We start from the raw sequence: 72,089 nt of genomic DNA on the forward strand, positions 1-72,089 counted from the left end.
GGGACGAAAGACGTGACAAACAGCAATGTAATTTTACCAAACTCAGCAATATGATATATTGTATCAGTACATCTATTCATTCATATACCTACATCAAATGATAGACGCTTATCTAAATTCAATTAAAATTTAGCAAAAAGCAATACTTTTTACAAACTGGTAAAAGTTACTCTCATATTCTGACGAAAAATAACTGCTCAATAGCTTGCCTGATACAAGTCAAATGCTAGAAACATCTGATTATAATACATATACATTTTTATATTTTCAAAACTTCCCAAATGAACAAATAAGCAACTTATTATTATTATTTATTTATTTATTTATTTATTTATTTATTTTGAGACAGAGTCTTACTCTGTTGCCCAGGCTGGAGTACAGTGGCATGATCTTGGCTCACTGCAAACTCTGCCTCCCAGGATTAAGCGATTCTCCTCCCTCATCCTCCCAAGTAGCTGGATTACAGGCATGCACCACCGGGCCTAGCTAATTTTTGTATTTTTATTAGAGATGGAGTTTCATCATATTGGCCAGGCTGGTCTGGAACTCCTGACTTCAAGTGATCTGTCCACCTCAGCCACCCAAAGTGCAGGGATTGCAGGCCAGAGCCACCGTGCCCAGCCCTGAAATAGTAATTTTAAAATCAGGAAACATGATAAATGAGAAGATATTTAAAATGTCTAAGAAATTTTTTAAAATGTGCTATTATTTTCAATAAAATAGAAAAAAAGCATAGCGTAAAGTTTTTTTCTTCTTTTGTACTATGTTTTCATTTTGTAATGTTTTCTCTGATTTAAATTGATGATAAAATAACAGGAGGCATTCCAGTGTATGGGCAATATAATCAAAATGCTGTGAAGTAAGATTTTTTCAAACATGCTCTCATAATGTTTTCTATTAAGTATAAAAATAATTTTCCAATTGTTATAATACTCTGTATTCTTCCTGATAGTTTCTTTCCCCTGCTCTCTTTTAACATGTAGAAATAATTTTCACAAGGCTGCCCATTCTAAGTGTGCCAATAAATGTGATTATATTTATTTTAAGACACATAGTTAAATTTATGGAAGCAAAACAACACTTTTTATTTATAACCATGATAAATTTTAATAGTGAGTTTACTCTAGCAGTGCATAATGGGATGACTGATATATTTAACATGATTATGATTTAATGTAAACCCTTGGGAATTCCTCAAGAACTCTTTCCCCTCCAGTGGTTCTGTCTGTAGCTTAGTAAAGGAGAACTGAATTAGAAATCAAGAAAGGCAGGCAAACTCTCAGCCTGGAAGCAAAGCCTCCCCTGTGAATCCATTGTTCCTCAATTGACCTTTAATGTAGCACTTCCCAGACTGTTCTGCATTCACAGATCTACTTCTCAATTCCCAACTGTGCAATTAGCTCCTTAAGTTTAGGTCTTGGCTTATTTCTCTTTACAACAATAGTGCCTAGCAAGGTGCTTAATAGCTCTTTGTTAAAATGAATGAGAAAACAATATGTGAGATGTTGAACAAATTATTTCAATGTTGTGTATATGTTTCCTCAAATGGGAAGGGAGCACTTCAGAACTGCTGGGTCAGCTGTATTGTTTTATATGCCATGGACAAAGTGATTATTCCATTTACCTGGCATGGCCCATTTACCATAACAATCTGTTATTTCAATCACTTTCATGACATACAGAAGACACTGATTGATTCTCATTTATCTTGGTATCTCCAGCCCCTGAAAGAGTGTTCACCTCGCTACATGAATGACAGAATAAATGAATGGTTAGGAGTAATACATACTGTTGGTGTGTCACTCACAACCCCTTTACTTGGCAAGTGCACCCACTCCCCACCTGTTGTCAGTGTTGGTTGCTAAGTGGTCACAGCTGGCCTTTCCTCCAGGTAATTGCCCTTGGTATCTACACACCACCTTGCCAAGGAGGCAGTCATCCCCCAGATACAACCTGAATTCAATGAGTGACTGACCTGTCTCAAGATGGAGCCAATCTGTAGTGAAAAATTGTGTTCCATAATTCTTATGGGATCAGCCTGAAGCTGGGTTCCAGCTGAGACCACGTCCTTGCTTAGCACGTTTCCCTGCCCCTCCTCCTTTCCTCACTCCCCTTTTCCTAAAAGCCTCTCCCCAAAAATCACTTGCACAAAAATATCCTGTCTTGGAGATAATCTGAGACACTATTTCAATTTTTTAATTCAGTTATTTTCTTTTGAGATCAGGTAGATTGTAGCTGGAAGGAATAATAGAGAGGAGTTCCACTTCTGGCATGACACAGTGAGGATCTCTGCTGAGCCACTCGCCAGTGAAATTGATGAAAACTATCAAAAGTAAATTAATGCTTTTTGAAATGACCCTAAGGGTATACAGAAAAAAAAATCAAGAAAATCTACAAAACTCTGTAAGAATTATGAGAAATTTGTGGTATTTGAACCAAAATCTATTCTTTTACTTCCCCTTCCCAGCTCAGAAAGACAGAAATTCCACTCCAGAATGGCACAGCCAAGAATGTAGGAATCCCACTTTCCTCAGCTCCCAATATGAGGGCTATCTTCCTGAGAATGGCAGAATGGCAGCAAATTCTTATGCCCCCACTGTCTGCCATTGAAAGTAAGTTTCAGATGAGTACAGTCAAGAGGTCAGGAATCCCTTCTCCTGCCCAGACTTTACTCATCAGAACAGAACTCTACCTTGGATGAGGCACCACTAGGAATATTGGGGCCCTAATTGCCCTTAAAGGCTGGAGGTTCCACATAGGCAAACCAAGGAGACTTGGGGCTGCTGACTCCCTCATCCACCATGTCCTCAGCTCCCAAACTGAGGTTGTCACTCAGACACAAGCGTGCCATTTTCCCTACCCCCAGCACCAGAGCCTAGTTCAGAGATATTTTCTAAGTGAAATTACAGGCCATAGAACAGAGTTCCAAATACTTCCCCAAAGCAACTGACCTCATTTACAAAAGTGTAGAGAAGATCAAGCCTATGAGTACTCTCAAAAACAGTGGAATTCATGTTGAAAGACAGTTGGGAGGAGATTTATAGATTCACTGGAGATATAGGCTAAACTGTAGGGTAGCCAGTTTGTCAGAAACAGAGAAAGAGACAGCTGCAGGAAGTCTTCCTGATGTTGGAAAAATCTCAAACACTGGTCTCACTGGGGCAGGAGTTTCAGATTTCCTCATGGTCTCCCCTGACACTGGTATGTTTGGCCTCATTACCAAATGATATAAGTTCTGACTCTCTTTTGGGCCTCCATTGACACAACCCCAGTGGAGAAAGGAGGAACACCTCATTACAGTTGTAGGGGTATGGAATACAGGACCCAGGGATGAGGGGAAAAGGGGTGCTTATTACCACTCTAAGAAGATGAACATCCATGGTCTCCACTTGGCATTCATTGATATCAACACATCAGGGTTGTTGGGCACATCATTATAGCTTTATAAGGATACAAGTCCAGGATCCCCACCCAACTAATGGCGTGGATGGAGTTCAGAGCCACAAGTTTTCCTGTGGTATTTATATAAAGTATAACAGTTACTGTCTAAAAGTTTTCTGTCTTCCTAGACTGTTCCTTTCCTGGTCTGTTGCCTAGAGACAACAGGCTTTCATCGGAGCTTTTTTCTTTTTCCTATGCTTATTGGCACTTCTAGTTTGCTTGTTTCTTCAGCTCCAAATCTGGGGTATATGAGGAAAAACACACACACAAAAAAAATTATCACTATATTTTTCCTCATGCCCCAAGGTCCCTGGCTGGTTTGTCGTCTTCTCTCTACCTTTCGGCCTTCTGATATTTGTTTTGTTTACAATATCAAAGGTTTGTAGTTGTACTTAGAAGGAGGACTAGAGAAAAGTATATCTACTCCACCTTCCTGGAAGCAGAATGCCCTTGCTCAATGATTTTTACTAGCTAGACTTAAAACTGGACTAAGTTGAAGTCAACCTAACAATAGAAAAATGTTAAGATGATTTGTCTTCTCTAGTCCTGTGACAGTGCCACTTACTAAAATTTGCTTTTTTTGTCTTTGCTTTTCTAAGGTTATGAAATCCTCTTTAGAATGTTTGGCTATGACAATACAGTCCTTGCTGAGGATTTTGGCATTTCCTTTTTTGCTTCTCTAGTCCTACAAATTAGATGATATGAAAAGATTCCACAGATTGAACAAATGAAAAATATGTATTGCATAGATACCAAGTGGCAGGCACTGTATTGAGTAGAAAACTTGTCTAAAGAGGAATTTATTTCACAGGCAAAAGAAAAAATTCAGCTCACTGAATTTAGTTTTCTGTATTGTAGAGGGCAGAGTCTAGATTTGAACACAAGTCTAACTTATTGGAAAAACCAATTATGCTTCTTCCCTGAATAGTCTTGAAAAACTCACTTAGCCTCTCAGCTTTCTATTACTGTTTATTGGAAATATGAATAATACTTATTTTGTAAGATTATTAGAAAGATTTAACAAATTGTCATGTGGAAGAATTTTAGATTCCATGGAGATGCAACTATGATAGATGGCTACCATTAGAAAGTCATTTCCCATCACCCATCAGCAGAACTTGCATCTGAAAATACTTGTTCAGTCGTGATGCCCAATATGTAGTAGAGCCCTGAAGTTTAAAAGCTTGGGAACTGGAGCAGATGCCTAGATTCTAATTTTGGCTTCTACTTACTAAATGTTTGCTCTTAGAGGAATTGCATAAATTTTAGATTCTCAAATCCTGCATGTTGCCACTTATAAGTAGGAGCTAAACAATGGGTACACAGGAACATAAAGATGGAAATAATAAACACTGGGAACTCCAAAAGGGGGTAGGTAGAAGGGGGGCAAGGATTGAAAATTGCCTGTCAGGTATAGCGTTTACTATTTGGGTAATGAATATACTAGAAGCCCAATCTCTACCAGCACACAATATACCATGTAACAACATGCAAATGTACCCCTTGAATCTAAAAAAAATTAAATTTTAACAAATCTTTGACTTTCAGTTTCCTCATCTATAAAGAATGGCAGTATATTACCTATGTCATTTGTTTGTTGTAAAGATTAAATGAGTTAATAATGTAAAGGATCTAATATAGTACCTTCTTCATGGTTAGCGCTTATTATCATATACTGTTTTTGCCCACTGCCTTATCCAGAAATAATGACTCAGATTTATAAGTCGTTCTAGCAGGGTCAAGTTCCAACCATGGTCATAGAACAGATTAAAATGAATGAATTCCTGAAGACATCTCAGGTTTGCAAGAACGGAAAAAAATAACAAGAGAATTGGAGTCTAAGTTGAAATACTATGTGGTGCAAAAGAAAGCATTAAGCCTTTGCATAATCCTTTAGCACTGCTTGCCTACATGGAGGTGCTGATTTAAATAGTGTGGAAAAAAAATCTTTGGAACTATTTCACACAGACTTTCATTTGATTCATTGCTTCTGTCACATTAAGGTACAATGCAATTGGCTTCAAAATCAGCACATCTACCTTGTATGTCTATCTCCATGTTCTTTTATTAAGATGCTCTTGCAGGGTTAATAAGTGTTTATATTTAAATTGCTATATCTGTCAATCAAATATAGTCTCCAGTCAATCATGTATCTAGGCTAAGATGGAGAAGAGGGAAAAGCAGTAAAAATGACTTGGCTGACACAATGTGTATGAAATCTAGTCAGGGAACAGGTTAAAAATGTATTTGTAATACTCAGTTAAGTTTGGAACAGAAAGTTTGTCCTCTTAAAATAGCCACTAAATAACTCAAGTGATGCATGATTTTTTCCTTTTCCCTTTAGAACTTACATATAAATACATATAGAGAGACATATTTCATACTCAGGTTAGTATAATCTTGACTGCAAATATCAGTTAACTTCATTATGAAATCATCATTTTAATATCATCATAAACAATTATGTGGATACACAATAGATAATTTTAAAAACTTCCAGGTAAAGATAACCATATTAAAAATGTACTAGGGATCAGGATTGTCTATGTCATGCCCCAATTTTAATATTTTATGGCTTGGATATATCACAGCAGTTCTTTGACTCCCATTTTCTTTAAATTACAAATAGAGTGTGACTTCTCTTCCCCCAGGCTTCTCTCTGTCCATTTAAATACCCTTCACACAACCACCAGTGTGATTTTTGTAAATATGTATCAAATCGTGTTGCCCAAATGATTTAAAATCATTTAGAAACTCCTTATTGCCACTAAAATGAGGTTCAAATTCCCTAAGTGGAGCATAGAGTACCTTTTAATCCAGAATCCACTCACTTTTATGCCCAATCTTCTCCACATAGCCACATACGTAGATTGTATTTCAATCCTGTTGTAGCAATCAAAGTTGGCTAACATAACCATTCTTTTAATACACATGAATATTTGCATATAAACTACGTTTCTTCTCAATGTCTCAATTGAAAATGTATTTTTCATCCTTTTTCTCCAAATCCTGCCTACACTGTTTCAATGCTTTATTGAACATGCTTCTATGTGTTTTCATTTTGACATATGTCATTTGTATATAACCTATGTATTACACTTCCTCACTAAATTCTAAATCCCCTTCAGGGCAAAAACAATGCTCCATACACATAGATTTTACATGATGTCAGCAATAGTAGATTATTCATTATGTTGTCAGTAATTAACGATTAAGAGATAGCTATCCAAAACAGAGAGATAGTTGTCATAAGTTGGTTCCAATCACTGAGCTAAATATTTCAAACAAAAAACCTTATTTGGCCTAAAAAGCCAGGAAAGGAGATATAAAATACTCAGGTATCCCAAAGGAGGACAGGAGTAGAACAGGAAAGCAAAACAACAAAAAAGAGGCTAGTAAAACACAAAGAATGTAATAGTAGACATCTCTAACCATGCAATAATTACATTAAATATAAATAGTCTAAACACTCAAAATGTGAAGATTTTCAGAGTAGACAAAAAGCAAGACCCAATTACATGCTATTTACAAGAGACACTTTTTAAATACAAAGACATAAACAGATTGAAAATAAAAGGATGGAACATATATATACCATTCCAACTCTAAGCATAAGAAAGCAGGTGCTGCTATATTAACATCAAATATTGTAGTGCTCAAGACAAAAAATATGGATTAAGTATAATATATCTAAAATGGGACAAAAAGTATTTCAGATTTTAGATTTTTTAAAGATTTTGGAATGTTTGCATATACATAGTGAGATAATCTTGGAAATGGGACCCAAGTCTAAACACAAAATTCATTTATGTTTCATGTACACCTTATACATATGGCTTAAAGGTAATTTTATAAAATATTTTAAAATAATTTTCAACATGAAAGAGTTTTGACTGCATTTTTACTGCACCTTATTGCACGAGGTGTGAAACTTTCTACTTGTGGAGCCATATCAGCACTCAAAAAGTTTTGGATTTTGGAACATTTTGAATTGGGGATTTTCAAAGCATACTAAATCTGTATCACCATAAAAAAGAGGGTCATTTCATAATAAAATAATTTAATAAAATCTATTGTATAGATGGAAAACCTGAAGCTTATAGAGAATGAACAATATACCAGGAAATAGAAGAGTTGGGTATAAAACATAGTCTGCATGAATCAAAAATTCACTCCATTCACTGTGCATGCTGCTCAATGATGACTGCACATTCTGATAAACGAAGCAATGGATAAATAAACATAATTTCTAGGGTCTTTTCATTTCCTAACTCTTGGTAGTTTATTTTCTCCTCTTCCTCTTCCAAAGTATGACCTACTATAGGATCTTTATTGTCAATGGGTCTTTGGGAGAAAAGACAGTTCTATATTTCACATATATGCAGATGATTCCTAGTGGTGTCAATCAGTCTAAGATAATTTGTGCTTTGTTGTTTGAATGATTTTTTTTTCTCACAACCTCATAACTATAGCAGAACAGAGTTGTAAGGAATGTCTATTTTCATAGAGGTAGAGCTAAGTTTCAGATGTTCTATTGAGTTATTAATTTCAAACATGTTAGTATTTATTGGTTTAATAAAATATGTGATACTTAAGATGTCACAGGTTAAATGTATTTGCTCTAGTACTAGCTAAGCAGGATAAATTGATGAAAGGAAACAAGATTAAAGATTTTTATTTGTAAAGTATCTCTGAATCTAGTATCTCAGGACAGTATATTAGTGTTGGTTAATTCAAGCTCAGAATAAGAAAGCATTGCAGCATTTGTAAGAATCTAACACTACCTGCTAAACATGTTAATACAATTTTTCTCTCAAACTCTTCTTAAAACTTTATTATTAAAGTGGCTTGTTTGAGCATCCTTGGAGAAGTGTGAAGTCTTTCCATGTTCAACTTCAGTGTAACAAATTTTACTTTAATGCCAAAAGTTCCAACAGTGGTGGCATCAATTCCCTCATTCCCAGGATTCTGGCCTCACTGTTACTGCCATTTGAGGTTTATTTGGGGAGACAATGTGACTTTATGGTCAAGTGGCCATACCTTTGAACTAGAGAAAACTAAGTTTAATTTCTAATTTTGTTACTATCAGGGTGCCCTTCTGCTTGTCATTAACTCTTCTACATCTCAATTTTCTCTGTATAATGTTGATTATAATATTTACATCAAAGTAGGCAAATAAGATAATTTATGTAGAATATATAGCATGGTATCTAATACAAAGAAAGCTCTTAACACCTAATATGAAATAAGAAAGAGAATGAATTTGACTTCGCACTTTACCAATCACATGTTGGTGTGTTATGGGTGTGGAGATGTTCCTTCATATGACTGTCTAGGCTACATTGTGGTAAGGTTGGTTACTTTTCACTTGGAGTGAGTTTCGTCAGTTTCTGCAGAACTGCTTCTCTTGCACACTGAACTTAGAGCCAGTTTTTGAGAAACAAATGAATCAATAGAAAAGGAGTTTGAGGTTTTGGGGTTTAACAGCAATAATTTATTTTATTATTCGTATGTTATGATTATTGTGTTCATTTATTGTAGGTTTTGCAATCGGTTAACATGAACGTTAGATAACAGTATTAGTGAAAAATAGTCTGAATATGGAAGCTGCTTATGTTCATCCTATTTTTTTGATTTTTTAAAAAGAGATAACACATTTGCATGATTCCAAAGTCAAGTTTTGTAATAAGTTATATTCAAAGAAGTCTTGCCTTCATTCCTATCTCTTCCCCTCCATCTCCCTCCTTCCCTGACGCAATATGTAACTATTTTTGTTTTTGGTTTCACTTTCCAATATTTATTTTTGCATATATAAGCAGATATCTATATCTGCTTTTAGGGAATAGGTGGTGATTAGTTACACGGATAAGTTCTTTAGTGGCGATTTCTGAGATTTTGGTGTACCCATCACCCAAGATGTGTACGTTGTAACCAATGTTTAGTCTTTTATCCCTCGCCCCACTTCCACCCTTCTCCCTGAGTCCCCAAAGTGCATTGTATCATTTGTATGCCTTTATATCCTCATAGCTTAGCTCCCACTTATAAGTGAGAACATATCCTGAGTTACTTCACTTAGAATTATGGTCCCCAACTCCATCCAGGTGGCTGAGTAGTATTTCATTTTACATATATATATATGTATATGTACATATATATGTATATATGTATGTATATACGTATATATGTGTATATATGTATATATGTATATATGTGTATATGTGTACATATGTATATATGTGTATATGTATATATGTGTATATATGTATATATACCGCCTCTGTTTTCTTATCCACATACTGATTGAGCATTGTGGTTTGTTTTTAGGGAGAAAGTTGCAAGAAATCCCAAACTTCAATTAAAACGAGAAAAGTTCCCTTGTCCCCCTCACAGGGTGCATGATGGGGTGTGGCTCACTTCTTCAGTGCCCTGCTGCTCAAACCTCTAGGGGAGCATACAGACGGGCTGGCTGTGGAGCTCTGACGCCATGGCAGTGTCTAGGGGTGAATGTTTACAGCTCCTGAAGTCCCAGTGGATGTGTGTTACAGGGTTCTCTCTTAGTTTTCTGTCTGTAGGTGGCTTGTGTTAACCAGCTCAATTAGACCCTCTACCTTGTTGCAAGGACAGAGGGCTTTCTGAATCCCGGGTTCTTGCCTTGGTATACCGGAAGAATCAGATCACAGGTGAGCTTGAAGAATGAGTGCGAAGTTTTATTGAGTGCAAGTAGCTCTTAGCCAGTGGGGGAGCCAGAAGGGAGATGGTCTTGCCCTGGAGTTGGGCCGCTCATAGGTCCCACCTCTCCTCCAACGGCCCGGGCCAAACTCCACTTCCTCTTGCTGGTGGATGGCCTGCTGGGGTGCCAGTTCCTGTCGGTGTGCTCTTCTGTGGGGATGCTCCTCTCGATGTTCTGTTGACAACCAGCTGCTTGTGTCTTCCTCCTCCGCCAGTGTGCTCCTCTTAATCTCCAGCTGCCTTTGTCTGCCCGCTAGGTTCTCTGGTTTTTAGAGGCCCAGCATGGGGGTGTGGCAGGCCAGGATGGTCTTGGAAAATGCAACATTTTGTCAGGAAAGCAGGATGACCTGTCCTCACCTAGGTCCGTGAGGGTGGAGCCCTACCCAGGGACCACGTTCTCTTCTACCCAGCACTTCCCTTCCCCCATTCCCCTCTCCCATATCATTTAAAAGGGACCATGTTCTTCCCTTCCCAGCACTCCCGTATCATAATGACTCCCAGTCACTGACAGACATAACATGGGAGAACATGGATGTTCCATAAGTGGGGAAAAAAGTAGATCTCAGAAATATTAAAAAGTCAGAATTTATTCTAAAATATGTAAAATTAATCCTTATTTCATTTCTTCTGCAACATTGGAAACAGGAAAACATTTTCATCACACCAGAGAATAAGAAACTAAAAGACCGTAAGAGTGCCTTGGCCATACTATCTCTGCGTGCCTGTGTTCTTTTTACCATCCATGTGAAACGATGTGTTTGTTCAATTTGACACTTTTACATTTTTAATTGCTTCTTACACTTTCTTATTATTCACTTGTGTAATATTGCAGCTTTTACTGATTTTTTTTTCTCAACAATGGTGTTATTAATGGTTTCCCTTTTGATCTTTTCAACAGCTTTGCTGATCTCCCCCCCATTCTTTCTCTATTTCTTTCTTTTTTCTATTGATCTCTTTTAGTCCACATTTCTCTTCGTGCCTCCTCATCCTTCATTCATAAGACAGGTTTCGATAGGTTATAAAAATGGCTGGCAATTCTTCCCCTTCCTGTGTCTATACATTTGCAATGTGACTTCAAAGATTCTCCCATCAAGCACGTTGTCTATTTCTCCACCACTTAGGGTTGGTCTTGTAACTAGGTATGACTAGTGAGACAATAGCTACCTGACACAAGCACAGACTTTAAACATACATATGGGACTATTGCTTACAGGAAGATGGAATGAATGTGCTTTTCCCTATCCCTCCCACCATGTACCAGTAAAAACCCTCAACATTATTTATTTCAAGAATTATAAGAAGACTCTGAAAGGTGGAAAGAAGTAGCAGTATTGGCTAAAAACTGCTGGGCATGGTGGCACATGCCTGTAATCCCAGCTACTTAGGAGGCTGAGGCAGGAGAATCGCTTGAACCTGGGAGGCAGAGATAGCGGTGCACTGAGGTCGTGCCATTGCACTCCAGCCTGGGCAACAAGAGTGAAACTCCATCTCAAAAAATAAAAATTAAAAAAAAGAGGAATTACACACTGGTGAATTCCTTGGGTTTTCTTTTTGCCTCAGATATCCTTAGACTTGGGGCTGAATAAACTAGAAACCAAGAAATGCCAACAAGCCCAGACAAAAATTCTAACAACAACTTGCCTTCTGTAGCCAAAGGACAAGGAAAGGGAGCTCTAGCAAGGCAGAAAACTTGTAATCAACAACCACTCTTTTCCATCCAAGCACCACAGTAATAACTGTGATGCCAGCCCCACCCATGCCATCGAAGGACAAGCGGGCAGTCTAGACTCACAACTTTGACAGGCTGTAAACAAGTTGCCTGAGTGCCTCTGTTGGTATAGTGTTACAGAAGATGAGCAATGAGCTGGAAATTTTTATCATTGACAGTAGCAGTCACACCTTTACTGACACATCCACTCCTACACTGTCAGTGAAGACCATATAGGGAGCCTGGACATTTACCTTCTCACCTTCACCTGGTAGAAATAAGGTATTCTTCCCTCTCCCTGACTGGGAGGTTTCAAAGGAGGCCTTGGGATGAATCAGAACTTTTACCATTTCCTAGTGTTAATAAAATTAACGTCATGCCCAATGGTATCAATGGAGGTCATGTGAAGGGCAATAATAAAGCACTTCCCAGCCAGGGAGTTATTAATGGAGGACTTGTGGGGAGCCAGAACGCCCATCCCTGCCAAGCAGTGACGAGAACTCTTGGCATTTGGATGCAAATGGAGGCTGAATAGAAAATACCATTCTATTTCACCTGGAAGTAACAAAAGGGTATCTTTCTTCCTGTGAGAGATGTATAAGAAGAAAACAGATAAAACAGAAGTTTTAAATAAGATTGAGAGTTTCACAAATTTATATCCAAAATATCCATGTTTTAATCACTCATTGTATCAAGAAAAAGGAAGATCTCAAACTGAATACAAAAATACATCACGGCGGTCAACACTGACATGGCAGAGAAGATAGAACTACTTGACAGATTTTTAAACAGCTTCAACAAGCAATTGCACATATACATGAAACCAGTGGGAAAAAAACGAAGCTTTAGCAAAGAAATGGAAGATAGAAAGAAATCCCAATGCATATATTAGAACTAAAAAATAACAAATGCAGTGGAGAAGCTTAACATCAGAATGGAAGATACAAAGCAGAGACTAAGTGTACTTGAAAATAGAACAACAGATATAACTCAATCTTAACAGAAGCAAAATAGACGAAAACAAAAATGGGAAATTCAGGAACTATGAGAATTTTAAAAAAATGAACATTTGCCAACATATTTCTGGAAGAAGCATGAGTACAGGGCTGAAAAAGTACTCAAATAACCACTAAAAAAAATCCCATATTTGGCAAAAGGCATAAACCTACAGAATTTAAGAGGATGATTAAACTTCAAATAGGATAAACAAGAAGTTTATTCCAAAGCACATCATAGGCAAATGGCTGCAAACAAAAGACAAAACAATGAAAGAACAATAACATCTTAAATATATTAAAAAGTAATTCAAAAGATAGCAAATATCTAATCAGAAAACAGAGGCCAGATGGAAATGGTGTAACATTTCTCTAATTGCTTAAAAAAAAAAAAAAAAGAATTGCTAACTCAGAATCCTATGTACAACAAAAATACACTTCAGGAAGAAAGGAGAAATAAAGACATGATCTGATGAAGGAAAACTTAAAAAAAAATTGTCACCAACATACTACCCTAAAAAATGACTAAAGACATTTTTTAAAATAGAAATGAAACAAATAAGGAATTTTGGAACATCAGAAAGAGCATGGTAAGCAAAAATCAGTAGACTTTTCTTCTCTTTGAATTTTCTAAATTATGTTTGATGCTTAAAACAGAACTGAATGTTTGATATGGTCCTAAATGTATATAAAGGAATTATTTTTTAAAATATAAATAGGTAAGGGGTGGGATATAAAGATGTAAAGGGAAGAAAGCTTTCTACATTTCATGTGAATTGATAAAATGATGACACCAGTAGGATGTCATAAGTTATATAAATATTTAATTCCTAGAACACACACACAATATTATTCAAAAAGCTACACTCTAAAACACTATAGGTAAATTAAAATGATATTCTAAAAATGTTCATTTTATGCACAGGAAGGTTAGAGAGAGAAAAGAAAAATAGAGAAATAAAAGCATGTGGTGGCCAAGGGGAAAGTTTCCCTTCATCCTCTGAAGGTTTGCTGAAAAATCAACTCACATAAGTCAGATTAATTGGAGAAAAGGCATACAAATTTATTTAATGTGTACACACAGCAACCTTCAGAATGAAGATTCAAAGATCTAGGGGAAATTGTTCATTTTTATGCTTAACTTCAACAAACTGCGGATGACTATGTAGAAATATGATTGGACAAAAAAGGTTATACTCTAATGCTAATAGATTAATTGGGGAAACTCAGCAAGGCCTGTCTATCTAGATTCTTCTTGGCCACTCTGAGTACAAATTTCTTCTTTCTGGTTATGGAACAGGACCCTCTGGAATGGCAGTCATAAGACCTATATTCAAACAAGGTATAGGTCAGATAATTTCTCAATGGCCACTTTTTTACTCAGAAAGTCAAAGGGAAAATTGGAGTAATATTTTTAGGTTTTATGGGTAGCTTTCAGGAAAAAAAGGTTCTAGTTTCTATGGCCCACCTTGGGGAAGAGGAATTTTAGTTTCTATGTCTAGCCTCAGGGAGAGAATGGAACTGAGAGACAGGAAGGCAGGAAAAGGTCCGAGAAAAACTTTTGTTACTGAGGCTGCTTCTGAGGCCTTCATTTTGAGGCATTGTTTTCTGAGCCCCAACAACAGAAAAAGATGTCAGACTTAAGCCCTAACATATCAATAATTACACAAATGCAAAAGGTTTCAAAAACCAATAAAGACACAAAAATTGGCAGAGTGGAATAGACATAAACCAGCTGTATACTGTCAAGAAAAACTCAATTCAACTACAGTAATACATTATGATGAAAATTATGTCTGAAGAAAATCTGTCATGTGAATATTAATCAAAATAAAGCAAGAGTAATTCTATTAATAACAGATAAAGTAGCATTCAGAGAAGAAAAATTACCAGGTACAAAGAGGGCCATTACATAATGATAAAAGGGTCAGTTCATTAAGAACAATCCTAAATGTGTATGCACTGACAAACAGAGCTGCAAAATATAAAGTAAAAACTGATATAAATTAAAGAATAAACAGACAAATCTACATTATACAGAGATTTCAATCTTTCAACAATTTATAGACAGAAAACTAGCAAGCATAATCAAACAATATAATCTAATAGACATGAATAAATAGTCCATCCAGTAACAGCAGAATGCACATTTTTTAAGTGCCCATAGAACATGGAGTGGTATACTAGCTCGTCAAACAATTCTCAACAAATTTAAAAGAAATGGAATGATGAAGAGTGACTTGTCTAACTACAATAGAATAAGAGCACTAGAAATAAATCACAGAAAAATAGCAGAACAATCTTTGTACACTTAGAAACTAAACAACACAGAATAAGTCAGGAGATAAATTTTAAAAACATGAAGCTAAATGAACTAAAATACAATATATCAAAATCTGTGGGACACAGATACATTGCGGAGAGCAAAACTACAGTGATAAAAACATAAATTAGAAAAGAGCACACATGGATATAAATGGGGACAGTAGACACTGTGAACTACTAGAGGGGGAAGGGAGGGAGGTGGAAATGGGCTGAAAACTACCTTTGTGTACTATGCCCACTGCCTGGGTAGCATGACCTGCACCCTCACCTCAGCATCATGCAGTTTACCCATGTAAAAAACTTGTACATGCACCCACTGTATCTAAAAAGTTAAAATTTAAAAAAAAACTAAAAAAAGAACAAAAGTCTCAGTCAAAAATCTAAACTTCGATGTTAAGAGCTTAGAAAAAGAAGACAAAAATGAAGCAGAAGAAAGGATATTACAAAGGTAAGAACCAAAATAACATTGGAAAGATGTCAGTAGGATGACAGAATAATAGGTCCCCAGATTATAGCTTCCAACACACACAAAAATCTAGCAGCCATCTATGAACAGAAGTATCTTTGTGGAAGCTTTTGGGTGCCTGTAGGAGATTATGAAATCCTGGTGAAGCCCAAGATTGGAGAGAGCTTCCTTGAGAAGGCAGGCACACACTGGTGCCAGGGTTAGCAATGTCTCAGCTGCAAGGCCAAAGCAACAGTCCCTCTATGGAACTGGCCTTAGCTCCAGTTGGCCATGATCCTGCAACAAGCCCCATTCATCAAGGAATTCAGGAGGAACTATGCCCATCTGTGCCCCTGGTTATGGCATCACCATTAGTATACCTGACTGTGGATCTTGAAACCACCCTATGCCATGGCTCCAGCCCTAGTATACCACTGTTCCAGAGTCAGTCCTGCCTGCACAGGGATCCAGTGAAAGACACAACTATCTGTGCTCCCAGTAACATGCCTGCCAATGTCAGTCCCAACTGTAGATCCTGAAGTAGCACTGTGACCTAGCAGCCTTGACTTGTTTCTGATCTTAGAGTAAAAGTTTTCAGCTTGTCATTGTTGCATACGATGTTATCTGTGGGCTTGTAACATATAGTAAGGTACATTACTTCTATGCTTAATTTGTTGAGAATTTTTATCATGAAAGGGTGGTAAATTTTGTGAAATGCTTTTTCTGCCTCTATTGAACTGATCATATGATTTTTATCCTATATTTTGCTAATGTGGTATATAATATTGATTTGTATATGATGAACAATCATTGCATCTTCAGAATAAATTTCACTTCATCCTGATGCATGATTCTTACAATGTGCTGTAAATTTGATTTGCTAGTATCTCACTGATAAGTTTCATATCTATGTTTATCATTAATGTTGGCCTGTAGTTTTCTTTTCTTGTAGTATCCTTGTCTGCCTTTTGTTTCAAGGTAATGCTGAACTCTTAAATGGGTTTAGAAATATTCCCTCCTCTTCAATTTATTTAGAGGAGTTTGAGAAGGATTGGTATTAATTCTTCTTTAAATGCTTGGTAGAATTCACCAGTGAAAATGTCTGACCCTGAACTCTTTTTAATTGGGTGACTTTTGATTACTGATTAAATCTCCTTAATCATCACTATTCTGTTCAAATTATTTTGTAGTTTTTTATGATTCAATCTTTGTAGATTGCATGTTACTAAGTATTATCCATTTCTTCTAGATTCTCCAACTTGCTGGCATATTATTTTTCATAGTAGTCTCTTATGATTCTTTATGTTTGTGTGATATCAGTTGTATTTTAATCTTTCATTTGTAATTCTATTTACTTTAGTCTTCTGTATTTCCTAAAGGTTCATCAAAGAAAACGCTAAAGGCTTCATTAAAAGATTGTTAAAACTAATGAAGAAATTCAGTGAAGTTGCAGGATATACAACATACAAAAATAGTTGCATTCCTATACACTAACAATGAACTACCCAAAAATGAAATTAGGAAAACAATTCTACCAATATAAAATAATTATAAATAATTTAAAATATTTTATAAAAATTGTTATAAACATATAAAATATTATAAGTAATATAAGAAAGAAAAATAAGTTTAATGAAGGAAATAAAAGAGCTGTACACTAGAAATAATAAAATACTGGTGAAAGATATTGAAGAGAACAAAAATAAATGGAAATATACCCCATGTTCATGTATTGAAAGAATTAATATTATTAAAATATCCATTCTACCCAAAGTGATATATAGAGTCAACTTAATCCCTATCAAAATTCCAATGGCATTTTTCACAGAAATAAAAATTTCTAAAATTTGTATAGACTCTCAAAAGACCCTGACTAGTTTAAGCAATGTCAAGCAAGAAGAGCAAAGCTGAAGGCATCATGCTTTCTGATTTCAAATTATATTACAAAGCCATATTAATTAAAACAGTGTGGTACTGGAATTATAACAGGCACATAGACCAATGGAACAGAATAGAGAGCCCAAAAATAAACTAAGGCATGGGTCAATACATTTTTGACGAAAGTTCCAGGAATACATAATAGAGAAAAGGCACTCTTGTCAATAAGTGGTGTGGGAACTGGCTATTCACATACAAAATAGAGGAAATTGAACCCTTATCTTACACCATGCACAAAAATCCTCTCAAAAGGATTAAAGACCTACACCTAAGACCTGAATTTATGAAAGTCCTGGAAGAAAACTTAGATGTCATGTTCCTTGATGCTGGTCTTGGCACTGATATTTTGGATATGACCCCAAAAGCATAGGCAAGAAAAGCAAAAATAAAGTTTCTTTGCAGCAAATGAAACAATTGAGAAAATAAAAAGGCAATTTACAGAATGAGAGAAGACATTTGTAAGTCATATACCTGGACAAGGGCATGATAACCAAAATATACAAGAAAGCCATACAATTTAATAGTTAAAAATTTTTTTAAATGGGCAAAGGAACTGAATAGACATTTTTTCCCAAGAAGACATAAAAATGGCCAAAAGTTATATGAAAAGATACATTCACCATCACTATTAGGGAAGTGGAAATAAAAAAACAATGAGATATCACTTCATATCTGCTAGGATAACTTATCAAAAAGTCAAAAGATAACAAGAAGTGTTAATAAGAATGTGAAGAAAAGGAAGTCTGTATCCTGTTGTTGGAAATGTAAATTGGTACAACCATCATGGATCAGTATAGAAGTTGCTTAAAAAATTAAAAATAAAACAATGTGATTCATTAATCCCACTTGTGGATATATATCCAAAGAAATAAAATCACTATGTCAAAGAGATTTCTGTATTTCCATGTTTACTACAGCATTATTCACAATAGCCAATATATGAAAAAACCTAAGCTTCTATTGACAGATGAATGAATTAAGATGATAACTATCTATGTATTATTCAGCCTTAAAAAATCCCATCACTTGTGACAACATGGAGGACATTAGGTTAATTGAAATAAGCCAGATATAGAAAGAAAATGCGTGATATTGCCTATATGTTGTATTAGTCTCTTCTTGTGCTGCTATGAAGAAATACCTAAGAGTGGGTAATTTTTAAAAGAAAGAGTTTTAGTTGACTCACAGTTCAGCATGGCTTGGGAGGCCTCAGGAAACTTACAATCACCGCAGAAGTGGAAACAAGATACCTTCTTCACAAGGCAGCGGGAAGGAGAAGTGCAAGCAGGGGAAATACCAGATGCTTATAAAACCATCACATCTCCTGAGATTCATTATCACAAGAACAGTGTGGGGGAAACTGCCCCCAAGATTCGATTACCTCCACCTGGTCCTGTCCTTGACACATGGGGATTATGGGGATAATAATTCAAGGTGAGATTTGTATGGGGCCACAGAGCCAAACCACATGATATATGAAATCTAAAAGTTTCTAATACATAGAAACAGATAGTAGAAGAATAGAAGAGTGGTTCCCTGGGGCTAGGCAATGTAAAAATGGGGAAATATTGGTCAAGGGTACAAATGTGCAGTTATAAGATGAATAAGTTCTAGAGACCAAATACAAAGTTCAATAAGTTTAGTTAGTAATTATGTGTTACATACTTGAAATTTGCTCAAAAAATTTATCTTTTGTATTCTTACATACATAAAAAGGTAATGGTATGAAGTGATGGCTATGTTAATTAGCTCAATTGTGGTAATCATTTTACAAATGTATCTATATTAAAATATGCACACCTTATATACAATTTTTATTAATCATATCACAAAAGTTTAAAAAAGCATAAATGATATTGAAAACAAAAACAATAGAGAGCATCAATAAAGAGCTTGTTTTTTGAATGGTCAATAAGGTTGACAAACCTCCAGCAAGACAAAGAAAAAATGAGGCAAAAATTCCCAAAAGAAGGAATGAAACAGGAAATATAAAAACGGATCCTATAGACATCAAAGGATAAAAGAATAGTGTGAACTACTGTACACCATAAAAATAACAACTTAGATAACATGAACCAATTCTTTGAAAACACAAAATATCACAGCTGAAGGAACATGAAATTGACAAATAATGCTGTACATATTAAAAAGCTTGAATTTGTAATTTTAAAACGCCCACAAAAGAAATCTACAGATCCAAGTGTGTGTGTGTCTGTGTGCGTGTTACCAATAAACTGTTTCATTTAAAAGTTAATACACCCTATTTTTTAGAGCAGTTTTAGATTTGTGGAAAAATTGAGCAGAAAGTAGAGTTCTCATATGCCCCCTCTTGCCCCCTCCTCCAAACATTATCTACACACAGCTTTCCTAATTAAAATCTTGTTTTATTTGATAGATATATAACAATTGACAAGCCAGTATTTTTATAATAAAATCCATGGTTTACATTAGAGTTTACTCTTAATGTTGTGTGTTCATTGGGATTTGACAAACGTATAATGACAAGCTACCACTATTACAGTATCATTCATAATAGTTCACTGCCCTAAAAATTCCACATTTCACCTATTCATTCCTGTTGGCCCCACCTTCACCCCCCAAAACACTGGTAACCACTAACATTTTTTACTCTTTATAGTTCTGCTTTTTCTAGATTTTCATCCAGTTGAATCATATAGTATGTAGCCTTTTCAGATGACTCCTTTTACTTAGAAATATGCTTTTAAAAGATCCTCCATGTCTTTCTGTGGCTTTATAATTCCATTATGTAGATATGCCTTCATTTGTTTATCCATTCACCTATTGAAAGAAATCTTGGTTGCTTCTAAGATTTGACAATTATAAATAAAACTGCCATAAACATTGATGTGTAGGGCTTTGTGTAATATTTTCTTGTTTTAACTTGCAATTTCTCAATAACATGATATGAAGCAACTTTTTATAGGCATACTTTCAATCTGTATACCTTGTTTGATGAGATGTCTGTTCAATATTTTTCCAGTTATAAATTAAATCATTTTCAAATCAGATATTTTTACTGAAGAATTCTGCCAAATGTTAAACAAAATAATTAACACCAATTCTACACAAACATTTTCAAAAATTCAAAGAGGAGAAAAGGATTTTCAGTATTTTATGAAACTAGTATTACTTTGTTACTAAAACCAAACAAAACTATATAAAAAAGACCAACTTTTAAAATTAAAATAGACACAATTTTTAAACAAATATAAGAAATAGAACGCAGAAATACACACAAAATAATTATAACCTATATGACTAAGTGAGGTAAATTCTGGTGATGAAATTCTGTTTCAACGGTCAAAAATTATTCTAAGTAATTCATTATGTGAATAGGCTAAAAAAGAAAAAATATCCTGTAATTTGATACAGAAAAGGCATTTGACAAAAATTCCACACAAATCTGTGATTTTAAAAACTATCAGGAAACTGAAACGGAGGGGGCATATCCTCAACTTAATCAAAACATGTACAACCTAACATGATGCTTGATGGTAAAAGACTGTTTTTCCCCAAAGATGGAGCACAGGGCAAGGATATCTGCTCTTACCACACTTATTCAACATAGTTTTAGATGGTTTTAGCCAGTGCAACAAGGCAAAAAAGGTAATGAAAGATAGATAAAAAAGGAAGAAATCAAACTCCGTATTTTTAGATGACATCATTATCTGCATAGGAAGATTTAAAAAAAAATCTGCCAAAAAATAATTCTAGAACTAATTACTGAGTTCAGCAAGGTCACAAGATTGATGAAAAATAATCAAATCAATTGTGTGTATATATATAATGTACACACACACATATGCACACATACATATATAGACACACACACTAGTAATTAACATTTGGACATTGAAATTAAAAGCACAATACCAATTACTCATAAAATACTTCTGTAAAACTCTAACAAAACATGTAGTGTAGGTTTTGATATGTTTAAAAGTATCAAATGTTGATAAAATATTTAAGTAAGCAGAAAAACATGCAGTGTTCGTAGACCTGAAGACTCAAAGATGTCAATTGTCCCCAAATTGTTATAAAGTTTTAACACAATTTCAATCAAAATCCCACAAAGATTTTTACATAGTTATAGACATTATTCTAACATGTATATGGAAATGCAAAGAAAATAGGATAATTAAAATAATTCTGAAAAAGAAAAAAGCTAGAAGAATCAGCCTACTCAATTTTAAGACAGTTACAATAATCAAGACTGCATGGTGAAGTACCAAGTTTTGTGATTTTTTTTTTTGAGGGGGTGCAGCAAAAAGTATCTAATACAGAGCCTGAAACAGTTCCCTGATTTCCCAAGTTTTTGAGACCACCCTCTGGGCCGAATGCTCAGAATTACAGGGAATGGCTTGTGTGTCCAGAAAGCTGTAAGCCCTTTTGCTGTTCAGGGAAACTCAAGATTCTGATAACATTCTCGTCCTTGGATTATAGTTATAGATGTCTTCTGACCTGTGTTATGCTAAGCTCTGTGTCAGACAGCCAAATATCTCCTTTAATTAGAGCTAGTTTTTTAGACATTCGTGTCTGCTTCTGAATGCCTCCTGGAACTGAGAAAGACAGAAAACAGTCCATTCTTTCTCATTTAGTAAGTCCTCTGACACCTTGTCTCAGCCTCTCTTCACTTTATAACAAGTAGAAAAAAAAAATTCTAGGTTATTTCTTCTCTTCACCTGCTACTTTTTGGCAAGATAACGTTATAAAAGCCTGGCTTTGAAGTCAGAGATTTTTGTTCAGATATTGGCTCCATCATTAAATAACATGTTGCTTCGGGCAAGTCACTTAACCTCTCTGAGCCCTGTTTTTTTAATCAGTAAATTATAAGGGCTGATTGTATAAGAAAAGGTATGTGAAAGAGCCTAAAGCTGTGCATGATAGATGGTAGGTGCTTAAGAAAACTAAATTCCCTTCCTTATCAATTTATTTCTTCAATCATGTGCCTGTGTAACTCCAATCATCAGAGAAGAAGCTACTGTCCCTAAAATCTCTTCAAATAAATCATGTTTGAAGATCTGCTCTTCTTCTCTCAGTAAGAATTTTTATCTTATAGTATCTGGTATTGATATTATTGTCCATTGATGAACACTAAGATTTCCAGTGTTGATCATGGAGGGTCATCATACAGAGAAGAGGAGAGCACAGAACATCAGGGACTCTTCTTGCATAGCCCACCATTGCTAACTCCGAGAGGGTGGTTGCAAGAACTTGGCCAAAGACACAAATGCTTTTTGATTTAAATGAAAACTGGAGAGTTACCTTGGCAATTCTAGTGTGCTTTCTCCCTGGGAAAAAAAAAAAAAGAAAGTGAAATTGCTTTTTTGCCCCTTGCTAACAATAGCTGTGCCCCCATCAGGCCCAGTGACCTGAGCCCTTACCACTGAAATGAGATGACAAAGAAACACAAATTAGTGACTTTTCCTGAATGTATGAAAAAAGGCAAGACCTGCATTCATCTGGGTGACAGGAAATGCAAATTAAAAATTAGAGCTGGCACATTCACCACCACCTTACAGGTCAACACTGCAATAATCAGCAAAAAAACAGAACAGAACTTCTATTTATATAAAAGGGCACCAGAAATGATCTAATCTCCATTATAAGTTATATCTACTGTCATAGTTTGTTTTTCTAGAAGCAAATGCTGAGACCACGATTGTCCAAAAAGTTTACTGAGAAAGTGAAAGTCACATTATGTATTAGTTTACTAGGGCTGCCACAGCAAAATACTACAGACTGAGTCATTTAAACAATATAAATTTATTTTGTCACAGTTATGGAGACTGGAAGTCCAAAATCAAGGGCCATCAGTTTTGGTTTCTTCTGAGGTCTCTCTCTTTGACTTGTAGATGACTACCTTCTCACTGTGTCCTTATGTGGTCTTTCCTGTGTGTGAATGTGCCCTTGGTGTCTCTTTGGATGTCCAAATTTTCTCTTCTTATAATGATACTAGTCACATTAAATTAGGTTGAACCCTAATGGCCTCATGTTAGCATAATCAACTCTTTAAAGACCTTATCTCCAAATATAGTCACATTCTGAGGTGTAAGGGTTAATGCTTCAACATACAAATTTTGAGGAAAAGAATTCAGCTCATAACACACTGGTAGGGAGATGAAAAAATGATAAGGGAAAGAAAAGGAAAGGCAGCCCATAGTGCATAAAGGGATATTAATTGTCATAGCTGGGGTGAGGGAGCTACAATATCTATATTACACATCCAGAAGTCACTGCTTAAGGGCTGCCTCTGGAAAATATTATCTCCCTGGACTCTCTAACCTACCAAGTGCATGAGGGAAATAGGTTCTGAAAATCTAAGGGCAACACTCCAAAAATAAATGCAGGAATGACCATTAGATAATGGATTGGTGTGCATGGATCAGAAAGGATGTGGACAGAGCACTGATTATGCCTGCTATCCCTACTAAACATTTTATAGGTGATTGTCCTTGGATTGCTTATGTTCTCAAAAGGTTTAGACCTAAAGCTTTAAATTGAAACTAGGATGTCTATTGTTTTAAGAATTTAATGTTGAAATATTTCACAATAAAATAACTGTAAAATTAAATGAAATTAAAAAAACAAGACCTCTGTTGCTATAATCTTGCCAGTTTTAAGTTAGCTATTGCATAAGCATCAAGGTCTATTGGTAAAAGTATAGGGGTAAGTCTCAAACGAATTGGGTCTGGTCCTGCTCAGTGCTCTGAAAATATCTGTTGGAAATAAGCTTGGAGAATTGAAGTTAATGTCCTCTCTCAGTTTCCATCCTTTTAAAATTTCTAAGACTGTTTCAAACTCATGACTAACAGTCTGTCATTGTAAAATTGTCATATATCTTTTATAAAATGGGAAAATATTAACTGAAAATCTTACCAATTATAAACATGAATGACTCTCCACTGACCATAAAGTCCAAACTCATCAAGATTTGTCTACCCTAATATGATATAGCCCTAACCTTGCTTTTGAACTCACTCACTTTTGTAAAAAAAAAAAAAAGAGACAATCTTCCATCCCAGTCAAAGGAGCCTATTTATGGCTTAACAATCTAGCTACATCTTCTCTTGACTTCATGTCTTTACCCATGAACAATGTAGCAGAATAAAGACATCAGGAAAATGCAACCTTGAGCCATACTACCAAAGACAGGAATCACTTAACAACATGGATATGGACTAAGATATGCATCATTAGGCAATTTCATTTTTGTGTGAACATCACGGAATGTGCTTACACAACCTAGATGGTATAGTCTACTACACACCCAGGTTATAGGATGTAGCCTATTGCTCCTAAGGTACAAACCACATGCCATTGTACTGAATACTGTAGGCAACTGTAACACAATGGTAAGCATTTGTGTATTTAAACATATCTAAACATAAACATATAGTAAAAATATGGTATAAAAGATAAAAAATGGTATACCTGTGTAGGACACTTACTACAAATGGAGTTTGCAGGACTAGAAGTTGCTCTGGGTGAGTCAGTGAGTGAATAGTGAGTGAATGTGAAGGCCTAAGATATTATTCACTACTGTAGACTTTATAAACCCTCTCACTTAGGAAACATATTTATTTTAAAATCTTTTTTTTTGTTGTTTAAGAGATGGGGTTTTAAGGGTTTTATTCTGTTGCTTAGGCTGGAGTGCAGTGGTGATCATAGCTCACTGCAGCCTCCAACTTCTGGGTTTAGGGATCCTCCCTCCTCAGCCTTCTGGATAGCTAGGACTACAGGACTATGCACTACCATGCCTGGCTAATTTTTGAAAAAATATTTTTGTAGGAACGAGAATCTCACTATGTTGCTGAGACTGGTCTTGAATTCCTGGCCTCAAGTGATCCTCCTGCCTTGGCCTCACAAAGTGCTGTAATTACAGGTGCGAGCCATCATGCCTAGCCAAAAAATATTTTTCTTTCTTCAGTAATAAATTAATCTTAGTTTAGTGTAACTTTTTTACTCTATAAACTTTTTAACATCTTTAAAATTTTTTTGACTATCGTAATAACACTAGCTTAAAATACAAATACAGTGAACATTGTACAGCTGTGTAAAAATAATTTTTCTTTATATGCTCATTCTACAAGCTCTTTTTTCTATTTTAAAAATTTGAGGGGTTTTGGAGTTTTTTTTAAAGCTTTTTGTTTCTTAAAAACTAAGACACATTAGCCTAGGTCTACATGGGGTCGGGATAATCAAGACAACACTAGGCAAATTTTCAGCTCCATTACAATCTTATGGGACTACTGTTGTATATGTGGTCTCTGGTTGGTTGAAATGGTGTTATGTGGGAAATGACTGTACATAAAACTGTGTAATCTCAAACAAGGATTCCCTCCCACTGCCTCGAGTCTGTTTTCTCATCTGTAACAGGGGACAGTAACAGTACAGTTGACCCTTGAACAACATGGGGTTTAGGGGTACATTTGCATGCAGTTGAAACTCGGCTTATAACTTTTGACTTCCCCAGAATTTAAAGTAACTTAAATTACTGTTGTCCTGAAGCCTTGCAGATAACATATACATTCAATTAACACACATTTTTATGTTATATGTATTATATACTGCATTCTTACAATAAAGTAAGCTAGAGAAAATAATATGTTACTAAGAAAATTATAGGATGAGAAAACACATTTACAATTCATTCAGTGGAAATAGATCACCATAGATGTCTTCATCCTCCTTGTCTTCACATTGAGGAGGAGGAGGAGGAAGCTCAGCGGTTGGTCTTGCTGTATCAGGGGTTGCAAAGGCACAAGAAAATCTGCATATCAATGGACCTGAGCAGCCCAAACCCCTGTTGTTCAAGGGTCAAGTACGTATATAGCATAGGTTTTTAAAAAGATTCAATATTTATTTTTTTGTTTTTATTTTATTTTATTTTTCAGACAGAGTCTTACTGTGTCTCCCAGGCTGGAGTTGAGTGGTGTGATCTCAGCTCACTGTAACATCTGCCTCCTGGGTTCAAGCAATTCTTGTGCCTCACCCTTTTTGAGTAGCTGGAATTACAGGCGTGCATCACCACACCCAGCTAATTTTTGTACTTTTAGTAGAGACGAGGTTTCACCATGTTGGCCAGGCTGGTCTCAAACTACGGGCCTCAAGTGATCTACCCACCTTGGCCTCCCAAAATGCTGGGATTAAGGATTCAATATTTAAATTAGTTAATAAACATACGTATTTTTAGAATAGTGTCTGGCACGTGGTAAGCACTTTTTTAAATATTTGTAATATACACTATCTCTTATATAAAATGTCTACCTCTCTTGCAATTACAACTGTATTCTAAATAAGATCTTCATGAAGCTTCCTCCACTATATTCCAGCCTTAAAAAGAACTATTTCCTCTGAACTCCTGGGGTATGTGTGATCCATTCCAGGTATCTGGGTCACATGATGCGCGCGCACGCACACACACACACACACACACACGCACACAATTCTTTGCCATTCTTTCCCTGGGCTAAACACTTTGCTTGCATTCCTTGACATTGCCCTCTTTGTTGGCTTTGCCCTGCCTCCTAACCTCTTCTTTTTCATCTCCTTTGCTGATTTGTTTTTCTGTTTCCAATCTACATTGCCAGGCCTCAGTAATCATCATTGACTCATTCTTGACTCTACTAACCCAACCTTTGGACAATCTCATTCAACAGTTTTAAAAGAAAACTTCAGACAAATAAAATTTGACGGAATTTAATTAAGCAAAAACCGAAAAAAAAAAAAACGATTTGAGGATCAGGCAGCTTCCAGAATCACAGCAGATTTAGAGAGACTCCAGGAGTGCCTTGTGGTCACCACAAATGTATAAACTAAAAAAAAGTAAAGTGACGTACAGGAATCAGAAGTGAGGTACAGAAACAGCTAGATTGGTTACAGGTTGGCCTTTGCCTTATTTGAACACAATTTGAACACTCAGCAGTCTATGAGTGATTGAAGTATGGCTGTTGGGATTGGCCATCACTCAGCTATTGTTACAGGCACATATTCCTAAGTAAGGTTTTCAATCCTATCTGCCTATTAGGTTAGGTTTCATCCGTAAGACTCACATATGGAAGTATGGAGTCATTCTCAGGCCATATTTAGTTTGCTTTAATAATTCCCCCCTTTCGATCAGCCTCTCAATTTAGAGAGATTGACCAAAACTTTAGGAATTGATGCCACTCTCTGTCACCATCATAAAGACTTATTCAATCTCAGTGTGGAAGTCACAAGTCTTCTTTAGTTTCAGTATGGAGTTTCACAAGTTTTTGGTGTCAATATGGAATTCACAAGTCACAGCTTTGTACCAGCTGAATGATTTTTATGTTCTTGCTGACCCAGTTGGAGTGAGACCATTCAACTCTCAATGGATGTCTGCCTACACAACATTTAAGACTTGAGAGGATATAGAGTGCCAAGGGGACTATTATTATGACTATCAAGAGAATAATATTATCAATATGCCAACACGTGCTCCTTAACAGGAGTTCTTATGAAATGAACCAAACCCAATTAGCCAAGTTTAGGTTCAGACAATATAGGCAGTTCAACAGTATTAGGTTCTAATTGGTCATAGTCCTCCTTTGGAGTGTGATAGCAATTAAAGACCATAGTTCACTGTAAAGTAGCCTGACTGAAAGAGGTACTTATTTTTATTGTTACCCTGGTAATACAAGTCATAATAACCTGGAAATATACTAGAAGAAATATAAAGATTAGAAATGCTTGGAAAACCCAAGCTTGTCATCCACCACTTAGGATGCCTGCAAACCAACTGTTAGTTGATCCTGTAAACACATCATAGGTTCCTCTCTCTTGAGAAAGTTCTTTAATGTATTTGGTGGCAGTGTCTAAGGAAACAGCAGTATCAGCCACCTTTTTAATTAAGTTTTCTTTGGTAACAAAATCAGGGGAGAGATAAGTACATCATTCAGTTGTGTTTAACACCAAACATAGGCTTCTAGCTTGAGCAAAAAGAAGACCTAAGGCTGCATGATGTTCCATCACGTGTTTTTGTTGAATATGTGTGTTGTCATCTACCTTTCTGAGAAAAGCTTCTACCTGTCTGAAACCCTGGGAGCTCTGATTGGCTACAAAATCCAAGATTTTTCCCAATTTATGAATTAGTTTTAAATTCCATATAACTGATACCCCATTACAACCAAAGGTGAGCCCCCAGGAACCCCACTGGAATCTGTCCTCAGTAGAAACCAGCTTATCCTCATCTATTTCAAGGCTAGTGCTAATTTTAGTTATTGATCATTTTGGCCTCTGATGATAAGGGCTATCATAAGAATTTTTGTGGCCAGGCGAGGTGGCTCATGCCTGTAATCTCAGCACTTTGGGAGGCCGAGGCAGGTGGATCACTTGAGGTCAGGAGTTCGAGACCAGTCGGTTAACGTGGTGAAATCCCGTCTCTACTAAAAACACAAAAATTACCTGGATGTGGTAGCACACACCTGTAATCCCAGCAACTAGGGAGGCTGAGGCAAGAGAATTGTTTGAACCCAGGGGGGCAAAGTTGCAGTGATCTGAGATCATGTCACTGCACTCCAGCCTGGGCGACAGAGCAAGACTCCATCTAAAAAAATACACAAGAATTTTCAGGTGAAAGTATTAGAAAGGCAAGAGCAAGCCAGGCCAAATAACAAGAACTGAGCCAACAAGGAGGCAGAACAATCGAATACACAGCTTCTCCACAGACCAAGTGTAGACCCTCAGAGGTTGGAAAGGACAGCCACCTAGTTGCATTTGAGCAGGGATCAGTCAGGTTTGAAAGTAAATCTGCATCACTCCTGAACAAAACCAGTGAGAAATTTACCTTTTTGTGGCCCCTTTATGGCATGTTGTAAGGATGTATAACCATATCTAGTAAAAAGAGACTCTACTGGATTTAATCTGGTTACATTATACCAGCAATTACTTGTACTAATATAAGTAATTCCCAAATCTTCAGTGCGTGATGCCTGGAAGCATACTATGCCTTTTTCAGGCATCACTTGGATTGGTTTTTTATGTTTGCTAATGACTGAGTTATCAATTGAAAAATTAGAGAGTTGTTTTCAGTGAATGTAGAAAAGCAAGTAGCAGTGATGTTTAGAATATCAGGAACAGCTTTCCATTCTTCCCTTGGAACTTCAAGGTGACTCTCACTGGGAACATGGAGAGGCATTGGCATCAGTGGAATCATTTCCTGATTTTTTGGCATTAGTCCAAAAACCCAACAATTACTCTGGTTTTGTGCTAGACCATAAGCTTGAGCTAACACCATCCACTGATTATGGTCCTATGGATTTTCCTGTGGGGAAAAGGAAAGAAATACTACAAAAAATTAGGAAAACAGAAAAACACATAATGCTTTCATGATGGTGGAGAAGTCTTGATCTGTGATCTTGGGAAAGCTATCCACAACTAGGATGTCATCTGCTTCAGGGGAGAGATTTGCCTGGTCAGCTTTACCCTCAAGCCTCCAACAGTTGTACAGTTCCAGGAGTCTGAAGGGGCCCATTTGAGTTGTGAGATGTCAACCCAAGGTTCAAGGCCCTGAAGCTTCTCTACAGTGTGGGTGGTGAGAAGAACTTAGTATGGTCTCTTCCATCAAGGTTCACGAGCAGTCTTCTTACGTCATTTCCAGAAGGCCCAGTCTCCAGGTTCCAGACCATGAGGGTTTGATTGTTCTCTGTTGGTGGATCTCAAAAAGCTTCCTTTACCTAGTGGAAGTACACTTTGGCATAATGTATTAAAGCCTTGAAATATTTAGTCATGTCAGAGTTGAAGAGAGCAGGAGAAGCATGAGGTGGTATTATTAGGGAGATAGGCCTACCAGTGACTATTTCATGAGGGGTCAATTTATGCTTTCCAGTGGGAGTGGATCTGATTGCCATTAAAGCCAAAGGTAGTACGTTTGGCCAAAGCAACCCAATTGATTCAGTTAACTTTTTCAATTTCAATTTTAATATGCCATTTGTTCTTTCAACCTTTCCTGAAGATTGAGGGTGATAGGGACAATGGTAGTGCCACTGTGTCAGTAGCACCTTATTTAACTGCTTTATAATTTGCCCAATAAAATGAATTCCTCTACCACTGAAGATTTTTAGAGGGATCCCCCATAAAGGAAAAATATTTTCTAATAATTTCTATGCTACCATCACAGCAACAGCTTTCCTACCTGGGAAGGCCTCTATCCAACCAGAAAACATGCAAACTATTACAAGAACATACTGATACCCCATCATGGGTGGCAATTGAATGAAGTCCATTGTAAATGCTCAAATGGTCCATCAGGTTGTGGAAATACACCACCTGAAGTTTTGATTATCTTTCCAGGATTATGAGTTTGGCAAGTCAAACATTGATTATAAATCATTTTAGCAATTTTGAAACAGTCACCCCACCAGTATTTTTTCATAATTTGAATATTTTGTCTGTTCCATGGTGAGTTGTGGAGTGCAGAGCTTTCAACAATAGAAGCTTCAAAGACTCAGGAAGGACTAGGCGGCCATCCTGGCCTTCTGTGACTCTGCACTTCACATTAAATTTTCATCCTTTTAGATACCAATTTTGTTTTTCCAAATCAGGTGCATTGCACTAGTTATTAAACAGGTCATCATAAGGAATTGGCTTGGATTAATCTTATGGGATTCATTCAAATTGCACATCTTAACAGTTTCATCACTAGCTAATTTAGCATAAAAATCTGACAAAGCATTTCCCTGTTATTTGGGTTCAGTTCTACAAGTATAAGCTTCAATTTTAATAACAGCAATCTGCAATGGTAACAAGATAGCAGAAAGGAGCCCATTCATTTAGAGTCTATTTTGGTAGGTGTCCTACTACAGGTGAGAAACCCTCTTAGTTTCCATATTATGCCAAAATTATGTGCTACTCCAAAAGTATATTTACTATCTGTACAAATATTTAATGACTTGTCCTTAGCTATATGGCAAGCTCTGGTGAGGGCAGAAAACTCCACAGGTTGGGCTGACTTAAATTGAGGAAGAGTTCCCTTCTCTATTAACTCACTTTGAGTGGTAACAGCATATCCTACCTGATATTTTCCCTCTGAGATTTTTGCAGAGAACTCATTTAAAAAAGTATTAATTCAGGATTATCCAGGGGAGTATCTTATAAGTCAACAAGAGGGGCCACCATTTCTGACACTACACTTACACAGTTGTGGTCTTCACCATCGTCAGACAGAGGTAACAAGAGTAGCAGCATCCTGTTGATTACAGTATTTTAGATGAAGATTAGAAGGAGATAGGTGAAGTAATTAATAAGATGTTAATCTACTTCCTGAAAAGTGCTGGGTTCGGTTGGAGTGTAATAGACTTTCCACAGTGTGTGGGAGTTGCAAATTAAGTTCATTTCCTAAAACCAAATCTTATGAAGCTTCTACCAGCTTGGCTGCTGCTGCTACTGCTTTTAAACAAATTAGGATATGCCTTAGCAATTGGGTCTAATTGCAGGCTATAGTATACAGTGGGCCTGGGTTCACCACCATGTTCTTGAGTAAGGACTCCTAATGCCTGATTTTTACACTCATGAACAGACAAAGTGAAAAGTTTAGTGTAATTTGGAAGTCCTAAACCTGGGTGCTGTTGTAAGGTCAACTTCATTAGGCTAAAAGCCTGCTCATGACTATCTACCCAAGGTAAAGGCTCTGGTATGGCATTTTTAGTGAGCTCATAAAATGGTGAAACTATTAAGAAAAAATTTGAAACCCAGGATCTGCAATATCCTGCAAGTCTAAGAAAGTCTCTTAATTGATTTTTGGTTGCAGGTTGAGGAAAACTTTGAATAGTTTTTATCCTCTCAGGTGACTGGAAAATCCTGTCAGCAGTCAAACCATGTTCCAAATAGTGGACTTTTTATCTTAAAAACTGAAGTTTTTCCATTGAAGCCTTGTGATTTTTATACGCAAGTTGCTATAAAAGGTAAATTGAATCAATTTTAGCACACTCCTTAGTGGGAGAGAGTAACAATAAGTCATCTATGTACTGAATGATAGTAAAATTTTGAGGAAACTGTAGTGTCATTAAGCCCTGATGCAATGCCTGAGAAAAATATAAAGGGACTTCAGTAAGCCTTTGTGGTATTACAGTCAAGGTGTACTGCTGATTTTTCCAAGAAAAGACAAACAAGTATTAACTTACTTTATGAACTGGAATGCTGAAGAAGGCTGAGCAGAGATCTATTACTGTGAACCACTTGGAATTAGTTGGTATGTTAGATAATAAAGTATTAGGATTTGGGACTACAGGAAATCTTGATATTACAATTTTACTAATTGCCCATAAATCTTGAACAAATCTCCAGCCTCATCCATCTGGTTTTTAACTGGTAGGACTGGAGCCTTACAAGAGCTGGTGCATGGGATTAGGAGTTCTTGTTTAATTAAATCTTCTACAATTGGTGAGAGCCCTTGAATTGCCTCAGGTTCTAGTGGATATTTGGTTAATTTAGGCCAATACTTAGAATGATCTATTTGGACTTTTATAGGTTCCACACTTTTAATTCTTCCTATATCAGTTAGGGAAGTGGCCCATAAACATTTAGGTATTTTTGAAAGATCAGGGGTATTACAGGCCTGAGATTCAATCTTATCAATTTCTACCTGTAGATAATATAACAATTCTGGTTCAGGAGAATCAGGAAACTCTAAGATTATTTCTCCTACTGAGGAAAATTTTATGTGCCCTTTTAGCTTTGAAAGTAGATCTCACCCTAACAAGTTTACTGGAGTGATATCACGTACTAAAAGTGTTTTTCTGAAAAGAGCCACAAAGTTAATTGGATGGGTTCAGATATGAGAACCTCTTGAACTTGATTTGAAACCTCTACCACAGAAATGACCTTTTTACTCTGAGGAGTTTGTTGCCTTATTAAAGTGAGGTTTATGGTAGATAGAGTAGCTCCAGCATCCACCAGGACCCTACATGACTCCCCATTACCTTAACCTCTGTTTCTCCATGTTCATTTAAAGTTATTTCGGGGAGCAATTTACTGGAGATTACTTGCTGGTCTCTTGGAATCCCTCTTGCGGTGAAACAGTTTGGCCTAAAGGGAGGCCTATTGGCAGATGGATATAAAAATGGGCAATCCCTTTTCCAGTGCCCTAGTTGTTTGCAACACAGCCAAACATATTGGGGTAAATAACTTCTTGTTCTAGGACCTCTTGATTGTGATTTAAAATGAGAACAAGAAGGTTCCTTTGGTCCCTTTGGTCCTGGTCCCTGTAACTGTTCTAATTGAAGGGGCATAAGCTTGTTAGCCTTTTGAGTTTTTTCTTGCTGTAGAGTCCTGTCAAAATGTTCCGTTAAGGCCACCAATTCAGTCATATCTGTAACTTCCTATCCAAACTTATGTTTTTAATTAAACTGCTAGGAGTTCATTTATAAATCGAGCAGTTAATGTCATTTCAGTTCCTACCAGGAAATACTCCTTGCTGTACTTTTAGCCCACAAATGTTTCACAAACAAAATTTGAAACAAGTTCTGTAATCTGAAACTGGTTCATCCTTTTTTGGTTTACATGATTATATGAAGGACCAATCAATTTTTGGCTGAAAAATTTTAGGAATTGAATTTAAAAGATTTTCAGCAATTTTTCTAGCTATTTTTGGTCCTTCTCATAAGGAGCTTTTGGAGGGATCTTTAATACCTACCTCAGGTTTGTCCCAGTCTACTGCTGCCATCCATCTCTGAGCTTCACCAGGCTCCAATATCATGTGAATAAACTGGTAAAGGTCAGGAAGTCCTGGATCATAAGCTCCTATGAGGATTCTAAATCCTCAGTAAATTTTTGAGGGTCTTCCCTTGGATCAGAGAAGTCCTTCACAATAACTGTAAGCTTAGTTTTAGAACATGGAGTGAAAGTAGTTACAGCAGGCAGGTCTGCCTGATCTGGTCTCACTTTGTAAGGCATCTGTGTAACTTCCTTTATCTTATCATCTTCAGTGTGAAAGGGTAACTTAGCAGAAAGGTTAGTGGACTCAGAACATGTAGGTAGAGACATATAAAGAGAAGGAATAGTCGAGGTTAGTTCAGAGTACAGTCCTTTTTCATTATGTCCTTAGTCTCTTGCTTAAGCTTTTCAGTTGCTTTTTGCAAAAATCTTTTAAGGAGGCAATTTTTGATTCATTTAGTCTTTTAGAGTCCTCTGCATACTAATGAAAGAATGAATCCTACTGTTTTTGTGGGCTTTTTGATCCCCCTTTTTCTAATATGCCTCACAAATAAATAATTTTATCTAAATTAAAACTTCCCCATTTTGGCCATCTTCATTCTAAGTTTTCTTTAGTTAGGTTAACCCATTTTTCTAAAAATGCACACATTCTGGGCCCATAATTATTATACATAAAATTAGCTGGTGTCTCATATTGTGGAGTCCCAGACTCCATGGATGGAGACGATCCCATTTTTAAAATAAGTTACCTACTGGAGGTTCAAGGTCTCTAACTGAATCCAGTCCAGTTAATTATCGAATCCAATTCAACCTGAGACTCGGATCAGGCTAAGTATTTCTCAAGTAAACTGAGAGAGCTCCAAACACAAGTTAGTGGAGCTTGGAATCTGAGATAAAACTCAACCATGACCTCCAGTTATAATCAAGAGACCAGTGAGAATAACAGGCTTGGCAGACACCTCTCCTGGTCACCTAGTGTTCCTGGGGGTCACCGGAGTTTTACTTCAAATCCCACTACTGATGCCAGATCTGTTAAAACTTCAGACAAATTAAATTTGATGGAGTTTAATTGAGCAAAAAAAGAAGAAACGATTCATGAGTCAGGCAGCCTCTAAGATCACAGCAGATTCAGAGACTCCATGGGTGCCTCATGGTCAGAAAAAAATCTGGAAACAAAAAGAGTAAAGTAACGTACAGGAATCAGAAGTGAGATACAGAAACAGCTGGATTGGTTACTGGTTGGCTTTTGCCTTTTTTGAACACAGTGTGAACACTCAGCAGTATATGAGTGGTTGAAGTATGCCCACTGGGATTGGCCAACACTCAGCTATTGTTACAGGCTCATACTCCTAAGTTAGGTTTTCAACCTTGTCTGCCTATTAAGCTAGGTTAACATTTGTCCACAAGGACTCAAATATAGAAGTACTGAGTCCTTCTCAGGCCATATTTAGTTCTCTTTAACGATAGTAACAATAAAAACAAAACACCTTTATGTCAATGTCTTCCAAATTTACATCTGGAACACAGATCTTTCTCTTGAGCCCCAGACTAACATAGGACACCTGAAACTTACGTTAATAACTAAATTCATAATTTCACTCCTTTTCTACACTCCTCACAGTTTTCACTGGTTCCTAGATGGCAAATCCATACTTCTATTTGTTCAGGCTTCCAAACCTTTGAGAGTCATTCTCAATTTGTTTCTCTCAACCTCTATAGCAAATTCATAAACAATATTGTTTCTATCTTTAAAAATACATTCAAAATCCAACCTCTTCCCTTATTATCACCCTGATCCTAGCCACCTTCATCTCCTGTTTGGATTATTGCAATAGTTACTTATCTAGTTTCCTTGCTTATTTGTCACTCTCCATTTATTCTTCAAGAGGACCCAGAATAATCTTTTTCAAACTTACCCAGATCATGTCACTCCTCTGCTGATTCCCTCCAATATGTCCCGAATTATTCAGAGCAACAGATATGGCCTTAGCAATACTACATGGTCCCATTTGATCTGACTGCTCTCCTTCCTCTCTCTCATTGTTTATAGCCCTCCAGCCCATATTGCCCTCCTTGCTGGTCCTTGACCCCTAGGACCAAGCACACTGTCTCCTCATTTCCTGTTCACCTGTTTTCTCTGCTTAAAACACCTTTTCCCTCATGTACACATTGCTTTCTCCCTACTTTTTTCCTAATTTCTCCAATGTCTTTTAATGAGGAAGACTTTTCTAACCACTGTAATATAAAATGGCACTCCCAGCCCCAATCTCAATACTCTATATCCCTCTTTTACACCTTTATTCTCCTTCATAGCATTTATCAGCTTCTTTTACAGTATGAATTTTATTTATCTGTTTACAGCCCAAAGTTCTTTCCTAAGAAATTGTGTAGCAATTGTCTATTTTAAGTTCAGTATGGATCCCCACCTTCTAGAATACTAGTTGCTTAATAAATATATGTTGAGTGACTGAAAAAATAAAAAATGCTTGCAATGTGTACATCAAAAAAATTTCCAGTTAGGTTGCAAGACACCCAAGAAATGGAGAGTTTTCTCTTTCCTCATATTTATAGTTTTTGGCCCAAGTGGAAGCTTAACAAATGTTAGCATTGGGGATTAGAATCAGAAATTGATACAGTTGCCCTGAGCTGAGCTAAATTATTTCTTCAAAAGGCTTGGCTCAGTAGCATGAACTTGTAGCAAGGCAAATGGATTATGCTTCCTACCGTGTATTTGCTTTGACATTATGCTTCAACATGGAGCAGTGTTTATTTTTCTTAATTAACACAAGCAAAAACCGCCATGTGAATGATAATAGAACGTGTCAAAGTGCTCAGCAGCCCTTCATTTGGCTGAACTGTTCTTATCAGTTTTAAATATTATTCTTATTCTTGCTTTAATTATAAAGCCACCTCATTTCTATTCCTGAACAACTTTCTAGGGGAATGGAAGGAGACATGAAGAACATAACAGATAATTTACGGTTTTGGATAAACAACACTGATCAGTCAGACAACCTGGGCAAATGAAATCAGCCACGACCGTGGTTTTCTTTGAAATCAAAGCCTTTCTGCCTCCAGGAGCAATTTGTGGCAGAAAATGATATATTATAGCACATTTCCATTGTGGCAGCACCCAACCTTCCAAAGGAGGAACTAGGACATTTACTCTGCTACTCAGCTTATTCTACTGCCTGATAGGAGAAATCACCTTTTCCCAAACCAGAAAGCTGGATTTTTAGATTCAGTGCTCTTGTTTTCTCTGGAGAGAAGGAACTACATTTTGAACCTAACTAGGCATCTGAAAACTTGTTCCTAGATCATAAAGAAAAAAATCTGTTAGGAATCTGTGCTTTGCCATTAGGCTGCAATAAAATAACTCTAATTAGGCTTGTGAAAAATATCCAGTGATGCTTTGGAAAACAAGGACTTGGTCAAATACTAGGTTCCCAAAGGGTCAACCCCAATGCTTTCATTTAGATTCTGAAACCAAAATTACTTGCTTTAGTGTTGATGGAAAAACAAAAACATGTGATGTGATGAAAACACCTCTGTGCTTGGATTTTAAAAACGCAAATCTAGTTCTAGTTGTAGCACTAAATAAGCCACATGCCTGAAGGAGGGGGAGGGCCAGCTCTGAACTCATATGAACCTGAGTTTAATCCTAAATTTTAGGCAACTAATTCGATAAACTTCAGTAATTTCTTGACCTTTCCAGGAGTCAGTTTCCCCATTTGTTAAAGAATTGCATGAATTTGAACCTGATAGAAGTGTAAAGACTAAACAATATGAAATTTTAAAGCACAAATTTCAGTAAAAGTGACTACTCAACTAATCTTGTTTCATGTACTTGATGAAAACCTTAACATCTTTTACACCTCTGTTCACATGTTACTTTTGATTAAGCGGATTTTATGTGATGCATATCTTTTCACATTAAACAGCTTATTTTTCTACCCTTATTTATCCTTCCAGTCTAAATTAAGGGTTGGCTTTGCAGTGTTGGCAAAGCACTTTATACATAGCTTCATTCAACAACAACAGAACTCAACCAGTATTTTTGTCTTCAATTTGATGTGGGTATTGATGAATAAGATGTAGTCCCCACATTCTGTGGGCTTGTAACATAGTAAAGAAAACAAACATGTAACTAAGTAAGTAGAGTAAAATCTTTCCTGCATTCATTTATTATTTCTTTCAACAAGGGAGCAACCTAACTTGGTGTTAATGCCACTGATGTGGACATAAATAGAGTAGGACCTCTGTGCTCAAGGCATATTTGGGATTGCTCTTACAGGGTTTTAAATATCATGTAATATGTCCCATTCTGCCTGTGATTTGATCCATGCAGCTTGTCTTAGCCGTCTTTCCTAAATAGGATTGTGAGCTACCTAAAGGAAGAGATTTTGTTATCTCCATTTTTGTATGTCCATTACTTTGCTTAATGAAATATTTAGCAGATAATAGATGTTTATTAAACAGCTTCCATTTTTAACTTTGCAGTTGGCACAATAGTGAGTACATTTCTACAAGCAATCTCATTTCTTTTTCACAATAACCCTGAAACATGGGCCTCATTGTATACTTTCTATCAATGAGAAAACAGGCTAAATTTACTTGCTTAAAACCTGACAACTAGTACTTGGACTTATTAGCGGGATTCATACTCAGTCTTCTGTCTCTAAATCCAATATTCTCCTCATGGTATCAGAAGCCTGTGGACATTGGCATGGAGACTCAGGCTTGGAAAGGGATTGAATCTGCCAGGTCCTGACAAAGCATCTAACACCACGCCCACCACCCCCTCCCCCACCTCTGCAGCACCCTAGATGACTTGTAAGTCCTGAATGTTCCCTGTCCCATCCCCCAAGTTACTGGTTCTAGCTGCAGATCTGCACTGCATGGGTCTCAAACTAAGAACTATAAGTCTGGGAGAAAGACAGCATTATGCTCAGGAAATAATCTCTTTTTTATAATTGAATAGGAGAGCAAGATCTCACTTCTCACAGATGCTGTGTGGACAAAAGCAGACTTTTTTTTTCATTGTTTCCCACATAAGAGATATTTTCTCTGAATGCTTTTCCATACACTTACCAAATCTTTTCTTCTCTTGGTTTTTGGACCAATCGCAGAAAGACTGTGTCTGAATCATAAGCTAGCTGAGGCTGAGTATGGCCTTTCCACCATGATAGGGCTAATCTCTCCCTGTGTGTGTTGGATTTTCACAGGTTTATCGGCTTCTATCCATCATCGAGCCCTATCCTCTGCCTGAGAAGATGTTCCTGGGGTATCTTGGGCCTACCCATCACTTTTGATCCACCCATCAGACTCTTGATATGTGCCTAAAACTCTTTAGCTACTTTGGATCAAGGGCTTTTAGTTGGAGGCTCCTGGCCTAGATGTGAGAAGGGAGAGTAGCTACAAGTTCAGGACCTCCACTTTTGAGTCAAGGGAAGCTCCTTTGAGCCAGGTTTATTGTATTTCCTCCTAGGTGCTTTCTCCACTACTCAGTACAGCAGACTTAGGTGTCCAGGTCTCAGCACAGATCTGCAGGCAGGCTTCCTGTGCTCCTCAGTGTGTACATATGCCTGCAAATGCTTTTGTATACAGGTGTCTCCCAGTCTGTGGAGGCTCCTCAGGGCACAATGATGCTCAAGGGGATGTGCCAGCTGTTGTTCAGTGAGGCTTCAAAGCTCTTTGCTTTGGAATCTGTAGGGTCTAGCTCCCCCTCTGCATTCTGTTCAACTAGTCCAGCTGCAACATTTCTGCCCATGGCTCGGGCTTTCTCAGGCCTGGAAGCTTCTCCACGGGTGGTAACAAGGTGACCTGGCACCTTAGCAATTTTATAACCAGCTCCATGATGGTATACCATCCTTGCTTTTTTAAATGGTTTGTTTATATGACTCAGCACAGAATTTAGCAACAATGCTTAAGTCATGAGGATGGCCTGGAGCCATCCCACTTCTCCAGTCTTGTCTGGGGAGACATTGTGTTCCCTTGATGGTCCCAGTGCCCTTCTATCATTACATCCACCTGTAAGATAGACTTCTAGAGACTTGACTTCCAGACAGACCAGATATCATGCCTGTTGATTCTGGACATTCTTGCCACCCTCAAACAGTGTGAAATAGGTGGTAAATGGAGAACTTGGTGCCCTCAGTTGGCAGAAGGAGGTGGGGAGAAACTGCTACTCTTAGAAACAAAACCTCAAGTATGGAACTCTACCCTGCTGCATCCTCTCTAGGTAAAACAAGCTAGAAATTTTATGGGGCTCTCGATAAAAGTTAGAGCCAACTTTATGATACATTGTAATTTGTTGATAACATAAAGCAATGCAAATCACCATGTAAGCCTCAGTGAAGGAGAAACTGGATCAGCCCAGAGCTGAGGAGAAGAGTCAGGACAAGCAGGAAGTGTTCACTCAGAGAGTGACATAGAAGTGAGTTCTAAAGCACGAGGCCAGGGTTCAGGAGGAGAAAGAAAGTTTAAGCATGGAGAATGGTTCAGTTCATTGAGCTCCTGCTGTGTTCTGGGTGGCCCATCACTAACGTTTGATGAGCAAAGTATACCCCCATCCTTCTGGCTTAGTTGGGTTCCCTAGAAAAACAGCCTGAGATGGGGATCCTCTTCCAAATGATTTATTGAGGGAATGCTCTTTGGTGAAACATGGAATGCAATAAAGGTAGCAGGATGAAGCAGGCGAGGAATCTAAGTAAGGATGTGCTCTCAACATCCTGATCCCATGGGAAGCTCTGGAGCATGAATTGCCTCACAGAGTAAGTCCCACATTGAGGGAAAAGGGGTGGCATTTTGTACCCTGTATCAATCAATCATTGATCAAATCCTGACTTCAGCAGTGGGCAGCTTATCAAGCAAGATAGCTCCTTTTAGGCCAAGGGCAATTTTTTTGAGAAAGCAAGGATTCTAGGATGCTAACAGCCAATACTCTCAGTAGGTGGAGAGTCGACATATCTGCTGGTAAAGTGGGTCTGAATGGGGCACTGACAGTATCTATGATGCTTTTTACCTCAGTAAGACACAGAAGAGGCTGGGAGGTACCCCATGGTCCCTTTAAATCTGCCAGACTTACCTACATGCCTACATCTGCCCTCTAGAAGTGGAATAAAAATATGAGCCCTGTTTGAAACAATAGCCCAAGACTTACTTCTCAGCAGTTTGATTTGTTTCTTCTCTTTTACTCCTGCTCCTGCCGATGCTTTCATGTTTGTGGTTCTCATTTCTGAATAGATTCTAAGTTTGCTCCTCCAGGCTATGACTGGGCTCATTCCTTAAGCTTCCAGTGCCCCATGGGTAGAGACTAGAAGTCTCTACCTCAGGCTCTTAAAACCTCCTCCCCAGTCCTGGCTACTCATCAAGAGTGGCCTCTGTTGTCTTTCTCTCAGGCAAAAGTGACAGGCCTGATTACTCATCTGAGTTTATAAGAAGAAAGTCTTATAAAAATCTTTACCATCATGCCTGTAAATTAGTATTTTACAGTCTTTTATTTCATGAACAACAAACAAAGTGCTGTTTTTACATTAAAAAGAGAGACTATTTTTAGCTTGCAAAGGGAACAAGATGATATATGCTGCAGTTGTCAACTGCCTTTTAAAATGTATGTAGCACACGGAACTCATAAATATTTAAAAGGACTAAATAATTATCTGAAGCTCCCCAGTCCACTTTTAAAAATTATCATTTCCACAGGGAGCCAGGCAGCATTTGTTCTTTGTCAATTGTCCAGGCTGAATTATCATATTTGAAAACTTGTCCCTCCTGTTTGTTACTGTTTTTGTCATTTTTGAATCACTACTCAGGCCCTTTATTTCCTCCTCGTTTCAATGCCACAAATTTGGCAAGTGTGACAAAATAGCTCCATTACAGATACAGGATCTGACCATCCTGGAACCTGCTAGAGAGGGGTCATAAATGGGGACCAAAGGATAGACATAGGGGACATGCTGCCTTTTTCTGGATTGTCAGGAAATCTCCTAGGCAAGGAAGTATGATAATGCCTTCACTACCTGGGACATTCTGAGAATGTGTATACAGAATAAGAGATTTTCCTGGATGGAAAGAATGCCAGTGCAGGAAAATAGAGCAGAGAAATTGTATATCTGTCTAGGCCACTTACTAATTATGTATCATGAATGCACTTATTATAAAGCAAAGCTCATAATAGTTATCTTGTAGATTTATTGTATTAAGGCTAATGCTGTTCAAGCTAGTTAAAAGGTAGAGCACAGTACCTGACACCTATTAGAAGCTCAATAATTGGTTATCTTCTTATTATTCAGTCTTTTAAATAACAGCATTTACAATTATTTTTAAAAGTAGAATTAAATATACTTATGCAGTGTTCCTGTCTTCAACATGGTGAATCTTTTTTAAATGTTGCATTTCCTTGATGACTCCATGTCAACATCATCAACAATAATAATAATTTAAGCCTAGGACATGGATGACCCTCTGGTATACGGAAATACATAGTGCTGATCGTCCCTGCACTAACTCTTCTCAGACTGCAATGCATACTACTTTTCCTCTACCTACTTCTTCTGTGTTCTCTTTTTCCATATTATTTATCAGGAAAGACATGTGTTTACTTGTAGAAAATTCCCCTCTTGATTATTGCTTAGAAGTTGATGTGCATTTATAGACCAGATCACCAAGCCTGGCAGAATTGCAAATACTCAGGGTTTCTGTTCCTGAGAATACAGAAGACAATACATCATGAACATCCTACCAATAAAACACTTAGAAAAAATTGTATGAAGAAATGATAAACATGATTTTAAATGCACAGCAGGGCTCTAAAAATATAAGGGAAATATCAAGGAATAAAAAGTGAAGAATCTGACATCAGACATGAGTAGACACTGAGGTTTCTGCTGCTTTAGAGGTGGCTGAAATATTTGAGAGTTAGAGTTTTACAAGCCACATATGTTTAGAAGGAAAAATGTTGGACCAATACTAACATCCCCACGTAAACCTGTGATGCTGATAATGCTTCATCTTCAGTTATGAGATGGACCAGGCTTTTACAAAATGGCACCTCAGAGATAAAGAAAACATAACTTGTTTATTTTGCCATAAATTCTACATAAGAGAAAGAAAAAAAAATCCCCTGAGAATGTATAATCATAATGCTCTGCTCATAAGAGTTTAAGTTTAAATTTAAATTTGCAATGCCTGCATGGTCCAGGAAACCCTAAGCTGATAAATTTAGACAAAAGGTGGTTCTAGGCTGGTATTATCTCAAGAGGACTCTGCAGAGGCAGTTGTCTTAGCCTAGATTCCTTAGAAGCCAAGTCTGTGGCAAAGGACTTGGGGCTACTATTTTACTAGGGTAAGTGAGAGACTAAGTGAGTTAAACTGGAAAGGAAGAAAAGCTGCCAGTATAAGGATGTGTTTTGGGGTAGTGCGACTTCTTGATCCCACAGGACTTTCTTCCAAGTAACCATATAACTTATCTTGGCAGTCTTCCCAGAAGAAGCACAAGGACAGCTCTATCTTTTAATTTGTCAAAGGTTTTCCTCATAAGGTATTAACTACCCTACTGTGTCAGTGTTTACTGAGCCAGGTCTGTGATGTTCTCAGCCCTGGCATCAAAAGGGAAGTTTCAGGCAACAGGCAAGAGACAAGTAGTATGAGTGTGACGGTGGGTGGTATTGGGTGTGCCTACATGAAGTCGGTAGGACTCATAGGAGATCTGGTCACCACAATGGCAATAGAAACAAAAAGCAATTTAGGCTGAAAGGCTCTGAAATGGAACAGAAGTGATGTCTTCTATACCATAGTGCACATGATTACCACAGATAAGATTCCACTGATAGTACACTTGCACCGAAAATTTACACAACACACAAAAATGCAAAACACCATGAGGAAGAGCAAACAAACCAACATAAAACCCAAGAAAATGTATGTGACAAAAAAAATCAGGCATCATTTAAAAGGCATGTGTAAAATCACTATATGTGATGAAAGGAGAAACAACCCTAACAGCAGATTTCCATCTAATTTATGGACATACTTCTCCCTCCAGCTTAATGCGCTCCTTCTGTCTTTAGCTACAGGTTCTGCTTAGTGACTTGCTTCAAAAGAGTACAGAGTGGAAAGGAGTGAAAAGTAATGTTATAGGACCAATGGGTTGGTGTGCCCACTGTGCAGTAACAGACCCATTACACTGAGGCAACAGGGTCTGCAGCAAAGAATTTAATGATCACAGGGTGCTGAGTGACAGGAGACCCTCAAATCCATCTCCCCAAGGGATTCTGGGCTGGGATTTTTAAAGGGCCCATGGATGGTGAGGGGCTAGAAAACTGGGGATGCTGAATTATTAGGGAAAGGGGGATGTGGACATCAGGGTGTGGAAACTGCCTTTTTTGATGAGTCAGCTTCCTGTGGGCTCCTTTGGACCAGTTGATGTCAGCAAGATCCATCAGACCAGCTGGTGTCAGTAGTTTTATCAGTAGGCAAGATCTGAAGGGTTATCTCAAAGGGAAAGCTTAATGTTATATAACGTTCACATTGTTGTCTAAAGAGCAGCTAAAAAGAACTACAATCTTGTAACAGAGTCTGCATGATTCTGGGACAATAGGGGCACCAAATAACTATAAGGAAGGAGGTCAGAGAATAAGCTGACTTAATGATTAATGCTGAATGTGCTGCAAGCTTGGTTTATTTTCATTTCTCCTCCTCCCTTCTTCCCCGATTAATTTTATAAAGTTTGTAGGGATGGTTTCAGTAAATTTACAATAGAGAAAATGGGCAAACACCACTCTGGTCAGTTGATCAAAGCTAACATCATCTGTGATAAGTCACGTCAGTAGAATGTACCCTTTATGTGATGTGATGAGAATGGCACTTTACCTATGTGATCCTCCTCCCCCAAACCAATAATTCCAGTCCAATCTTGAGAAAATCATCAGAGAAATTCAAAATGAAGGACATTCTAAAAAGTACCTGACCAGTACTCTTTAGAACCATCAGTCATCAAAAACTGTCACAGTATTGAGAAGCCCAAGGAAATAAAATGAATAAATGTAATGTGATATGCTAAATGGAATTCTGGAACAGCAGAGGGACAGTGGGTGAAAAACTTGTGAAACGTAAATGAACCGCAGAGTTTAGTTAACAGTAATATACTAGCATTAGCTCCTTAGTTGTGATAAATATATTATGAATCATAAGATAATAAAATGCAAGATGATAAAGTTAGGGAAAATACAGTGAAGGAATGAGATATGGTATACAGGAACTCTCCATATCGACCTTATAGCTTTTCTGTAAATATAAAATAACTATTCTAAAATAAAAACTTTATTTAAAAAAATGACTGGCACGTTGACTAATAAAATTCACAAAATCAAAATCTAAACTCATCATCATCAGATAGTTTGCCTTTCTTCTTTCCTGGCTGTACCCAGGAAAGAAATGGAGCAGGGCAGTAAGGCAGCCCACCAGGAGCTGAGGCATGTCCAAGAAAGTTGCCAGAGCTGGCTTGTGGTCCTGAAAGACTCAGAATTTATGTGATGAAGTCCTCTAAGAGAGGAAGCAGTCCTGGAGGTTAGAAGATTTATTATATGTAGGGGAAATGAACAGATAAATAAATACACTAAGGAAAATGAAAGCCAAGATTCTAATGCCAGAGAAGAAAATACAAATATGAAAATGTGAAAAGCTAGAATGAACACTATGGTGTTGCATTAGTTAGAGGTATCAGTGTAAACACATGGTCTTCAATAAATACATGTAGATATAGAAATATATGTATACACATGTAAACACATATATGTATCATTGCACCACGCATAATACATATGCATCATATATATATAGGTAATGTATGTGATATATATGTGCATATGCACATAATTTCATATGTATAATATATATGTAAAATGACTCCATACTAAAAGGTCTACAGGCTTTTGGTGAAATGGCTGATTTCAGGGCTGGGGCAAAGAAAGTTAAAAATGAATTTGGACTATTTTGTGCCTGGAAGTAGGCACAAAGTATGATGGGGACACCTAAAAAGAACAGGAGTCAGCACAAAAATTACTGGCCAAATCTGAAGGAATGTATCAAAATAATTAATGGGAATAATGAATTCTAACCCACTGAAGAAATTAAGAATCTATCAATCCACATGGCTATAAATAGATAAATAGAAAATATTCTTTTTTACAGTAGAATTTCCAGCAATAGGCCAGGCATGATGACTCACGCCTGTAATCCCAGCACTTTGGGAGGCCGAGGCAGGCAGATCACGAGGTCAGGAGACCAAGACCATCCTGGCTAACACGGTGAAACCCCATCTCTACTAAAAATACAAAAAATTAGCTGGGCGTGGTGGCAGGCGCCTGTAGTCCCAGCTGCTCGGGAGGCTGAGGCAGAAGAATGGCGTGAACCCAGGAGGCGGAGCTTGCAATGAGCCAAGATCGTGCCACTGCACTCCAGCCTGGGTGACAGAGCGAGACTCCATCTCAAAGAGAAAAAAAGAATTTCCATCAATAAATATAGAAAGAATGATGGAATTAGAAGATCAGCATTTAGTAACCACATAGTTATAATAAACGAAGACAAGAAATGTCAATAGTGAGTGATACTGACATAAGAAAGAAAATTTTTACATAGTCTCAAGGTGTCTCCTCTTACAATGTATACTAATTACAATGAGAAAAGAAGTAACTCTAAAATGTTGAAATCTAGCAGACACAACTTTAAGTAAGGCAGCAAGTTCACGCCACCAGTTAGGGACAAATCAATATTGTGTACCACAGAAGAGAATGCATGAAGAATATAGTATCAATTCTGTAATATTCTGTCCAAAAATGCATAACTAAAGGAACATTATAAATAAACACTAGAGAAACACAAGTTGAGAAACATTTAACAAAATGACTGGCTTTAATCTTCAAAAACATCAAGGTTGTAAAGGTGAAAAAAAAAACTGAGAAATTGTTCCAGATTAAAGGACACTACATGACAACTGGGTGCAAAATGTGATCCTTAATTGAATCAATTTGCCAAAAAAAAGATTATTGTGACTTGTTGGAGTAAGAAGGGCCAGATCTATACTCCTACAATAAACAACTAGAAAACAAAATACATTATGTGAGTCATTCATTTTTAGTCATTGGGCAATAGCATCTCAGGACCGTAATCTCTGAAAGTCTTTCTTTGTGCAGATTCCTCTTCATTTTCTTCTTTGGAAAATCTAACAGTTTGGACCCGTAATTCTGATCTCTCTATTCAACTCAGCAAGATGACCAGGCTTTGATTGTTCTTCCTTCCCTTCTTTATTCTATCTAGGATCACAGGTGGGAGATAATTTGCACCCTCATGGCTAATTTCATAGAACATCATGAAATGTGACATTGGGTAGTGTCTTCAGAGGATGATTGGTTTAGTAGTGGGATTAAATTGGCCTTATGATAAAGACTGGACTCACAATAACAAAGCGTGAAAACATGCATGGAAAGGAATACAGTGATCTTTAGTAACTGTATGTCAGAAAAATGTCCAGCGTATTTAAGGGAATACACCAAATTTAGCACCAAACAATATAAAATTCAAAATATCCAAGAGTCAAAAATTCCTGGGCATAACAAAACAGTAGTATGTGCCCATAACTAGGGGAAAAAAATCAATAGAAGCAGACCTAAAAATGACAGATTAGAGAATTAGAATATGAGTATAATCAAACAGTTCTTGTAAATTGGAGTCATATGTTCAAGAAGATAAAAGCATTAAAATAATGAGGAATAATTAGTTGAAATTAACTAATTCCTGAAAAAGTAAAACTTATCAAAATTAATATAAAAGTATTAAAAAATACAATAGCTCTGTGACTAGTGAGAAAAATCAATCTATGACATTAAAAAAAAAAAAAAGCTTCTCACAAACTATACCAGGCACAGCTAGTTTTAATAGTAGACTTTCCTAATCTATAAGGGAGAATAAAACTGCTGACTTAACAGTATCTCTTCCAGCACAGATACAAATAAATATTTCCTGGATATTTACATGAGGCCTCCATGACCTTCTTACCAAAGCCTTACAAGGGCATTATGACAAAGGAAAATTGTTTTTTATAAACGTAAATACAAAGAATACTAATAACAGAAGCTATTGATAGCCAAAAATTTATATATAAATCTAAATCTATCCATATCCGTATCCATATCTGTATCTTTATATACCTTATAACTAAATTGAAAATATTCTAGTAATGAAAGTTTGGTTTAACATTCAAAAATATATTGTTTCCATATTTACAAAATAAAAGAAAAATATATGAATACTCGAGATGCAGATAAAGTATGACAAAGTCAATATCTATGATAGAAAGCTCTTAGCAAACTAGAAAAAGATGAAAACTTGTAAAGCATATTTATAAACTAATAGGTGTGAAAATAAATTTTAGATGCAATGTAAAACATTTAATATCAGGGTTAAAGCCATTTATGCCTACCCACAACACTGCCATTCAACATTCTACTGTATCAAAAAGAAGCAAGATATTATTGAAAAAGGACAAGGGGAACAATGAAGAAAATGAAAAAACTTACCCTACTAATTTTCATAATTTATTTTATAGCTACAGTGATTAAGATATTGTGTTATTAGCATCAGGGTAGTAAAATAAACCCTGTAAACAGAATGACAGTACAGAAACAGACTTACGCATATATAACCACTTGATTATGATAACGGTGGTACTCAAGAACAATGAAGAAAATAACTGTTTTCAATAACCCTTCTTGGGAGATTGAATGTCCATGTGAATAAAAGTCTTGCTCTCTATTTCACAACTCAGAAATAACAAATTTCAGATGAATCTTTAAATGGTAAAAAGTAAAATCGGGGAATACAGAAGAATATATTTATAACATTGCAAAATAACAAAGGTTTAAATAAAACTAAGAATACCAATCATAGGGGAAAGCTTTAAAATTGGACTATATTTAAATTGTCGACTTCTGTTTATCATGAGAATTCAGTAAAACAAAGTAGAAAAAGATTTTTTCAATATATGGAAACAAAGGAGGGCTTCCATTAAGATATATAAAGAACACTTTCAAATTAATAAAAATTTTAACTTAAAAATTAATTACAAAGGAGTAATATGATCTAACAAAAATTGTAAGGAATTAGGAATACTTCACAAAAGAATACAAAAGTGGAAAATAATGATATGAAGTTATTATCAATAAGATAAAAAATAAAACAATCATGAGATATCACTTCACATTCACCAAAATGTCTAAAAATAAGAATTTTGATAATTTGTTTTGTAAGAACGTGGAACAGTAGGATACTTTTTATTTTATTTTATTTTTATTTATTTTTAAGACAAGGTCTTGCTTTGTTGTTTAGGCTGAAGTACAGTGGCGTGATCATGGCTCACTGCAGCCTCAACCTCTTAGGTTCAAGCAATCCTTCCACCTCAGCCTCCCTAGTAGCTGGGACGTGCACTACCACACCCAGCTAATTTTTGTATTTTTTGCACAAACGGGCTTTTGCAATTTTGCCCAGGCTGGTCTTGAACTCCTGGGCTCAAGTGATCCACCCACCTCAGCCAAGGATACTTCTTAATACTGACTGCTTGCTTCAAATATTTCAGAAAACATTGTCATTAATCAATCTGAACATACAATGTATTCTGGCAATATCTTTCAGAAATGCATTCTTGTGTGTAAGAATATACAAGAATATTTACGGAATTATTAATCACCACAAACTAGTAACCACACAAATATCTATTCATTTCAAATAATAAAGTACTGTAAGAATATGTTAAACTGCAACTGCACATTGAAACGTAAATTTATCTAACAATATAATTTTGAGCCAAATAGTTCAAATGTAACATACTACTAACTAGATCATTCAATTTACGTAAAGTTTAAACATAGAAAAGCTAATAGACAATGTTAGAAGCCATGACACTTGTAAAGTTGAAGAGGAGAGAGAGAAGAATGTTTTGGAGGGGGTGTGAGGAAGGCTTCTGGGACTGTCAATGCTCTGTTATTTAAAATGTGTCTACCTAGTAAGAATGTATTGAACTTCTTATGTGTACTTTTTTGTATGTGTGTTCTATACTGATGCAATAGAATTTTCAAAAGGGTGTTTCATGCAGTTTAGAATAAGGAAAAATTGGAACAAATGTAAATGCCCTTCAATATGTTAGTGATGAATAGATTTATAGTGCATAACTAACATGGAATAATATCCAGTCTTTTAAGCACTGTGATACTAAGGTAAGACACTGAAGTGAAGTGGAAAATATAAAACGTTATAAAATATTCAAAACATGATTCTTTACCATGCCTCCAAAAAGTTTAAACTCATGACTCCTTTTCAATTTACTTATAGATAAATAAAGGTAACTTTTTCTAGCTCAAGTGAACTCCTCAGAAATTACTCAGCTCCCTGAGACAGCTCAGAAATATTTTGTTTCTGTGTTTTCAGTAAATTGCTCAACTGAGATTACCTAATGACATTTGTAACCAGAAAAGTTCCCTTTTCTATATTTAAACTGGGAAAATGATCTGTGTTGAATAATAACTAAAATATTATCTAACATTCTTATGATATGAAATACTTTAACACCTTATTTTCTTTATGTGAATTTATATTACTGAATGAAACACGAACCTAATAAAAGGCCTCATCTCAGCTTTACCCTAATTGTTGACTTTCTTGTAATATGACAGAAATTTTTCACAGACTGATTATCAGTATTTGCTGGTCAAGTCCCATTCCATTACAGTGGAGATCACAGAGATTTCTCTCATATGGTTTAAGATGAAAAAGAACATTTCAAAAAACAAAATATAACGACAATATTTAGGTAAAATAAGATTATATGGATATATGCATGTACTTTCATGCACATTAGTACAGATACACAATGAAACCCCTCCAGATTCCTGTTTAGGCCAAGGGGAGGCACCACTTAGTGATTAGGTGGAGGAGGAGGGGGAGCCTGGGGTATTTACTCTTCTGGCTCCCTTCCTGTTGCTCTGTGGTTTTTGGTAGCAGTGTTCCTCTACCACCAAAGGCTACAGATACAACTCTCCTTCTGGTAACCACTATTTCTTCTATTATTTCAGCCTAATGACATGCTGAAGTAAAGCCCAGCCTGAGACCCAGTGAAAATTAGAAAGACATTCTATTTATAGAGAAGCAGGCAAAAAACTTCCCACATCAACTTCTCATCCTTGTGTGATCACAGCCACTTCACACCTCTTATGACCATGTTGAAAGAGAAATAGAAGTGGGCCAGCCACTTCATGTTCTCTATAAAATGTAAAGTATACAGAGTTTAAATAGAGACTGAAGATGATGTCCGTGTCAACCTAAGTGAGAATCATCCAATGCAGATGAATAAAGCTTTTAAAATACTCTGTGAGTCATTTTTGAGAGTACATGGAAGAAAGAGAGGAAAGGAGAGGATTAGCAGCTGCATGTGTGTGGATAGGAAGGGGCTCCCAAGAGGCAGGCTCTTGGCTTTAGTCCTTCCAGAGAAAAGGAAGGTGGAGGACACGGATCAGTAAGGGAAGGCATTCCACGTAACTTTAAACACCTGTGTTTCCATTTCTAAGGTCACAAAGCCACAGAATCAGAACCAACTGATCCATGGAAAGAAAGGACAGGGATCAATGTGAGGTGGGAGCAAAATCTGCCTCTTTGTTTTTCTTTTCCCACTAATGGCTTGTCTCATATAAAGAATGGGTCTTAAAATCAGACTTACCTATTTTACTTTTTGGCAAGGATCAAGGCAGGAAATTATCTTGTTAATTTCTTATTTAAATTTTCTGCTTTTATTATTGGCATCCATCAGTGTTGATTTGGGCCTTTTGTTTCCCCATTACTGTGAGTTCTAGTGAGGTGAAGTGAGCCCAGACCTCCCAAAGAAAATTTGCCAGAGCACCTCCATCTGTCCTGGTTTCTCAGGGACAGCAGATATTGTGAGTTGTGGCTGCTCTGCATTACTAACAATTTTTCTTTGTATTTCAAGTAGTTTTAACAGTGTTACTCTAAATATTACCTCTTAGCCCCAGGCTTCCCAATGAGAATGGATCAGATTGCCTGTGAGGCTGCAACTCTCAGGGGGCCCTAGCCTGCCAATCATTCAGCAAAGAAAGCTCTAGACTGTTCTTTGTGGGGCTGCCTAGATCTGTCTTTGGATGCACAGAGAGCAGAACCAGGAAACCAAATGCTAATCTGTTCTCTGAAGGATTTCATAATGCTTTTTTTCTTCTATTTTTCAAAAACAAGTTTTTAAAAAACATTTCAGTAACTTTTTCAAGTCTTAAAAGTATAACATGTTGATCATACATAATTGAGGAAATAAAGGTTTATATAAGAAAATAAACATGAGCCACAAACCTAACACCCAGATATATTCACTGCTTAGACATTAAGATATTTCTTTCCATCCCTTCATCTAGTTTATCTATTTATGATTTTTAAGCTGCTACTATTTAAGAAGATTATTTAAAGAACCCCACCTTCCTTTTTTCCTCTCCATTTCTATCTTATGAGTACATGTGTGTATGCTTCTGACCTGTTCATGACTCTGTTATTTTATCTTTCTGAATTTTTAGCTGCTGCTGCCACAGTTAGCCGTTTATCACTCTTTCATAAATGCCCCAAACCTTGCTATTATTTATTTATGTAAGTTCCAGAGTATTTCTCAAAATCCATACAGTAAACTATATAATTTGAAAATAAAACCAATTACATTTTTGAACAACCTTCTTCTCCCTGATCTTCAGATTTAGTATCAGTTCTGGCAGAATTATTCATACCTTAAGGTCACGCTAGGTAGGCCTCTGGATACTATTCCTATGTGTTCCCATAGTTTTCTGGTCTTTGTGTAGGTACATGAGGCTGCCCATGATGCTACCCTCTTCCAGTACTCATACCCATCTTGACTAGCCTTCTTAGAAGATCCTTACCTTGTTTCACAATCCTAATGTTACCATCATTCTCATTATTGTCTGAACCAGAAATCTGTGAGGCATCAATGACTCCTCCCTAGCCTTTATCCCCAGCATACAATCAAGATCCTCTGATTCAAACTCCGGAATTGTTCTGAATTAATATCTTTCTGTCCTTTCCCTTCAATGTCACCCTAGTTTGAACTCTGCTCATGTCTCCCCTGAATTACAAATCCATACAGCCTCTTTGAAAACACAAGTTGGTTCCACACTCACTGCCTCTAAAGTCTATGACACTGACATTTAGAAATTCTGAATAGTTTGTTCTTTCCCAGGCTTTTTTTTTTTCAACCTGTATTCCTTAAGTTCCTGAGAAGCAGGCTAAAGCAGTAGTTCTCCAAGTGTGGTTCCAAGACCAGCAGCATCAGCATCACCCAGGAAGTGGTGATGCAAATTTAAGAGATGCAAATTTCCATGTCCCAGCTAAGACCTCTTATAGTGGGACCTCGAAATTTGTTGTTGTTGTTGTTGTTGTTTGTTTTTGAAATGGAGTTTCGCTGTTGTTGCACAGGCTGGAGTGCAATGGCACGATCTCGGCTCACTGCAATCTCTGCCTTCAGGGTTCAAGTGATTCTACTACCTCAGCCTCCTGCGTAGCTGGGATTACAGGCATGCACCACCACGCCCAGCTAATTTTTTGTATGTTTAGTAGAGAAGGGGTTTCTCCATGTTGGTCAGGATGGTCTCGAACTCCTGACCTCAGGTGATCCACCTGCCTCAGCCTCCCAAAGTGCTGGGATGAAATTTGTCTTAAAAAACTTTCCTGGTGACTCATATGCATACTAAAGTTTATACTGAAAGAATATGCTATTTAAATACCTATTTTATTGGCTTTGAGGGTAGTGTAACTTTACATGTATAAAGATTTTTGGAGAACTCTCATTTTCTTCAACAAGGATACTAAGGCTCAAAAGTATATATTGGCATGGCCAGGATAACCAACTAATTAACAGAAATGCTGGAACCAGCAGCTGCATCAGTGACAAGTGATGTTTCCACCATTCCACACTGTTGACAGGACAGTCATCATGCCTACAGTCGAGAGGAATACCTTTGAATTCACGGCGGAGGTTTTTAGTCATGTAGATCCCTGATGATGCAACTCACTTCGGCAGACTTTATCACCAAAGAAAGCTTCAATCAATGTCAAAAAGTTGTGAAAAAATGACCATTACCTTCCTTTTCTTTTTCTGGAAATTTCGTTATTGTCATTTTTTTTCTTTTCTTTTGAGACAAGCTCTCCCTCTGTCACCCAGGCTGGAGTACAGTGGCATGATCAGAGCTAATTGCAGCCTCAACCTCTCAGGTTCATGTGATCCTCCCACCTCAGCCTCCCAAGTAACTGAGACCACAGGCATGTGCCACCGCACTTGGCTAATTTTTTGTTGTTGTTTCTTGTAGAGACAGATTCTTGCTATGTTGCCCAGACAGGTTGGTCTTGAGCTCCTGGGTTTAAGTGATACTTCCACCTCAGCCTCCCAAAGTGCTCCAAGGGGGATCAGAGGCATGAACCACCACACCTGACCAGTCTTCTTTAACTTTCAATCACCTCCCTTGTTTTTTGGTCAGCCTCTGAGATGTTGACTGTAAGGTCTTGCAGAACAAAAAGTATGTCTTCTATGTGTTACTAAGCTAATAGTAACGTTTCTATTATTAGGGAAAACACAGACTCATGGGAAAATTATAAAAATAGGATATTTGTGAAATGTGCCAGGCACTTTTATGTGCTGCCTTGACATCTGCCAATGTCAAGCTTGGTTCAGCCATGTTTGAGGGAAATATTATATAATATATAAGAGATATATTACAATCATAAATATAGTTTAGTAAATTCATTTCTTAGAATTGTTCCAAGAAAAATACATGTATGCATTCAGATGCATAGCACAAGGATATTCTGTGCAGATGTTTGAATAGTAACAAATAGGATAAGTATTATAAAAACTAAGTAACATTCATGTTAAGAATGCTATTTAGCTATTACAATTGAATAGGTTTCATTTATATACAGTATTTTGATAGAAGAAACTCTCCAGGACCTACACTGTTGCATAAAAAAAAAAAGCTATGATACACTTAAAAGTTGTTAGTTTTAGTTAAATTTGTAGTTAAAATAGCCATCAAAAATAATTGTATGTCTGTAATATCTATCATATGTAACATAACAAACAGCATCTGATGTACTGAATATTCCCACTCCAATCTTTTATCTTCTATTGTGTTTGATTTATTAAAGTTTAATGCACACACAGCAAAATGTACAATCTGAAGTGTAAAGCTCTATTACATTATATAAATGCATGTACTTATATGATTACCACCCAGATCAAGATATAGAACAGTTCCATCATCCCAGTGTGTTCCTTTATACTCATTTCCAATTAAGTCCCTGTATACCCAAAGAGTGAATCACTTTTCTGACTTCTATCCCCATAGGTTAATTTTGCCTAATTTTGAACTACATAAGAATGAAATAATACAGTATGTATGTTTTTGTGCCTAGCTTCTTTTACTCAACATAATGCATTTGAGATTCATTAGTGTTGTTGTATGTGTCAGTAATTTATATCTTTTTATCAGAAAATGGTATCACATTGGGTGAATATACTACTATTTGTTTAGTCATTGTCTTGTTGATGAACATTTGAGTACTTCCCAGTTTTTTGCTAAAGCTTCATTAATTTTTGCATATAAGCCATTCCACCTGTTTTACCCTCTTTCTTTTTCCCACCAGTTTCTTGCATATTTATCACCCTCAAGACTTTAGCCAAGCCAAGATGTATTTTCCAATCATGAAAACCCCATTGCTACCTTTCTCCATTTATTTCCCCACTGCCAATAACAACAGTGATTTCTGTTATCTGAAAATGTTATATCCCTAAGTCACGTGCTACTTTGTTTTTTTCTTGGGACAGTGCTCCACAAACTAGGTGGAAAGTAAGAACAAAGCAAAGGTATCATCCCCTATTTCCTTGCATATACCATAGCTTCTAGCATTGTGCCATATGCCATATTTGTTAAACATACAAAATGTTAACTTTAACCTTCATAAGAGCTCAATAGGGTAAAAATATTTGCAAATTTCATCAACATCATTAATTGAGTGCTTGCTATGAGTCAGATGCTCACACTTGAATTCCTTTGTCAGCTTCACTTCTAACTAGCTACATTTACTTGACAAACTACAAAGCTACTCAAAACCTCAGTTGCAGTATCTGTAAAATGACAGTATTAGCTCATGTTGATATGAGGTTTACTTAAGGCATAGTGATTTGCCTATTGTACCAGGAACCCAGAAACATTTCATACATATTATTTATTATTACCAAATTTAACTTTCATTAGAAATTTCTAAATTTCATTTAATTCTACAGCATTTCCATTTCCATCATCATTCTGTACCCACTAATAGCACTGTTACATGACAAACAGTTATTAATTTGCTTGTTTCTGGTCTTTCCTCATTAAAATGCAGACTCCATGAGGGTAGACATTTTGTCTCTTTTAGGAAGCATTGCATTCTTAACCCTAGAAGAGTGCCTGGCATTCAGTAGATTTACAATTAACATTTATTAAATAAATGGATTAATTAATATTTCTAGTATCTGCTTTGTTATGGGTGAGACTGAGGCTTAATGTTGCAAGTTCTGTTGCTGAGGCTAACCCTCCTTTCCTATTCCTAGCAAGCCACCCCTCTGCTTGAATCTGGCCAGTAGTGGAGACCCCACTACTCAGCAAAAGTCTACTTGGTATTGGTAATTCTGATTTTTAGGAGTTCTTCCTTATTCTTAGCTGACAGCTCTCCCCCTGTGCAAAATTACAGTGTCTCTGAGTTGAAAAGAAACTTGGGTAAAAATCCCAATGCCTGAGTACCCAGCAGTTCCTGTTTGCCTGATATGTCATGCTGGAGGCAGCATTTAATTCAGATGAGAAGCGACACCCACGTCCTGATGCCTCAGCTGCCAGCAAAAGGCCAGTGACAACTTCCATTACACAGAAGGGTGAGCCAGGTGTCCTAGAAAAACTCCAGCTTCTCAAATCCCGTCTACCTAATTAGATTCTCTCTGCAGTTAGCTGGATCCCTTCCACTGTGTCAAGCCCCAAATTCTGCCTTTAAAAGTGTGTGACTTTAGTGCTGCAGTTTAGTAAAGAAAGAGCTGAAGTTGAGGATATTAGGGACAGCAGAAGCTAGGTGACAGGAAGGACGAAGGGAAGAGGATGGGGAAAAGAGAGAAATGAATATCAAAATGCACCCACTTCTATATTCAGCAGAAGATGTTTTGTTTTAAGACATTGATTTGTGAGAAGTGTTTAACCTCATTAAGTTTACAGTTTTGGGATTTGGGAGAAAAAATTCTCTCCCTTCTTGGCTTCTGTAGGATGCTAAAATGGTTGGCGTTAGAAAACCTTTAAATAAAATGGTTATTATTAACTCTAATCATCTTGATTTCTCTTTTTGGTTATGAGCTTTTAATGCCAAGAGTTGGAGACCTATGTCCCCTAGGTATGCACCTTAAATTACATACATAAATGCATTAAGGAAGGAACTACAGAAATGGTGATGGGAAGCAATGGCAGCAAAGGTAATTTGAGATAGTAAAATGAAACAGGTTTATTTCAAAGTCATTTTCAGCGACTACACCACTGACATCAAAATTGTGTTTGCGTGTGTGTGCATGTAAGTGAGCTGGAGCAACCACAAATCAAGTAAAATTTAGAAAAGGTAAAAATTGTTTCATGAATTCAGAGCAGAAATGATTCTCTCATATTAAGCAGTATGTTTCACGAGAGAGATGAAATCCACTAATGTCACCGTAATTTTTATCCAAAATCAAGACATATTATGTGACAATAAGATATAATTTTTGAAATTGAGAAAAATCACAGAAAATTGGGTTTTTTAAGAATGTCCTCTGTATGCAGAAGGCCATAATGTGGCCCTCACTGAGCACAAAGAGGAACTTTATTTCCTATTAATCATCTCCAATGTACAAATATTTCTTTAGCCATTTGCAAGGCCCTGGTAAAGAGGGGATGCCATTCAACCTAAATCAAATAATGACATGCCTTCAAGAAACTTGCAGTACACTACAGAAGAACCAATGTTTATGCCGGTTACCACAGGACATGGTCTACAGTGATAAATGCATTGCTGATCACCGCAGAGAAATTGGACTACAGCATCCCAAGGGGAGATTATATATTACTGCTAAGTGGTGGCTGATGGCTCATAATGTAAATCTATAGAATCAATTTAACGTAATTACTTTTTTTAAAAAATGAAAGGTGTCCTGAGGTTCCTTTGATTTACATGAGTGGAGGAGGCATGTCTGTCCAGTTAGGTCTTAGGAGATTCTGCATAATGTCTGAGGGCAGAGGGTGGGGTTAGGATATCAGAAGAACAAGACACTAAAAGAACAGGACGCCTAACAGGAAAACACCCGAGTCAGATGCTGCAGGAGGCACTGGGGGCTTTAAACCAAGACATCAAAGAAAAAAACTTAGGCTAGGAAGGTCACTAAAAGCATGCTTACAGAGAGCAGTTCCTGATTCCTTTTTCTTCTCCTGCCAGCTGAGGTGAGGGCCTGTTGGAAGAGGTGGCATTTGAGATGGTACTGTGGTTGAGAGAAGAGCATATGAACATGAGACTGAAGAGAACGTAAGGGTAAGTAATGCCCAGACTCCATCCCATCCATGGTCTGTGAGCCAAGCCCAGTTTTACCCTCCAACCTCCATGCCTAGGCTATAGGAAGGTTGAAGCAGAAGCAATTACTCATTAGACAAAAGCTGCGTCTAGCTTTTTAGGCCCTTGGCCCATGCAGATGTCTTTGCTACAGCTCCAGGCAAACCTCTTTCCCTTGCTCTTGCCCTAAAGCCCTTTTGATGAGGGATGAAAGAGTGCCTTAAAATTCAAATAACTGCTACCACAGAATGTTAATGTAGGTTCAAATTAAAGCATCACTTTAATCCCATGTATAGGTGCTCCTAATTTTACTATGATCCTGTGTAGGGCCACTGCCCCTTTCAAGACCCTGAGGTTGTAAAAGATTGATGGGAAAGGGGCACACAGCATTAGAAACATAGATGGTAGGATCATTGCACAAGGAAAAAAAAAAGGGTGAGTGGGCAGAACATAAAGATCAGAGGGCTATTGACTTCTCTACTCTGACTGAGATTAACCCTGTATTTCCATTTCTGGAATACAAAATTCTTCAAACCTTAAGGAAGCTACAATAGGCCATAATACAAGGTCTTCTCCTTACAGTTGTATCAGTATCAAGTGTCAAATTCATCTCCTGGCACTCATGCATAGCAAGTCATTAACAAGGAGGTATAACACACCTACACATGCTATAATAATAGATTATCATTTTTTATTGATACAGTGTCATCTCAGCATATGATATTCCATTTGTATTCATAGAGGAAGATTGAGCACTCACCCATATTTGAAATTAAAATATATTTTAACTTTGGAAATGTATTGTTTAAAGAAAATATACACATCTTGTCATAGTTGATAGGAAGAGAAAGATGTTGGAAGAAATAAAATATGAGAATAAAATGTGCATGTTGAAATCCTTACTCCTCTTACTACCTTGTGTGTGGCATTAACAAGTCCTATTGACATCTCTGAGTCTCTGTAGCTTCACACATAGAGTGGCTGTCTTGTGTGATTCGCATCACTGTGGCACAGATTTAAAAGAGAATGTATGAAAAATTGGCTCATGGTCACAGTCAGTTTTCAAGAAAGGTTAGAGCCTTCCAACCCTCTGTACACATTTAAAAGGCTCTTTAAACTTTACATAAAATAAAAATGGCAAAAATGACTGTGATCTCACAGAAAATATATCACACTCTGTGTGGATATATTCTGTAAGAAAAACATTTTGGGGACAATTTTGGAAAATTCAAATAATATAGAAAAATATGGTGAAGCAGAGTGTCCTTCCCCACATTACAATTCCCCTGGTACAAAGTAACCAAGATAATAGGTTCATACAATTCTTTCAAGATAATTTTTGTGCATGTGTCAGTGTACACTTGATATTAATATATAATCATATTTACACAACATATCATAGTATAAAATGTCTACTGGTTCTTGTTTATTGTACTCAATAATATATATTAGAGCTCTTTCCATAACAGTATACATATAGATCTTCTTGCGTTAGTTCATTTTCATGCTGCAGACAAAGACATACCTGAGACTGCATAATTTATTAAGAAAAAGAGTTTCAATGGACTCAAAGTTCATGTGGCTGAAGAGGCCTCACAAACATGGTGGAAGGCAAAAGTCATGTTTTACATGGTGGCAGGAAAAGAGGAAATGAGAGACAAGTGAAAGGGGTTTCCTTTTATAAAACCATTAGATCTTGTGAGACTTACTCACCACCACGAGAACAGTATGGCGGAAACCACCCCCAGATTCAATGATCTCCCACTGGGTCCCTCCCACAACATGTGGAAATTATGGGAGCTACAATTCAAGATGAGATTTGAGTGGGGACATGGTCAAACCATATCATTCTGCCCCTGGCCCCTCCCAAATCTCACATTATCACATTTCAAAACCAATCATGCCTTCCCAACAGTCCCCCAAAATCTTAACTCATTTCAGCATTAACTCAAAAGTCCAGTCCAAAGTCTCATCTGAGACAATGCAAGTCCCTTCTGTCTATGAGCTTGTAAAATCAAAAGCAACTTAGTTACTTCCTAGATACAACGAGGTAAATACAGCCATTCTAAATGGAAGAAATCAGTCAAAACAAAGAGGCTACAGGCCCCATGTAAGCCCAAAATCCATCAGGGCAGTCAAATCTTAAGGCTCCAAAATGACCTCCTTTGACTCCATGTTTCACATCCAAGTCACGCTGGTATAAGAGGTGGGTTCCCATAGTCTTGGGAAACTCCACCCCTGTGGCTTTGCAGGGTACAGCCTCCCTCTTCTCTGCTTTCACAGGCTGGTATTAAGTGCCTGCAGCTTTTCCAGGTATACAGATCAAGCTGTCAGTGAATCTACCATTCTGTAATCTGGAGAATGGTGGCACTCTTCTCACAGCTTCACTAGGTAGTGCCCAGTGGGAACTCTGCGTGGGGACATCAACCCCACACTTTTCTTCCACACTGCCCTAGCGGAGGTTTACCATGAGGGCCCTGCCCCTGCAGTACACTTCTGCCTGAAAATCCAGGTATTTCCATACATCCTCTGAAATCCAGGTGGATGTTCACAAACCTGAATTCTTGACCTCTGTGAACTCACAAGCTCAACATCATTTGGAAGCTGCCAAGGCTTGGGGCTGGCACTCTCTGAGTCCCTGGCCTGAGCTGTACCTTTTACCTTGGCTCATTTTAGCCATGGCTAGAGTGGCTGAGACTCAGAGCACCAAGTTCCTAGGCTGCACACAGCAGGAAGGCTCTGGCCCCAGCCCAAGAAACCATTTTTTTCTCACAGGCCTCTGTGCCTGTGATAGGAAGGGCTGCCACCAAGGTCTATGACATGCCCTGGAGACATTTTCCCCATTGTCTTGGTGATTAACATTTGGTTCTTCATTACTTATGCAAATTTATGCAGCTGGCTTGAATTTCTCCTCAGAAATTTTTTTTTTTCTATTGCATCATCAGGCTGCAAATTTTTCAAACTTTTATGCTCTGTATCACTTTTAAAACTGAATGCTTTTAACAGCACCCAAGGCACATCTTGCATGCTTTGCTGCTTAGAAATTTTTTCTCCCAAGTGCCCTAAATTATCTCTCCCAAGTTCAAAGTTTCACAAATCTCTAGAATGGGGACAAAATGCCACCAGTCTCTTTGCTAAAACATGATAAGAGTCACATTTACTCCAGTTCCCAACAAGTTCCTCATCTCCACCTGAGACCGTCTCATCCTGAATTTTATTGTCCATATCATTATCAGCATTTTGGTCAAAGCCATTCAACAAGTCTCTAGGAAGTTCTAAACTTTCCCACATTTTCCTTTCTTTTTCTGAGCCCTCCAAACTGTTCCAACCTCTGCCTGTTACCCAGTTCCAAAGTTGCTTTCACATTTTTGGGTATCTTTACAGTAGTGCCCCACTCTACCAGTACAATTTGCTGCTGATAAAGACATACCCAAGACTAGGTAATTTATAAAGAAAAAGAGATTTAATGAACTGACAGTTCCACATGGCTAGGGAGGCCTCATAATCGTGGTGGAAGGCAAAAGGCATGTCTTACATGGTGGCAGGCAAAGAGGAATAAAAGCAAAGTGAAAAGGGTTTCCCCTTATAAAACCATCACATCTGGTGAGACTTAATCACTATCACAAGAACAGTATGAGGGAAACCACCCTCATGATTCAGTTGTCTCCCACTGGGTCCCTCCCACAACATGTGGGAAATATGGGAGCTACAATTCAAGATGAGATTTAGGTGGGGACACAGCCAAACCATAACACCATTATTATATGTTAATTTTTATAAAATTGTTTCCTGTAATATTTATTTTCATTTTTAAAAATATTTTATTTGACAAGTATCTAGTGAAGAATGCACTGCTTGGTTTTTGTTTGTTTGTTATAATAATCAAAGCTCTGCTGTGCATTCAAGTTGAAATAACTAGGCCAATGTTTTTAGGTGCAAATCAAAAGACTGGTGTTGTTAAATCTAAGGACACTAACTTTTATTTTCCTCAGATAAGAAACAAAACTCTACAAATTTTTCCAGTACTAATATTATCAAATTTATAAAAAATCAGATAAATACGGTATCTGATTTTTTCTTTCACTTAAATGTCTTTAATTAGGAGTATGCTTTAGCATATTTTATTTATTTTTTCATTATTTGTATTTGTTTAGCTGTGACACATTTAAGATGCTTTCTCATTTATTTTATTTTACTAGTTTTTTGGATTTTTATAGAATCCTGGTAAAATATACGTTAAGATATTTATTGTCCAGTTTCTCATTTGTGTTTTGATTGTGATGTTATTAATATAAGTTCAAAGTTTTTATGTGACTATATTTATTATTATTTTAATTTAGAGTTTGTAAATTCTGAGTCTTACATACAATGCTTTGTCTACTTCAAGATGATATGTAAATTCAGTCACGCTTAATTTTAGTATTTTTGTGGCTTATTTTTTAAGTTAGAATTTGATCTAACTGAAAATTTTGGGGGCATAAGAAACAAGGTAAAACTCCAATCTAAAAAAATGCTACTACAAACAATCAGAAAATTCAGGAGAACTTTTAGGTAATTAAATTAATAACCAATGATAAGCCTTCGGCAAGTATAATGGCTTTCTATTTATTTAAATCTTGTGTCTGTAAGTGTGTCTGAGTGTGTGGGTATGTGTTTACTCCACCGGAATTTTAGAGGTGACTTTATAAAAATTCTGCCTATTGCTTAAGTGTACACAAAGATATAATAGATATACTTGTTTGCTAAATGTATGATTTTAAGAATTTTTATAGACAATAATTTGTTCTTTTATTAATATCTAGTCAGAATACCACTGCATATAGTCAAAACCGAAATGATGATTTTAAGCAGAAAGGTATTTAAAACCAGGAGTTCAGCTTCAGATTAGCTCTCCAGACTCTCCTAGAACAACTGTGCAGAATTGGCTCATCAAGGCAGCTGCTACCTTTCCGCCATACCAGGAAGCCAGAGAATCAGGAAGCCTCTGTGACTGCTGCCAGTTTCAATATCACACCACCTTAGTGGAAATCTTGGAATCAGAGAGAGAGCTGTTTCCACACCTGATAGCTGAAGGAAATCACCATTTATGCTGAGGTCTGGATAAGAGAGAACCACCTCTATAATTGTTGGTCTTGTCAACCAAATCCACAATGTCATATCTGCCTCTCTCTCCATGAGGAGTGTGAAAAATGTAGATTTTTAGCAGTTCATCCTCTTCGATATCAACATGTTCATCCTAAGGAAGCTGGCATACATTTTGAATGAACCAAATATTCTAACAATAAACCTCACTTGCACACTTACCACTTAGATCATGGTATATTTTATTTCAAACATACACTGAACTACATTTTCTTATATGTGATTTTTAAAGTTTTTTTTTCTTTTTAAAGTAGACTTTACTTTTTAGAGCAGCTTTAGGTTCACAACAAAATTTAGAGGAAGGTTTACACATTTCTCATACACAGTTTTCCTCACACATGCATAGATTTCCCAATTACCAACACCCCCTACCAAAGCAGTACATTTGTTATTTTTGTTTATTAATTTTTATTTTTATTTCAAGTTCCAGGGTACATATGCAGGATGTGCAGGTTTGTTACACAGGTAAAAGTGTGCCATCGGGGATTGCTGCACCTATTAACTCATTACCTAAGCACCAAGCCCAGCATGCATTAACTATTTTTTGTAATGCTCTCCCTACCCCCACCCCACCTCCAGCAGGCCCCAGTGTGTGTTTTTCCCCTCCCTGTGTCCATGTGTTCTGATTATTCAGTTCCCACTTATAGGTGAAAACATGTGTTGTTTAGTTTTCTATTCTTATATTAGTTTCCTGAGAATAATGGCTTCCAGTTCCATCCATGTCCCTGCAAAGGACATGATCTCATTCTTTTTTATGTCTGCATAGTAGTCCATGGTGTATATGTACCAGTTTATTTATCCAGTCTATCATTGATGGGCATTTGCGTTAATTCCATGTCTTTGCTATTGTGAATAGTGCTGCAATAAACATACATGTGTATGTATCTTTGTAAAAGAATAATTTCTATTCCTTTAGGTATATTCTCAGTAATGGGATTGCTGGGTCAAATAGTATTTCTGGTGCTAGATCTTTGAGGAATCACCACACCGTCTTCCACATGGTTGAATTCATTTACATTCCCACCAACAGTGTAAAAGCATTCCTATTTCTCCACAACCTTGCCTGCATCTGTTGTTTCTTGACTTTTTAATAATTGCCATTCTGACTGGCATGAGATGGTATCTCACTGTGGTTTTGATTTACATTTCTCTAATGATCAGTGATGTTGAGCTTTTCCTCATAGGTTTTTTGGCCACACAAATATCTTTTGTTGAGAAGTGTCTGCTCTTGTCTTTTGCCCACTTATTAATGGGGTTGTTTGCTTTTTTCTTTTAAATTTAAGTTTCTTGTAGATTCCAGATATTAGACCTTTGTCAGATAAATAGATTGCAAAAATGTTCTCCTGTTCTGTAGTTTGCCTGTTCAGTCTGATAGTTTCTTTGACTGTGCAGAAGCTCTGCCGTTTAATTGGATGCCATTTATCAATTTTTGCTTTTGTTGCAGTTGCTTCTGATGCTTTTTTTTATTATACTTTAAGTTTTAGGGTACATGTGCACAACGTGCAGGTTAGTTACATATGTATACATGTGCCATGTTGGTGTGCTGCACCCATTACCTCATCATTTAGCCTTAGATATATCTCCTAATGCTATCCCTCCCCCCTCCCCCCACCCCACAATAGTCCCTGGTGTGTGATGTTCCCCTTCCTGTGTCCATGTGTTCTCATTGTTCAATTCCCACCTATGAGTGAGAACATGCGGTGTTTGGTTTTTTGTCTTTGCTATAGTTTGCTGAGAATGATGGTTTCCACCTTCACCCTTGTCCCTACAAAGGACATGAACTCATCATTTTTTATGGCTGCATAGTATTCCATGGTGTATATGTGCCACATTCTCTTAATCCAGTCTATCATTGTTGGACATTTGGGTTGGTTCCAAGTCTTTGCTATTGTGAATAGTGCCGCAATAAACATATGTGTGCATGTGTCTTTATAGCAGCATGATTTATAGGCCTTTGGGTATATACCCAGTAATGGGATGGCTGGGTCAAATGGTATTTCTAGTTCTAGATCCCTGAGGAATCGCCACACTGACTTCCACAAAGGTTGAACTAGTTTACAGTCCCACCACCAGTGTGAAAGTGTTCGTATTTCTCCACATCCTCTCCAGCACCTGTTGTTTCCTGACTTTTTAATGATAGCCATTCTAACTGGTGTGAGATGGTATCTCATTGTGGTTTTGATTTGCATTTCTCTGATGGCCAGTGATGGTGAGCATTTTTTCATGTGTCTTTTGGCTGCATAAATGTCTTCTTTTGAGAAGTGTCTGTTCATATCCTTTGCCCACTTTTTGATGGGGTTGTTTGGTTTTTTCTTGTAAATTTGTTGGCGTTCATTGTAGATTCTGGATATTAGCCCTTTGTCAGATGAGTAGACTGCAAAAATTTTTTCCCATTCTGTAGGTTGCCTGTTGACTCTGATGGTAGTTTCTTTTGCTGTGCAGAAGCTCTTTAGTTTAATTAGATCCCATTTGTCAATTTGGCTTTTGTTGCCATTGCTTTTGGTGTTTTAGACATGAAGTCCTTGCCCATGCCTATGTCCTGAATGGTAATGCCTAGGTTTTCTTCTAGGGTTTTTATGGTTTTAGGTCTAACATTTAAGTCTTTAATCCATCTTAAATTAATTTTTGTATAAGGTGTAAGGAAGGGATCCAGTTTCAGCTTTCTACATATGGCTAGCCAGTTTTCCCAGCACCATGTATTAAATACAGAATCCTTTCCCCATTTCTTGTTTTCATCAGGTTTTTCAAAGATCAGATGGTTGTAGATATGTGGTATTATTTCTCAGGGCTCTGTTCTGTTCCATTGGTCTATATCTCTGTTTTAGTACCAGTACCATGCTGTTTTGGTTACTGTAGCCTTGTGATATAGTTTGAAGTCAGGTAGCATGATGCCTCCAGCTTTGTTCTTTTGGTTCAGGATTGACTTGGCGATGCGGGCTCTTTTTTGGTTCCATATGAACTTTAAAGTAGTTTTTTCCAGTTCTGTGAAGAAAGTCATTGGTGGCTTGATGGGGATGGCACTCAATCTATAAATTACCTTGGGCAGTATGGCCATTTTCACGATATTGATTCTTCCTACCCACGAGCATGGAATGTTATTCCATTTGTTTGTATCCTCTTTTATTTCCTTGAGCAGTGGTTTGTAGTTCTCCTTGAAGAGGTCCTTCATGTCCCTTGTAAGCTGGATTCCTAGGTATTTTATTCTCTTTGAAGCAATTGTGAATGGGAGTTCACTCATGATTTGGCTCTCTGTTTGTCTGTTCTTGGTGTATAAGAATGCTTGTGATTTTTGTACATTGATTTTGTATCCTGAGACTTTGCTGAAGTTGCCTATCAGCTTAAGGAGATTTTGGGCTGAGACAATGGGGTTTTCTAGATATACAATCATGTCATCTGCAAACAGGGACAATTTGACATCCTCTTTTCTTACATGAATACCCTTTATTTCCTTCTCCTGCCTGATTGCCCTTGCCAGAACTTCCAACACTATGTTGAATGGGAGTGGTGAGAGAGGACATCCCTGTCTTGTGCCAGTTTTCAAAGGGAATGCTTCCAGTTTTTGCCCATTCAGTATGATATTGGCTGTGGGTTTGTCATAGATAGCTCTTATTATTTTAGATACATCCCATCAATACCTAATTTATTGATAGTTTTTAGCATGAAGCATTGTTGAATTTTGTCAAAGGCTTTTTCTGCATCTATTGAGATAATCATATGGTTTTTGTCATTGGTTCTGTTTATATGCTGGATTATGTTTATTGATTTGTGTGTGTTGAACCAGCCTTGCATCCCAGGGTTGAAGCCCACTTGATCATGGTGGTTAAGCTTTTTGATGTGCTGCTGGATTCAGTTTGCCAGTATTTTATTGAGGATTTTTGCATCGATGATCATCAGGGATATTGGTCTAAAATCCTCTTTTTTTGTTTTGTCTTTGCCAGGCTTTGGTATCAGGATGATGTTGCCCTCATAAAATGAGTTAGGGAGGATTTCCTCTTTTTCTATTGATTGGAATAGTTTCAGAAGGAATGGTACCAGCTCCTCCTTGTACCTCTGGTAGAATTTGGCTGTGAATCCATCTGGTCCTGGACTTGTTTTGGTTGGTAAGCTATTAATTATTGCCTCAATTTCAGATCCTGTTATTGGTCTATTCAGAGATTCAACTTCTTCCTGGTTTAGTCTTGGGAGAGTGTAGGCATCCAGGAATTTTTCCATTTCTTCTAGGTTTTCTAGTTTATTTGCATAGAGGTGTTTATAGTTTTCTCTGATGGTAGTTTGTATTTCTGTGGGATCGGTGGTGAGATGCCCTTTATCATTTTTTATTGCATCTATTTGATTCTTCTCTATTTTATTCTTTATTATTTTTGCTAGCGGTCCATCAATTTTGTTGATCTTTTCAAAAAACCAGATCCTGGATTCATTGATTTTTTGAAGAGATTTTGTGTCTCTATTTCCTTCAGTTCTGCTCTGATCTTAGTTATTTCTTGCCTTCTGCTGGCTTGTGAGTGTGTTTGCTCTTGCTTCTCTAGTTCTTTTAATTGTGATGTTAGGGTGTCAATTTTAGATCTTTCCTGCTTTCTCTTGTGGGCATTTAGTGCTAGAAATTTCCCTCTACACACTGCTTTGAATGTGTCCCAGAGATTCTGGTATGTTGTGTCTTTGTTCTCATTGGTTTCAAAGAACATCTTTATTTCTGCCTTCATTTCATTATGTACCCAGAAGCCATTCAGGAGCAGGTTGTTCAGTTTCCATGTAGTTAAGCACTTTTGAGTGAGTTTCTTAATCCTGAGTTCTAGTTTGATTGCACTGCCGTCCAAGAGACAGTTTGTTATAATTTCTGTTGTTTTACATTTGCTGAGGAGTGCTTTACTTCCAACTATGTGGTCAGTTTTGGAATAAGTGTGGTGTGGTGCTGAGAAGAATGTATATTCTGTTGATTTGGGGTGGAGAGTTCTGTAGATATCTATTAGGTCCACTTGGTGCAGAACTGAGTTCAATTCCTGGATATCCTTTTTAACTTTCTGTCTCATTGATCTGTCTAATGTTGACAATGGGGTGTTAAAGTCTCCCATTATTATTGTGTGGGAGTCTAAGTCTCTTTGTAGGTCTCTAAGCACTTGCTTTATGAATCTGGGTGCTTTTGTATTGGGTGCATATATATTTAGGCTAGTTAGCTCTTCTTGTTGAATTAATCCCTTTACCACTATGTAATGGCCTTCTTTGTCTCTTTTGATCTTTGTTGGTTTAAAGTCTGTTTTATCGGAGACTAGGATTGCAACCCCTGCCTTTTTTTGTTTTCCATTTGCTTGGTAGATCTTCCTCCATCCCTTTATTTTGAGCCTGTGTGTGTCTCTGCATGTGAGATGGGTTTCCTGAATACAGCACACTGATGGGTCTTGACTCTTTATCCAATTTGCCAGTCTGTGTCTTTTAATTGGAGCATTTAGTCCATTTACATTTAAGGTTAATATTGTTATGTGTGAATTTCATCCTGTCATTATGATGTTAGCTGGTTATTTTGCTAGTTAGTTGATGCAGTTTCTTGCTACCCTCAATGGTCTTTACAATTTGTCATGTTTTTGCAGTGGCTGGTACCAGTTGTTCCTTTCCATGTTTAGTGCTTCCTTCAGGAGCTCTTTTAGGGCAGGCCTGGTGGTGACAAAATCTCTCAGCATTTGCTTGTCTGTAAAGGATTTTTTTTCTCCTTCACTTATGAAGCTTAGTTTGGCTGGATATGAAATTCTGGGTTGAAAATTCTTTTCTTTAAGAGTGTCGAATATTGGCCCCCACTCTCTTCTGGCCTGTAGAGTTTCTGCTGAGAGATCTGCTGTTAGTCTGATGGGCTTCCCTTTGTGGGTAACCTGACCTTTCTCTCTGGCTGCCCTTAACATTTTTTCCTTCATTTCAACTTTGGTGAATCTGACAATTATGTGTCTTGGAGTTGCTCTTCTCGAGGAGTATCTTTGTGGCGTTCTCTGTATTTCCTGAATTTGAATGTTGGCCTGCCTTGCTAGATTGGGGAAGTTCTCCTGGATAATATCCTGCAGAGTGTTTTCCAACTTGGTTCCATTCTCCCTGTCACTTTCAGGTACACCAATCAGACGTAGATTTCGTCTTTTCACATTGTCCCATATTTCTTGGAGGCTTTGTTCATTTCTTTTTATTCTTTTTTCTCTAAACTTCTCTCTCACTTAATTTCATTCATTTCACCTTCCATCACTGATACCCTTTCTTCCAGTTGATCAAATTGGCTACTGAGGCTTGTACATTCATCACATGCCTTGGTTTTCAGCTCCACCAGGTCCTTTAAGGACTTCTCTGCATTGATTATTCTAGTTAGCCATTTGTCTAATTTTTTTCAAGGTTTTTAACTTCTTTGCCATGGGTTCGAACTTCCTCCTTTAGCTCAGAGTAGTTTGATCATCTGAAGCCTTCTTCTCTCAACTTGTCAAAGTCATTCTCCATCCAGCTTTGTTCTGTTGCTGGTGAGGAGCTGTGTTCCTTTGGAGGAGGAGAGGCGCTCTGATTTTTAGAGTTTCCAGTTTTTCTGCTCTGTTTTTTCCCCATCTTTGTGGTTTTGTCTACCTTTGGTCTTTGATGATGGTGATGTACAGATGGGGTTTTGGTGTGGATGTCCTTTCTGTTTGTTAGTTTTCCTTCTAACAGTCAGGACCCTTAGCTGCAGGTCTGTTGGAGTTTGCTGCAGGTCCACTCTATACCCTGTTTGCCTGGGTATCAGCAGTGGAGGCTGCAGAACAGCAGATATTGGTGAGCAGCAAATGTTGTTGCCTGATCGTTCCTCTGGAAGTTTTATCTCAGAGGAGTACCTGGCCATGTGAGCTGTCAGTCTGCCCCAACTGGGGGGTGCCCCCAAGTTAGGCTATTCGGGGGTCAGGAACCCACTTGAGGAGGCAATCTGTCCATTCTCAGATCTCTAGCTGCATCCTGGGAGAGCCACTACTCTCTTCACAGCTCAGTTGGAAATGCAGAAATCACCCGTCTTCTGCATTGCTCACGCTGGGAGCTGTAGACTGGAGCTGTTCCTATTTGGCCATCTTGCAGGAAGCGCTTTTGATGTTTTTGTCAAAAAATCTTTGCACATGCCTATGTCCTGAATGGTATTGCTAGATTTTCTTCTAGGGTTTTTGTAATTTTAGGTTTTACCTTTAAGTCTTTAATCCATCTTGAGTTATTGTTGATATAAGGTGTAAGGAAGGGGTCCAGTTTCAATTTTCTGCAGATGGCTAGCCAGTTTTCCAAGCATCATTTGTTAAATAGGGAATCCTTTCCCCATTGCTTGTTTTTGTCAGGTTTGTCAAAGATCAGATGGTTGCAAATGTGCAGTCTTATTTCTGAGATGTTCTATTCTGTTCCATTGGTCTATATATCTGTTTTAGTACCAATATCATGCTGTTTTTGTTATTGTAACCTTATAGTACAGTTTGAAGTCAGGTAGCGTGATGCCTCTAGCTTTGTTCCTTCTGCTTAGGATTGTCTTGGCAATATAGGCTTTTTTAAATTTTTGTTCCATATGAATTTTCAAGTAGTTTTTGTAATTCTCTGAAGAATGTCAATGGTAGTTTAATGGGAATAGCATTGAAGTAATCTATAAATTACCTTGGGCACTATGGCCATTTTCACGATATTGATTCTTCCTATCTGTGAGTATAGAATGTTTTTCCATTTGATTATGTCCCCTCTGACTTACTTGAACAGTGATTTGTAGTTCTCCTTGAAGAGGTCCTTCATTTCCCTTGTTAACTCTATTGCTAGGTATTTTACTCTCTTTGTAGAAATTGGGAATGGGAGTTCATTCATGATTTGGATCTCTGCTTGCCTGTTGTTGGTGTATAGGAATGCTTGTGAGTTTTGCACATTGATTTTGTATCCTTAGATTTTGCTGAAGTTGCTTATCAGCTTAAGAAGCTTTTGGCTGAAAAAGTGAGGTTTTCTAGATACAGGATCGTGTCATCTG

The sequence above is a fragment of the Pongo abelii genome, chromosome 2 (genome assembly GCF_028885655.2).
Source record: "Pongo abelii isolate AG06213 chromosome 2, NHGRI_mPonAbe1-v2.0_pri, whole genome shotgun sequence".
NCBI lineage: Eukaryota > Metazoa > Chordata > Mammalia > Primates > Hominidae > Pongo > Pongo abelii.